The sequence below is a fragment of the Saccostrea cucullata genome, unplaced genomic scaffold (assembly GCF_032062105.1).
Source record: "Saccostrea cucullata isolate Sc308-1 unplaced genomic scaffold, CSIRO_AGI_Scuc_v1 ctg1382, whole genome shotgun sequence".
Classification (NCBI taxonomy): domain Eukaryota; kingdom Metazoa; phylum Mollusca; class Bivalvia; order Ostreida; family Ostreidae; genus Saccostrea; species Saccostrea cuccullata.
Window position 1 is genome coordinate 55,097 of NW_026931734.1, and position 69,904 is coordinate 125,000.

Consider the following 69,904-nt stretch of genomic DNA (forward strand, 5'->3'; position numbering starts at 1 on the left):
TATTCCCAACTCAATAATTCTTGAAGGACTCTAATCAAGCAAAAATTAAAGACCTGTGAATATTAAATGAACGATGCTTTAAATGTACTCCTTCATTAAACTCAGCTTAGTTTCAGTTACAGTTTGACATTTAAGACATCGTTATTATGATAAGCTGAATAAAAAATTCAATAATTTGTTACAATTATAAGACCATAAATATGAATAAAAAATGCTTTTTCAAAAGAAAAACAACAACAACAACCCCCCCCCCCCCAAAAAAAACAACAACATCAAAATCTAGTTAATGTTAAATAATCATGAACGGATGATCTGATATAACTGATATCTGGGGACCCTTTCTCTACGATGAATTATATTTAATCAACAACGATTTTAATAGTTTTCCAACATGAGTGAATGAATACGACTCCTTTTGAGTAGTTTGAAAAGTTTCAACACATTTAAATTATAATAATAACTGCATCATCTATGTTTTTAAGACCCTCTGACAGCAAATTCGGCTTGGTTTGTGACAATATGTTCTTTTAAGAGAATATGCGGATTTTAGTACAATATAGGGATATACAGGTCCGAGGAATCTTCCTTATTTGGCTATTGTTATTATTTTGCGCATAGTCACTTACAGAGAACTATTGTCCAATCTGATGACTGAATGACAAAACATGCTGGTTTACTACATGTATACATTTTATCACAGACACGTGGTTTAGGTCAATTTACACATTATCTCTAGTACTACATTTCAAACTCTAAATGATCAGCCAAGGCTGTTTACACATAAAAATACGCATGGAACCTCAGCGTTTACTGATTTAGGTCAAGAAATGCAAATGAAACTTGTATTCACTGATACTCTGGAATACGTGTAGACCTAGCGAATTACCCACCAACTATACTCAACAAAAAAAGAAACGCATATTGCTTTACTCTTCAAAGAAATTTTTCAAATGTACATTGAACAACTATCTTTTATAACATTGGATACCTGTGACCTATCTAAAGGACAACATGGGGTTTTAAAACCCAAGTGTTGAATTATCTCCCTTGATTAAACATGTTTATGAAAGTAGTGTTTTTCATGATTTCTTCTGAATCGGACGTCTATTTTCGCTGATATTTTGGATTTAGAGAAACTATTAACACTCCTATTAAACCCATATTTAAGATTTGATAACAGTGTTGATGCTGCAATGCAACGCCGAAACAAAGATGAACACAAGCAGCTAACGATGATACTAAACGGAGCTACGCAACAGGAAGTGCAACTGCATTTGGAATACACCAATAGGTCTTGCAGCCGTTAAACTATCGTCGGAAAACCAAGAATTAGTCGTCCGCAGGTAACCACACCCAAGCAGGACCGTGTGACCCCACCCCCCCCCCCCCCTTCAGCACTTCACGCGATTCAGAACTTGCTGTAAAAACTGCTGCTACAATTGCTGGATGAAAAAATCAGCATAAAAGTGCATAAATTGTTCGCAAGAGACTGAGGAGCTGGTATTCGTGCACGACATTCGTACATTGGAAATCCACCAGCGCTTAGACGTCGCAAAGGACATATGGATTACTTTAGACGGTATGCCCCAAAAATTTGGAGGCGTCGACCATGACATAAACTTCACTTTTCTCTCGCAACACATGAAATGTTTAAATTTTATCAAAACCCTCTAAAATCACTTTTGAAAAAATAAGGATTAAACTGAAAACATACTAGATTATCATGTTTAATCTGAATATGCGTTTCTTTTTTTGTTGAGTATATAAATCAATGGCCAATTGTAACTATGTTAGATGGGAAATTGTAAATCCGTCTTACCTGTGACTCAAATGCATAAAAATTGTTAACGGAAAGCAGGTGAAAAAGTCTTTTTTCCAAGCGTAAAACTTCTTAGTATTTTTGTGGTACTCACTCATAGTGCAACTCATTCAGCTAATTGGTCAGTTGGAAAGTTTCTCGATTAGCGTATAAAGTTATTCTAACGTCAGAAAAATGTTTCCGTCGATCTGTTCAAAATTGAAAAGGCCAACTAGATTGAGATTTTACTATTTTTTTTAACAATATGTGAGCACAGTTAGGTACATTTTTCTCCTTTCACATATAGGTAGATTTCAAAACAATACAGTGACCAACCAAAGGAGAAAGATGTTCCTACTTGCGTTCGTATATTTTAAGGGCTTCAAAGAGTGGGTCGGAGCCTAATGGCAATGGAAATTGGATGATCGTACCCCTACCTACAGTAGAGATCTATATATTCCAAATTTCGTTTCTATTTTTGGTAAAAATAGTATTCCATTAGGGTAAACATATAAGTGAATACGTGCATGCAATTTTTTTTGCTCAATTCACTGGGTTCCGTATTTCACATCATCTTTATTGTTATAATAAAGTAAATAATCAGTTTAATCGATACTGCATGAAGATCTTGACATATATGAAGAGATCAAAATTTTGTTTCCAACTTTATATAAGTTACACCTATTCCATTTGAGTGAGGATCTGTTTCCATTGTCACTCCAACTCTATACGTCTCTGTATTTGTGCTGTTGTCTAAAGTCTCTATGTCCGTTCTTTTACAGGAGCATTTTGAATGCATTGTCTGAAAACAAATTATATATTAATACTGGATGAAAATAATTTCAGAGTAGGAAAATAATCAGGCAGAATTTTTGGGGAGAAATTTGAGAGAGAAAAACCTGCATTGAATCCAGTTTTCTTTGTAATAAGGCACAGTCTTCCATTAAGTTCCTTGATTGATAAGACTCTAATTTTCGCTGAATCAAAAGGATGAAAATTAGCAGTTTTAGAAAATAAGTTGCATAGATATAAACAAAGTCATTCAACAAGTTGAAAACTTTTGAACCCTTAAAACTTAAAATAAAATTTGAGAGAGAGAGAGAGAGAGAGAGAGAGAGAGAGAGAGAGAGAGAGAGAAAACCTGTATAGTTTCCAGTTTTCTTCTCAGTCCAACACACTCCTGTCTCAAGGTATCTGATTTTGAAGCAAGTTTTTCTCGCTATAATATTAAAATTTCTCAATTAAACATATAGTGATTACAAACAGTACTCAAGATCAAAAATCCATAAAACAATACAAAATAGGAGCAGAGCAAACACGGACCTCCAAAACATCAGAGGTAGGAACAGGTGCCATGGAGGAGTGAGCATCCCCTGCCGACCGGTTACACCCGCAGTGTGCTCATTGTCATGATCGGGAAATAACGGAAAAATCCGTCGTCAATTCAGTGTATAAAGAATGGACTTACAGTTGGTATGAAAAACGTTAGTCCGCATATGACTCGATGATAAATTGTATTCGCTGACAAGGTCATTGTATCGACCATAGAACTTAAGAAATAATTACTTTAAACGAGACTGCTGATATTCTTGTTTCATCCACTTGTTTGCCAATAATTCATCTTCTTTCAGAAATTGTTAATACATAGAGCATGCTCTTGCGTATGGAATCAATTGAGATATATAAACTCCATATGCAGGTAATGAAGGTATATTGCTGCATAAGTAAGGGAAGTTGACAATGGAAAAGTGAAGTCATCACGTTTATCATAGAGCTTGGTTCTTAAATTACCATTAACGTCTTTTTCAAGTAAAATATCCAAATAAGAATATATGTATCAGACTCTGTAGTATATTTTACCTCAAGCTCACCAGGATATATATCGTATTGACATGAAAATTGAAATTATCATTGTTAATTGACAAAACGTCATCGATGTATCTAAATGTCGAGTTGAAGGCCTCAGCAGGTGTCTTGCTTGATTGAACATTTACTGGAACCCGCTATGTATCTTTGTTTGTAAGGATGTTTTCAAATGTTTAATCTTATCAAAAAACGATTATAATCATTAATTTAAATAACAAAATTCCATATATTTTTCAACTTGAACTTCTTTTATCATTTTAAACAAAATAAAGTACCTTGTGCTTCATAAAAGCTGTCAGGTTGTAGATGATTGGATTGAGGGCGGAGTTAACAGGGAGGACTATGACAACAATCCAATCATAGACTTCTCCAGACACACTGATACCTCCAAAGGTCAGGAGTCCTGTAAGCAAAACCCTAAAATGATCCAATCATAGACTTCTCTAGACACACTGAAACCCACAAAGGTCAGGAGTCCTGTAAGCAAAACCCAAAAATGATCCAATCATAGACTTCTCTAGACACACTGATACCTCCAAAAGTCAGAAGTCCTATAAGCAAAACCCTAAAATGATCCAATCATAGACTTCTCTACACACACTGATACCTCCAAAGGTCAAGAGTCCTGTAAGGAAAAACTCTAAAATGATTCAGTTATAGACTTCTCTAGACACACTGATACCTCCAAAGGTCAGGAGTCCTGTAATCAAAACCATAAAATGATCCAATCATAGACTTCTCTAGACACACTGAAACCCACAAAGGTCAAGAGTCCTGTAAGCAAATCCCTAAAATGATCAGTCACAGATATGCCATTTCCCAATGTTTAGATTTTTTTACCCTAAAATGATTTAGCCACACATATGTCATCTCCAAATGTTTACTGTCTTAATCCTAAATAGATCCAGACACAGATGTCAACCAAGTTCACATTCTCAATTCTAAAATGATAAATTCACAAGCGTGACGTCCCCAAATAATTCAAATTTCAATCCTAAAACGATGCACATATATGTCATCCCAAAATGTTTATTAAACGATAACTTATTGCAAAAATCAAATCCAGGTTTAAACCTGACCGTTCAAAGAGTTTTAGCCCTTTTTATTGATGAGATAACAATTGTAAACAAACATTATTGAATTACTTTTGCTGATGTTGAGTAAGAATAAGCCTCAAATCAATAGTTTCAACAACGGCATCAAAACCTTTATAAATTTATAATGATGTAATCATTGGAATTGTACTCAAGTCGTAGTGTTTATATTGCAATAAACCTGAAACACTTCATTATGTATAAAAGGTTACAAACCTATCGTTCCGACAGGGATCCAGCAACATATGTCGGTGAGTACTATCGCAGCCAAGCTCTTTGTCAGACTTAACTCCCTTTGCCTCGATCTAGAACAGGTTACACTTCTTCCGACTGTAATCACCTCATAAAAGATTGCAATTTGTCCGATAAAAATACCCAGGAAGAGAAGGAAGTTCAATCCAATGAAAACCGCCATGGAATACTGCCATCCCGAGTTTTTGACAACGGATAGAGGCAACGATATACAGATTCCTGATCGTGCATAGTATCCTTCGAAAAATTTAGACTGCATAGGGATAATTGGTAATATGCTTAAAAATAAGGAAATAAGCCACGAACCTATACACAGGATGATGGCTCTATTTCTTGTAAGGCCTTTTCCCGAGAATGGAAATTTTATGGCGATGAACCTATCCAATGTTATTAAAAAGACGAGAAATGTTGATGTTTCACTAGACATTGTAGCAAGAATTCCCGCGATGGTACAAACATAACTGTGTCTCCAAGAATAGTCTTCTAGTCCATAACGCCCATTATACACAAGGTTTGCTATTGCTAAAATAAAAAGGTACACACCCATTAAAAAGTCAGCCCAGTTTAAGTTCGTAGTCAAAATAAAATGAGCCTGGGCAGACTGTCTTTTAAGGTAGACCATCTTATACCAAAACACCACAAAATTCCCAAAAGCTGCAAACAATGCAATGTACCATATGCCAACATTCAGAATGGGCACAGCTATTAAATTATTGCAAGATGAAATCATATTTTCAGGAGCTATGCACATAATGTCGTATACATTTCTTGGCTTGGCACAACAAAGGGAGAAAAAATCTACCTGCATCAATCTGAGGCTTGACAAACCGTCAAACATCCCTTCTGATACCTGAAAATCATTGTCCTGGAGATACAGGTATCTCAGCTCTTCAAGATCTCGGAAATATCTTCCTTTTAAATATGTTATCTTATTGCTTGATAAATCTAACAACACAAGACTCTGTAGAGCGTAAAACGACTCCAGTTCTATGGTACTAATAAGGTTTTTCTGTAAGTAAAGGTACTGAAGTTTTTCCAAATTTTGGAAGAAGGTTTGTTTTATTGTACGTAGGACATTGTTTGATAGATCTAGAAAACGCAGTTTGACGAGATCTGCAAACGTTTCCTCATGCATCCACGATATGTTGTTGGACTTCAGGTCAAGGTACAGAAGATTGAAAAGATAAGTGAAGTCATCCTGCTGTAGATATGTTATTTTGTTGAAGGACATGTCAATTGTTTTTAAAGACATTACACGTGTCACAAAAACCGGTCTTACTATCCTCACCAGTTGGTTGTTGCTTATCAGTAATGTGTGTGTTCGATCATTCACCGAGTAAGACTTAAGTTCGTTGTAGCTTAGATCTACATGGTTACTTTTAACATCAAGGACGGAGAGTGGCTTGAATATGTTACAGTTCCTAAGGATCAGTATGCTATGGGAGTTTTTTGTTGCATAAGATGGTGGTTGATATTTAACTGTTGCACTGGAGAGCATGTTCCGTTCAAAGTTTACGTACGGTAGGTAGAGAAAAACCGTGGCATTAAACAATTGGAGGTTTCCCATCACATATAAGTACAAAGAATTCGTGAAGAATGAAATTGAATTTGCTTTCAAATTAGTGAATTGTATGAAATTTACCGTTTGGTAGGCTATGTTTAAGGAATCAATGGTAGAATCGGAGACTGTAAGTTTTTCTATTTTGACATTATCTGTGATGTTGAGAGAGCGTATTTGGGATAAAGAAATGTCAAAATGATAAATCCCTCGTCCTATTTTTGAAATATCGATTGTATCACAAGTCACTTTTGATAAGTGGACAAAGTACATGTACTCTTTTGTAGATCTTTTACACAGGCGGGTAACTCCAGTACATGTACAAGATGCTGGACAGAAAGGAATACATATAGTGCTCTTTTCGGGACAAAAAGGGCAAATTAAAAAGACATCTGCGGTCGCTGGTTCTAAAGAATGATCCTTTATCTGACTGTTTACTGCTCCTGATACACCTAAAAAAAACAACAAAAAAGAAAACCATTTCAAAATTATCATATTCTTTAAATAAGATGAACATTTTGTAATGACCGTAGCATCGGTAGTCTGTAGAGTGTTCGATAAGTGTTCTGTATGTCGTGAGTTCAAATCTCGGCCGTGACTGACTTAAGTCGATATCAAAAGATAACATTTATTCCTTCACCATGCGCTCGGTACGTTGAAGTGAAAGTCGCGGGTCTTTCGGATGAGACTGACCCCCCATGTCACGGTAGGCGTTGTGGCACTGTAAAGATCCCTCAATGGTCAAAGTCCGTATATAAGTGCTGAGTAAAAATCAAAAGTCCAACTTTGAAGCCCTTAACCGGTATAGATAGTTTTCAGTAGACCCATATTAACAAGAGTCATTTCCCGTTGGCCGCCATTTTGGGGGTCAAGCAGGTAATTTTCCCTTTTTGTTCTACCAAATATAAGAGGGTATATCAGAAATATTTGGAGAAAAATCGTTATGGAATAAACATTATGAAATAAAGGAGGCTCTAACAAATGTATATTTGTCAGAAAAACAATGCTTCCCAGCCCACAATAGCCAGTATAAGAAGTTAAAGTTGGTTGAATAGTGAAGGAATATGAGCATGTTGACCCACAATATGGCGGCCGAAGGGAAATAACTTGTTAATTTGGGTCTAATGAAAACTATCTATATGGTGAAGTCTCTATCTCAGCGAATGTTCAATTAAATAAAGGCTGCGAAAATTGATAGACACCCGATTTTAATGTTTTTTAATCAGTTTAACTGCTATTAAGCCACCCCCTTTCTTTTCTTTCAATTAATGCAAGATTTATAAATAAATAAATAAAAAAAACAAACAAAAAACAATTACTTATGTATTTCTCAATCTAGTATATTTTTGCTTGTAAAACTAAAACGTAAACAAGTTTTAAAACAAATAACGCCACATGTATGCCGACATGGCCAATCTCACCTTTTTGTATGCCGACATGTAAAATTTCTATATAAAACCAATTTTTTAAAAATCTCACCTTTTTCCGAAAAAGAAAAACTGCATCTTTTTTGTTTTTATCCATGCATCTAAAGAAAAAAATCATCAAATCAGATATTTGTCGATAACATTTTATGAAACTATATAAAACAATCGTGAAATTAAAATTTTTTCATTTTTTTTAAAAATTCTGTCTGCTACAAAATTCGTGTAAAACCTTTTATCTTTAGGATATCCAGGGCCTCCAAAGAGGTCCTGATAACGTCATACATAAAACTGTTGAGATATCCCGATCCCGATCTAATTTATATTCTAGCTAACCCAACTCAAATAGCAGCAACAAAGTTTTCCTCATAAAATAAGTGCATCTATTCTTTAAATTAATAGATAACATACAATCAATCAATCAATCAATCAATCAATTAAGAGGTGCCTCGTTATCATTTTGTCTACAAGAGACGTGCTCATTATTCATGATCATGATGCAATGGAGAGGCCTCTATATATAAATTAACACTTTTTGGATCCAAAAAGACCTCGGTTGTAATTTATGTCCATTTTTTTATTTTAGTTTTAACATTTCTGAGAATGTAAACGAAGATATGAAAAAATCGACAAATGCATTATTCATTAAAGACTCTTGCAACAATCTACAGGATACAAGCATTTTTTAGACTTCATTTAATGGAATTGCATTAAAAAGCACAAAAGCTATCATATAATTAGTATACTTGGCGCATAAATTTAGAAAAAAAGAAGTCTTACATGATTCTTCATCTGACAAATCTCTGCAGTCCTTCAGAGAATTACACACAAGACTTGGTGAGATACACTCTCCACTGGAGCAGCGGAACATATCGAGGGGACAACTATCTGAGAAAAAAAAAAGGACAGGTTAAATTCTGCGATAAACTTTTTGCCTTGGTAATACATGTATATGTATAATGAAATGTAATCAATTTCTTTGATAACAATCATTAACGTTTCAAGTACGAACCGAAATACCGTAATACTGTTTGCCTCTATAGTAAACTTTAACGATTAAATGACTCTTCGACCCTGAAACCACAATCTGCAGCAAAATGAGCTCACCATTGCATATTCCTTCTGTGATACTGATGTTGTCTATATGTATTACATTGTCTCCTTTAAATCTGAACCAAGCTCTGAACATAATCTAAATTAAAGTCAAAATTACAGTCAACAGTATCTTGTAATATTTTATTCATTAGGCCAGCATTTTTTTATTTTTAGGTTTACGAACATCAGAATGAAAAAGTCCCGTAGGAGGAGGAAATAAAAAAAAAAAAAAATTATATTTTGGATACATTATCGACTTTTCTACATTAATTTTTGCTTCTTTTTTTATGCTCTCCTAACAGGCTTCTTGCCACTGGACACATAAGGGTTACAAAGGGGAAAATACAACCTTTAATTGTTTATTTCATCATCTACCAGTTGGGGGCAGTGATATAAATCTTTTGATGTTGGACAAAATACAGATTTTTTTTAAAAAAATCAATTTTTTAAAATCTCTTTTAATATATCTTCATTTTTGTTTTTAATGTGTGTTAGGTAGAAATTATTCTAAAATATTAATATATTCGAGACCTATAAAAGTAATAATTCCTTTCATAAAACAGACAGGGAGTATTCCCAAGGAGTATTGAGGAGTAGGGTGGAATTTTTTTTAATTAAGTGTAAAATAATTTTTCTGGCTGCCATAAACGATACTACATGCCTGTATATATTTGTATATTATTGTTTTTAAATAGTTGAAATATTTTATTTCTTTAGGCTATTGTTTATTTCTTCATCAAATGGACTTAACTTCTCCCATAGTTTTATTCATTACATCTGATGCAAAAGCCACCCTTTTCTGAAGAATGATGCTAAGACTGTAAGCTATGACAGAAACCTAAACAATGTCTCTGACAATAGCTACCATGGGCAGTTTTAAACCTCTGGGAGGAAAATAATTTACAATTACAGACAGTTACTTTTGAATACGGATACATAATTATCTCACCACCATGTCACTTTGCAACAAAGTCGTCAGCATTTTATTGTTCTCTGAATGAAACGTTTTACTCTTTCGATAAATATTTACATTAAACCAAGCTTTAGTGCTGCTATGGACTTGACACAAATCTCCCTTCATTACCCGCCATGTTCATTTAAAACCGGAAGTACGAGTTGTAAATTTGAAATCTCGGACTCAAATTTGACATCGGAAAGAAAAAAATCTGTTTTTCTCAATTTTATTTTTTTTCTGAAAATTCAAAAACTTGAGCGGCGGGTTTGTAAACCTAAAAATAAAAAAATGCTGGCCTTACTAAAAATAAATTTTAAAATGGTGGACAGAAATATTTTTCAAGATAAAGGAACTCGAATCCGATGGGTGTGTAAGAAGACAAATGAGTTAATACCCAGGCAATGATAAGTATAGTTTTTTCAGATACTTAGTATTTAAATACCTCTGCATTTTACATATAACATGAATTAAACAGCCTTTCTTTATAAAAGAAAAAAGTTTGTTACACTTACCCTGAAATTTGGAATGAGTGGAAGATTCACAGATTGTGTACCACTTGTCCATTCCTCTGAGCGGTCTGTCGACCAACGATCACCGTGTTCCATCAAGAATTTGTCATTCCTACTCTGAGTGAGTTTTTCTAGATAGGATACAATGAGGAAAGAATGGCCCTTTATGGCGTAGGAATAACGAAGGCATCGGTAAAGGAAGAAGGCTGGCAGCTCCTCGCTCAGTATGTAGGAAGTATAGAAGGTCCTATATTTATCACTTTCAGGGCGCCCAACGTTCCGGTTACTAGATGTCATAACAAACCCATGTAGTCCAGAAAGACCTAAGAAAAACCATAACAAGAGGCCCATGGATAATGCTTCACAGGCACTTTGATTAAAGAAATAAGAATTCAGTAAAGTATTGAAAAGTGTTATATGAGTAGTCCAAACCTACCCCCTCGGGCTGACGACTTTACTAGCATGCTTCATATTAATACGACTATTCATTGCTTTATCTGTTCTTGAGAAGATATTCTAAATATTTCATATATGTTCTCAGGCAAAACTTAGAAAGCCTAACAGACTCCGCCATGAACAGCACAAAAAGGAAAAGGGAAATCCAGACGTCATGATTTAAGTTAAACATAGTTACCTAATTTACACTACTTTGGATACTTCTGTATTATAATATTCTTACAATGACTTTGGGTATTATTATTCTTACATACTCAAAGTCAACGTGAATAAGATACAATATAGCTTTTAAGCGAATTTGCTATAAGCAAGTTTTACTGTATATTATGTATAACTTTGATCCTTTGTTATGCAAAATTTGCCAGATATGTGTTCAGGTGACATGAAGGAGTAAATATCCCTTGTGGACCGACCACACCTGCTGTGCACCCATGCTACGATCGGAACATACAGAAAAATACGTAGACAATTCAGTGTGAAAATTCAATTTATACTCATTCTTAACGATCTTCCCTGACAAATTAATCCCATTTACCTAAGGATCTTTTTGGCAGGTGTGTTTGAAATAAAATTCCAGTAGCTTTAGACAATAAGAAGAAATTGTGAAAAGTTCTTGAGGCCAAGGACAGACTATCTACAAATTTTGTTCAGAAATGCTCACTCGAACCTTTGTCTCAGGTGAGCTATTAAAGTCTGAATTCCCTGAGTGAAAGAAAAACACTCATGAATTTTACATAGAATAAAAGAACAAAAGGCCCACGGGCCTTATAGGTCACCTGAGTATCGTGTAACAACTTTCAAACAAATAACTTTGGTTCGTGTTTTAAATAAGAGGCCATAAAATTTACAATTCATAATTTTGAAAGAGGCACCATTGCTTATCATAATTATAAACTTAGCATGCTTACTCTATTAATTAATTCCCAGAGGTTGATCAGAGTAACAAAGAGAAAATGCACTTCCACTTTATAACCAGTTTGGCACCTCACCCCAAAGGAACCACGGATCCAGGGGCCATATATTTCAAAATTTTGCAAATTTTATCATAAAATGGTTGATTGTTACCAAAGAGCAGATTTCAAAGCATTAATTTATTTTCAGACTATGTAACCCCCCCACCCCGCCCCACCACCCCGACCCAGGGATGGGGGGCATTAAAAAAATAACTATTTTGCTAGATGCACCTTTCTTCATCATAAATATATATACTTGGATCATTGGCATAAAACCCAGGAGCAAAGGAAAAGATTTTCAAAGAATTAATGTATTTTCACTAAATCTACTGTAGATCACTAAATTTTCGCGATACCTTATTTTAGTGAGATAGTCATTGACTCTTTATAAGCGAGATATAATTTTCACGAATTGTTGTTTTTCCTGTATGTAATCGTAAGGAATACTTTTAAACGCGAGAATGAAATTTTCGCGAGCTCATTGTCTCGCGTAATTACGCGAAAATAAAGTTTTCGTAAATAAAAATTTCGTGAATGATTTACAGTATATAGCCTCTCCCTAGCACTAGAACCCCTGATCCTGGGGCCATAAAATTCACAATTTTGGAAGAGGCACTCTTGCTCATCATAACTATGTGCTGAATTAGTTAATTTAATACCCAGAAGCGGAGAAGAAGATTTTCAAAGAATAAATGCATTTTCACCATATAATCAATAGAGTCCCACCAGAACCCCTGACCCTGGGGTCATAAAATTACAATATTGGAAGAGGCATTCTTGCTCATCATAACTATGTACTTAGTTAGTTCATTTAATACCAAGAAGCAGAGAAGAAGATTTTCAAAGAATGAATGCATTTTCACTATATATTCAATAGAGCCCCGCCCTAACACCAGAACCCCTGGCACTGGGGCCATACAATTCACAATTTTGGAAGAGGCACTCTTGCTCATCATAACTATGTACTTAGTTAGTTAATTTAATACCCAGGAGCAGAGAAGAAGATTTTCAAAGAAATAATGCATTTTCACTATATAATCTATATAGCCCCGCCCTGCACTAGAACCCCTGACCCTTGGGCCATAAAATTCACAATTTTGGAAGAGGCACTCTTGCTCATCATAACTATGTACTTAGTTAGTTCATTTAATACCCAGAAGCGGAGAAGAAGATTTTCAAAGAATAAATGCATTTTCACTATATAATCAATAGAGCCCCGCCCAAACACCAGAACCCCTGACCTGGGGCCATAAAATTCACAGTTTTGGAAGACGCACTCTTGCTCATCATAACTATGTACTAAGTTAGTTTATTTGATACCCAGGAGCAGAGAAGAAGATTTTTAAAGAAATAATGCATTTTCACTATATAATCTACATAGCCCCGCCCTAGCACTAGAACCCCGATCCTGGGGCCATGAATTTCATAATTTTGGTAGAGGACTCAATGCTCAATACATTCATGCCAACAGTTTGCCTGCTTGATGTCCAGGAGTAAAGGAGAAGATTTTTAAAGATTGCAATAATTTTAGTGGTTTTGGCCCCACCCCCAGGCCCCAGGGGGGCAGGGACCATGACAGTTATAATTTATGTTTCCCTTTACCCATAGATGCTGTATACCAAATTTGGTTGAAATTGGTTCAGTGGTTTCAGAGAAGAAGCTGAAAATGTTCAAATGTTAACACACGACGGACGACGAACGACGGACGACGACGGACGAAAACAGATAGCAATAGGTCACCTGAGTTACTCAGGTGACCTAAAAAGTGAGCAAGCTCACATACCCCACGCACCTTCAAAAGTCGAAGTGCTGAAATTCCCGGACAAAATAAAGGAATCGGAATCTCCTGGTAATATGCACTTCTACACATTGTGTCCTAAATATTTGCAAAGTTTGACGAAATTGTGTGCAGCGGTTTATGAAGAGTTGTGCTGACAAACTGTTCATCTATATATTCAAGATATAGCCAAAAATCTAAGAAGAAAAGTGCGGAAATCCCCCCCCCAAATAAAGGAATCGGAATTTCCTAGTAATATGTATATCTACACAATGTGTCCTAAATATTTGCCAAATTTGACGAAATTGTGTGTAGCGATTTATGAGGAGTTGCACTGACAAACTGTTCATCTCTATATTCAAGATATCGCCAAAAATCTAAGTGGAAAAGTGCAGAAATTCCCAGAAAAAATAAAGGAATCGGAATCTCCTGGTAATATGCACATCTATACATTGTGTCCTAAATATTTGCCAAGTTTGACGAAATTGTGTGCAGCGGTTTATGAGTAGTTGCGCTGACAAACAGGACTGACTGACTGACTGACACTCTGACTGACGGACTGACTGACTTGTTGCGTGGGGTATAAAAAAAACATAGGGGCTAAGTGTGATTCGCCATTTGAATACAGATTATACCTTTGACATTGCCATGTTGCCATTTTTCGTGCAAACCATGTCGTGAAAATGGATCGGCATGCTTGAATCCCAGGCTTACATTACACGTGTCTTGGATGTCTGTAGAGGTGGGGAGGTGTGGGCAAAGGTTCCAATACTTGTTACTGCCTACCGGGGAGGAAAAATTTCTGCTTGCTGTCCAGCCACACATGTTTTGCTCAAAATCACAGTCAACTGCAAATACACAATTTCTTAAGTTAGTATGACGAGGTCACTCAGGTAGATTTCTCTTGATTCATGGCACCTGATCCCACCTCTGATTTTTTGGAGATCGGTGTTTGCTCTGCTCCTATTTTATATTATTTTATGGACTTTTGATCTTTAATACTGTTCGTTATCTCTATATGTTTCATTAGAAGTACGCTCTTTACCTATGTATATACCACAGAATCTCTCCTCAGCATTTACAAAAAAGATTAATAAATATTAGTAAAACTAAGTTTTTAACTATTATCTCCATACATCTCATGTATAAAATAACATTTTATATACACTTTGTAAAGCAGCCGTTTTTCTTCCAGCACTTCAAATCCACGAGTATTTATAGTTGCATACTGACATCAACATAACAGTACTACATCGCTTTATTGCCCCTTCTCTCCTTTATATTACCATACGCCATTGATTTGATAAATAGTTGGACTAATAAGGTAAACCTTTGCGGATGAAGTAAGCATCCTCTAGAGCTTCGAGTCCTTAAATGGCCGTTTTTCACTCTGTGAACCCGCTAAGGAAGCCACCAATCAAGATTCTTTCCATCCGACAATGATGCAATGACATAGTATTACATATCAATAAAACTATATTAAACTTAATCATAACTTTACATTTTTTATGCGCCCGAGTCGATAGATCCGAGGCGTAGGTATATTGTTTTTGTCCTGTTTGTTTGTCTGCTTATCTGTCTGTCTAGCTCAACTTTGATCTTCGCCATAACTTTCAAACCACGAGAGATAGATACTTCATATTTTGTATGCATATCTCCCTCATCAAGTTCTTTCAAATGACATCAAAGTCAATGACCTTGTGACCTTGACTGTGACCTATATGCTAAAAATAGCTTTTTCGAACTTTCGCCATTACTTTTGAACAGTAAAAGATAAGAGACTTCATATTTGGTATGCATACTCAACTAGTTAAGCTCTTTCAAATAACACTAAGGTAAATGACCTTGTGACCTTGACTGTGACCTATATGCTAAAAATATTTTTTTTAACTTTGTTGCCGCCGGGCGCATAGTGTTTCACAAACACATCTTGTTATATAGATACAGTGTATAAACATAAACTTCTTTGTACGTTTGTATCGAAATTAATGTAGTTTTCCCCATAAAAACAACCAAAGAAAATTTATTGTTTAATTATTTACCGTTATGAGGACAACGGTCTAAAAATTATCGGCGGAAAATTATCAAAATACAAACCTACGATGCTTGGCATTTACTAACAAGGGTAATATTAGGACCATAGAATTTGCTGACGCTCTCTTTTAAAAAGATTGTTGAATGTCCAGTAAAATAAGAAGTGGAAGTTGACAGTGAAAAAGCTTGTTATCCCGTTTATAGTTTAGTTGTTAGTTGTCCATTGACGTCCACAGAAAATTAAACATTAATATGAAACGAACAGATGTGCTGGAATTCCTATACACTTAGGGAGATATAGCCTCTAAAAAAACTGGAAATGGAAACTGATTATATCGCAGATTCATTTACTTCAACTTCAGATTGAGTACTTGAATGCTTTAAAAACGTAATCTAGCTGTGTCTGAATAGGCCTACCTACAAGAGGCCCAGGGGCCACATCACTCACTCACCTGAGTACTGTGGCTAGGAAAAAAGCAAAAATCAGTTTAGTACCCGGTATTAAAAAGCTTAAATGCATGAGTGGTCCCTTTGACCTCCCATTGTGGCCCAAGCTACCCCTGGGGGTCATGATTTGAACAAACTTGAATCCACACTACCAGAAGTTGCTTCCACATGAGTTTCATTTTCCATGGCCCAGTGGTTCTTTAGAAGAAGATTTTTGAAGATTTTCCATATATATTCCTATGTTTAACTTTAACTCCGTATCATGGCCCCACCCCATCCTACCCCTGGGGTCATGATTTGAACAAACTTGAATCTACACTACAAGAAGATGCTTCCACATGAGTTTCATCTTTCCTAGCCCAATGGTTCTTGATAAGAAGAATTTTAAAGATTTTCCTTATGTATATATTCCTATGTTAAACTTTGATCCCCCATTATGGCCCAATCCTACCCCCGGGGGTCATGATTTGAACAAACTTGAATCTACACTACCAGAGGATGCTTCCATATAGCTATGACCAATCATGGCTTTGCTGTTCTTGAGAAGATTTTTAAAGATATTCCCATGTATTCCTATGTTAAACTTTGACACCCATTACGGCCCCACCCTTCCCCTGGGAGTCATGATTTGAAAAAAAAAAAACTTGAATCTACACTACCTGAGGATGCTTCCACATGAGTTTCATCTTTCCTGACCCCCAGGGGTAGGGTGGGGCTAGAATTGGGTATCAAAGTTTAACATAGGAATACAAAGGGAAAAATCTTTAAAAAATCTTCTCAAGAACAGCAAAGCTTTGAATGTTCATATTTATATGGAAGCATCCCCAAGCAGTGTAGATTCAAATTGTTCAAATTATGACCAACCAGGAGAATAGAAGAGCCATAAAATTGGATCATAGTTATACAAAGGAATATAAAGGCTATATCAATAAAAATTTTCATCTCATAAACAGCAAAGCCATTTTTCAATACTTACCTGATTTTTGCTTCTTGGTTTTACATAGCCAGTTGCTCAGTTGAGCGATGTGGCAACTGGGCCTCTTGTTTTACATGTGTATTACACTTTATTTGAACTATGTAATATGTACTGATACCATTTGTAAAGAATGTTATGAATTTCTTGATTAATAGGAAGCTTAGATAATTAATCATGAATTGGGGTTGATTTTTTAACGTCAAAATAGCGTCATGCAACGCTAAACGTTTAAAACTTCTACGTTATGTCATGGCATTATGATATTTATTACATATCTATCTCTTCCATACTGCAAATAATTAATACAAAAGCCTATTAGGATTATTGCTACAGTTGTGAAAAAAAATTAAATATCCAATTTATAACGCCTTTTCATCATCTTTATTAGCATCATGTAATATACATGAATAAAAGGCGTTCAATATAAGTAAAAGTATCATCACATGCAGAATGTTGACTTTTTTACGATGATTTTTTTTTTTAATAATTTTTTTTCACTCTCTTTTATCTTATTTTAAAAGACGCTATTGACCTCGTCATACTAACGCTAGAGACAGGTTTGCATCACTCTTGAAATCGCAAGTGTACGTTAAAATTGAATGCGTAACAAATAAGACCAGACACAATTACTGTTCTGTTTTCTTAAAAAGGTTGAACTTTTTTATGTTTCTTTCAAAATAAAATGAAGCCTTTCATTTAAAACAATTTAACGCCTCTTCCAAAAGTCATTATTACATGTCCTTAAAATATATTGTGCAAAAAAGTTATTATGCTTTTTGAAACTTTATTAATTTTGCATTTAACAGGACCGTGCTTTTAATGGCAGAAAAAAATCCTCAAAATGAAAAAAAAAAAAATACTAAAGACTACTAACTCCTTCTTTTAGTATTACCGGTTATCAATATAACAACCCCAATACTATGCGTGACGTATATGCATATAAACATGATCTGATAAAGAATAAGGTAATAAGAGATGTACCTAGAGAGGTAGAAGCTGAGAATTGAAAAGTATGGGATGTTTCCACCGCCATCAGTAAAACTCCGAGGATACAGCAGCTACCCAACACCATAGTTAAAGCTATCAGCTAAAAAAAAAAAAGGTGTAATTCCAGGTCACTGAGAAAAAAAAAATGAAATTTTCGATAAATTTTCATGCACATATGCATAAAATGATTGTAAAAATGTGAATTTAAAAAAAATGCAAAGAATCGTATTACTTTATTAATTAAAAACATCTTCTGAACACAAAATAAAAGTTGTTATAGACTTAGATTGGTTCAACTTTGGGCAATATATACATGATTATTAAAAAATATAATTTATTAATAAGATGTAATGTGTTCTATACATGTATATAAATTATTTTTTTAAGTTGAAATAATTGCTACATCTAATTGTGAAATACATATTGTAATCAAAAATATATAAAGGTACCACCGTGTACCATAATGCAAAAAAGCCAGAGATATACATACACAGTTGAAAAATAATATATATATATATATATATATATTGAAAGTAAAACATACATACATAACGTATATATTGTCCACACACATACAAGGCGTAATATTCCCCTAAATTGCAAAAGAAAGGCGTAATAACGCCATGTTTTGTTTGCGTTATAACGTAATATTTATTAAGTGGCGTAATAAATTTTTTTAATTTCTTAATAGGCGTAATAACACACTTTTGGATCAATTCAAAGGCGTAATAACGCCTTTTTTTAAATTTAGTACGTAATAATGCACCTATTATTATTATAAAGAGAAATACCACATTATATGCATCAGTATTTTATATGGCGTTATAACGCCTTTTAAAAAGGCGTAATAACGCCTTTTCACAATGGAAAGGCGTAATAACTTATTTTCATTATTTAAATGAGAAAAATTGATAATGTCTTTTTTAACATTATTTCCTTTTCTGTAACAAAGGCGTTATAACATTTTAAAAGTGTGTGTTTTTCTCTCTATAACATCTGAGCAATTGGTCTTTCTAGGAATGCCAAAGTACTGCAAATAATTAAAACAAAATGAAGATTTACGATTTATTGCTCAGTTGTGTTTAATTATGGTTCGCATCTAATGATATGTAATTTATCGGTAGCCTTTTCATCATCTTTATTAGCATCATGTTTCAATATACATGAATATAGAATGTTTTTTCAATATAAGTAAAAGTATCATCACATGCAGAATGTTGACTTTTTAGTATAATTTTTTTTAAATAATTTTTTTCACTCTCTTTTATCTTATTTTAAAAGACGCTATTGACCTCGTCATACTAATGCTAGAGACAGGTTTGCATCACTTGAAATCGCAAGTGTACGTTAAAATTGAATGCGTTACAAATAAGACTATAAAGACACAATTTCTGAAAAATTCTGTAAAATAATTTATTAAAAAGATTGAACTTTTTTATGTTTCTTTCAAAATAAAATGAAGTCTTTCATTTAAAACAATTTAGAGCTCACATCTACATGTACGATACACGTCATACATCATACATGTCCCGTAAAATATAATGTGCAAAAAGTCTGAATCAGACAGAATTGAAAATTTATTTAGTAATTTTGTATGACATCCTCACAGGACGTTATGGAAGCTTTAATTTGTGCCAATGGCAGAAAAAAATCCATGGAACTCAAAATGAAAAAAAAAAAAATACTAAAGACTACTAACTCCTTCTTTTAGTTTTACCAGTTATCAATCTAACAACCCCAATACTATGCGTGACGTCTATAAATGCATATAAACATGATCTGATAATTAAAGAATTAGGTAATGAAACATACCTAGAGAGGAAGAAGCTGAGAATTGAAAAGTACGGGATGTTTCCACCGCTATCACTAAAACTCCGAGGATACAGCAGGTATCCGACACCATAGTTAAAGCTATCAGCTGAAAACAAATGTGTAATTCCACGAACAGGTCACTGAGAAAAAATTGAAATTTTCGATAAATTTTCATATACATATGCCTAAAATGATTGTGAAAATGTGAATTAAAAAAAAAAAATAAAGAATCATATTACTTTATTAAAAACATCTTCTGAACACAAAATAAAAATTGTTAATATGATATTATATACAATATAAAACAACTCCAAAGACTTTCAAATTTCAAAAGGAAGAAATATGAATTAGAATAAAATCTAATGTGCATTGAGTATAGGTATGCTTACAGTTTATTCCATCATTACATAGATTCTGTACCCGCACCACGGCTAGTCTGGGAGAGATCTAAACATTTGATTACCTTCGTTGGACATAGAGAAGAGGCACATAGGAACCTTCATTATCCAATTTCCAAGTGCATCGTTATCTGCTCCGATAATAGTGAAGATATAGCCTCCAGTAATTAGAAATACTTTCTATACTAACAGACATTTTCCCACCGTAGTTTCTTCGTATCTCGTCTTAAGTCATCGATACCAAAAGAATTATGAGAGGAAAAAAAGTAAGGAAATTTTAATGCAATTTCTACGCTAGAATGCCTTCAGCTAAATTATTACATGCATGAAAACATCCAGTCGGTGAAGTTTCAAATGATTTCAAAAGTTTAAATGAATATATAATAGTTTCTTTATCGGAAAGGGGGGGGGGAACAGCTGTCCTCTATTAACGCGGTAAGACAAACTGCCTCCGATGTTGATTATAGTTGCTGAGAATCAGTTAACTTTTATAATCATCAGACATGACACATATATACATGTTGACCACCCATACACTGGCTGCATGGTGACCACTTTACGGCCACCGTAGGTGGCCTCATTCAAGTCAATCATATTTTTCTTCTTGTTTTCACGGCGAAATTAACAGCTAGTCTGACTGGACAGATCCTCAGTACCTTTGGCGTTAGAAGCAAATTGAAAGTTGGGGGGGGGGGGGGGGGTCTAAGTGAAAGAGAGAAAAAAAAATAAGTACAAAAAAATTAACAAGCCAAAAAATGTGTCTATTATCCAAATACAAAAATATCCTACTTCGTGCAGAGGATGGGGCTGTAGGATCAAACTTTTTTCAGTACTAACTTGTTTTCCAAACACTATTACTTAAACTTTTTGACCGAAACTGCCGCGTGCCTGTTGAAAGTTGGGGGGGGGGGCTAAAGCTACGCCCCAATGTTCAATGCCTATATTATGTCTATCTTTGCAAAAAAAAAAGTGGGGGAGCTAAGCCTAAGCCCCCTTTAGCCCCCTCCCCCCAGCCCCGGTTCCGACGCCTATGCGTATTGCAAAGCCAAAACAAGTAATGCATATATTTAATTATGCATAACTTAGGCATGTTCCAAACTTACGAAAGCCCAATATGCTTATTTTCGTAGGTAAAAAAAATAAATTTTTCGCGTTATAACGCGAAACTTTCACGAATAAACGTGTAACTTTCGCGTAAAAATTTCGCGTTATAACGCGAAAGTTACGCGTTTATTCGCGGAAGTTTCGCGTTATAATGCGAAAAAAAACTCACGAATAAACGTGTAACTTTCGTGATATAACGCGAAACTTTCGCGAATAAACGCGAAACTTTCGCGTAAAAGTTTCGCGTTATAACGCGAAAGTTACGCGTTTATTCGCGAAAGTTTTGCGTTATAACGCGAAAAGAATATTTTTTTACCTACGAAAATGAGCTCATTGGGCTTTCGTACCTCTCAGTTTAGAGCCCTCTATGGCGTTTTTTTTTTTTTTAGTTCATGTGATAGTATAGATTTATATTCATTTTATTAGTACTGTTTAAATAAAATAATTGAATGATTGAGAGCTAAATTTTCAATTATTACATAAACAGGATTCCATCCCGTAACATTCACATTGACCAAAATTAAAATATATACCTCTATTTATTTTTTGCTTCATTCGAAGATGGGTCTTTTCTGTAAATTACACAATACAAATCAATCGCGTTTCAAATACGATATAGTTACTGACTGAACATTTAATATTAACAGATGCTTATATATATTATACACTGTAATCATGGTAATACAATGTAATTTTAGTACTGATAGATTGTAAATAGATGATAATTGATAAGAAATTCTCAAAACAGTGAAATTTGACATTTAACACAATTTTGAAATTAATTTTTTCTATAACTTTACACAAACATTCCTTTGAAAAAAATATTTAGGGGTTTGTTTTGCTTTTTTTGAATATACATTGCATTTATGTTCATGTTTAAAATATTTATACCAGGTACATATTTAATGAAGAAATGCATCTCTGCATTTCACGTAGGAATCTGTTGTAGCGCGAGCTGTTTTGACTTATCAGTGTCATTGCGCAATCGCAAAAGGAAGTTAAAGTGAATTTATTTGTTTACTTTTTATTTTTAATTTGATAGATGTGAAGTTTAGAATACTAGTAAAAAATGGGTCTTTTTGGGAAAGAGAAAAAAGAAAACCCAAAGGAAATGGTAAATATTTATTTTGAATACTTTTTACAGACTGACATTTCTCAATGATTATGTTAACTGTAATTTCCTCTGTCGTGAAGATTGCCTTTGCTTGTTTTACTTGCCTTGGGATTGACTTGTCATGCTAGAATGATAAACATCGATATATTTTTAAATAATCATTCTCTTTGACAGGTGAATCAATGGACCCACAATTTGAGAAAGGAAGGGTACAACATAGACAGACAGATTAGAGGTAGGTGATCCATTCTTTTGTTTCTGAAGCCAATTTAAGGGTTCGAAGGGTTTTAAAATGTCATCGGGTTCACAGGTGCGTGAAATTCAGTCAATTTATCGGGTCTCAATAGCTCAGTTGGTTAGAGTGCTGGCACAGTATGCCAGAGGCCCTGGGTTTGAGTCCCGGTTGAGACTCTGGTTTTCATCACCTGTGGCGCTCAACCAAAAAACTCACTGTTCCCTTGGAATATGCTTCACTCATTTCCTTAACTTAAGATGAATTTCTACAAAGAGGGGGAATATGTCATAGGGTTCACAGGTGCTTGAAACAGAAAATCAGTCAATATATTGCAGTTGGTTAGAGCACTGGCACGTAACGCCAAACGCCCTGGGTTTGAGACTTCGAGTCCTGGTTGAGACTTGACTTTTCACCACCTGTGACAAATGTTTCGAATCCAGTACACTTTCCAAACATATAACAACATCCCATATGAGTTCACATTAGAGTTATCTTTTGTTTAGCCAATGAAATACCTGTAGCTGAAATCTTGTTCTGTAGTTCAGATGCATTTTTTCACAGTCAAAACTAAATGCCCAAGGGGTTACATATTAGATAATTGTTCTATAACTCAAATTAGATATATAGTCTAGCTAATACTGGTAAATATTTATATGAATCGATATACAGTTATGAATATGGCAGTTTTGAGCCTGATAAAATATAATTACCTGCTCTAAGAAACAAAGGACATTACACTTACATTCCTATAGCAGGTGATAACAAATCATCACATGTTATTAACACCCTTTGAACTCATTCCTGTTTGCTTTGTAGGTATTCAAAGAGAAGAAGAAAAAGTCAAAAGGTCTTTGAAGGAATCAGCTAAAAAAGGAGAGAAAGAATCATGTAAAATCCTTGCTAAAGAAATCGTCAGGTCACGGAAAGCTGTCAACAGGCTTTACACATCCAAGGCCCACATGAACTCAGTTCAAATGCAGATGAAAAATCAGCTAGGTGGGGCAGATATAAAATTTTGTCTTTTAATTTTAAATTACTTGATTCTTCCAAATTATCTCAATTTATGTTGCATTAAAATGTTTAAGCTTCTTTGTTTAAAAAAATATTTGTGAGAAATAGTACCAATTATAGTTTCGACAGTTTGAGAAAATTGTAAGAATTAAGGATGGAGTTTATTGTATAAAAAAGGGTTTTCTTTATAAAACATGTTCACTTGTTAGGAATAAAATAATGACTTAGGTTAGTTTTGTAACTCTTGGAATTCTAGTTAGATATTGTTAAAAATGGATTTGAATAAATCTGGGACATACAGAGCTATTGACTGGACCAAAAAAGGTAGTAGATGTAACTTTTCTATCAGTAATTATTTTTGGTATATTGTAGCCACCTTAAGGATAGCAGGTGCCCTGGAGAAGAGCACAGAGGTGATGAAGTCCATGCAGGCTTTGATTAAAATCCCAGAAATCCAGGCCACCATGAGAGAAATGTCTAAAGAAATGATGAAGGTAAAGACACCTAGAAGTACATGTACCTGTTTCTAACTTTGATACATTGTCAGTAAAGTATGTTAAAAACAATATTTGCTAAGCTGACATTAAATGTTGTTAGAGTTGATTTTAAAGGGGGAAAAAGAAAATTGATGATATGTTACAGTAGTTGGAAAATCATGTTAGATACATGTGTCTGTGGCCAGATTGGGCAAATCTGAAATATTCAATCAAATGATAATGTAAAATATTGTTGCTGGGGAAAACAATATTTAGGACCAAATCATTTCCATTTTTCTGTTCATTATTTATGTTTAAGGCAGTTACAAGTATTCTGATTATTTTATGTTTTAGGCGGGTATTCTGTAGATGACTATTTTATGTTTATGTTTTAGGCGGGTATTCTGGAGATGTCTGTTTTATATTTTTGTTTTAGGCAGATATTCTGGAGATGACTATTTTATGTTAATGTTTTAGGCGGGTATTCTGGAGATGACTATTTTATGTTTAAGGCGGGTATTCTGTAGATGACTATTTTCTGTTTATGTTTTAGACAGGTATTCTGGAGATGACTATTTTATGTTTATGTTTTAGATGGGTATTCTGGAGATGACTATTTTATTTTTATGTTTTAGGCAGGTGTTCTGGAGATGACTATTTTATTTTTATGTTTTAGGCAGGTGTTCTGGAGATGACTATTTTATGTTTATGTTTTAGACGGGTATTCTGGAGATGACTATTTTATGTTTATGTTTTAGGCGTGTTTTCTGGAGATAACTATTTTATTTTTATGTTTTAGGCAGGTGTTCTGGAGATGACTATTTTATGTTTATGTTTTAGGCGTGTATTCTGGAGATAACTATTTTATGTTTATGTTTTAGGCAGGTGTTCTGGAGATGACTATTTTATGTTTATGTTTTAGGCGGATATTCTGGAGATGACTATTTTATGTTTATGTTTTAGACGGGTATTCTGGAGATGACTATTTTATGTTTTAGGCGGGTATTCTGGAGGAAATGTTAGAGGATACAATGGAGACCCTGGATGATGATGATGAATTGGAAGAAGAAGCCGACTCAGAGGTCGAAAAAGTCCTCTACGAACTCACAGCAGGTAATGAACTCACAGCAGGTGAAAAACTCACAGTAGGTAATAAGCTAAAAATAGATAATGAACTAAGAGCAGGCAATGAACTCTTAGAATGTAATTAAAACACAGCAGTAAGTAAATAACTCACTGTAGGTAATAAACTCACAGCAGAAGGTTATGACCTCATGTGATTTGTTCCATTTATGAAAATGTGTTCAAAGTAATTCTCCTCAATATGGACAATTATTCCCTCTGTTTTGGTTTTCAACGTTAGTATTTTTTAAAAATAAAAACGAAAAACAAACTTATTGCTATACTTTCAGTTTAAAATGAATTACAGTAACTAAAATAAATTGATATGATATCACCTTCTCCTCCTTTTCATACAAATAAGACAAATATAAAATAAATTCAAATACAAATGATATTTGTAACTGTGTGTTGTTGCTTTATCACAGGAGAGCTTGGGAAAGCCCCGGCAGCTGTTGCCGATACACTTCCTGTGCATGAGCCAGAGGGCGCCACTGCTCTGTCCGAGGATGAAGACGAAGATCTCACAAGTCGACTGGAGGCACTACGCAGCTGATGTCAGAATCAAAGATTATTTAATTCTTTTTATATTGATAATATAATTGAAAATGCATGTAAATGTGATTTTGAATAGACTTTTACTCTGTGTTAGAATGAAAATGGTTGGAAGTTTATTCAAACTGCCAAACACATGTAAATCATTGTACAAAATGATACACATTTGTGAAGCTGCATTTGATATTTAAGGATTTGTGATAAAGAAGATATGAATTAGAGACAATTTGTAGGGAATGCCAAATCATTTGGAAATATTTGTTGTATTTATATTTCTGTATTTTAGGTGACTAAGTTTGAAATTTTGTCTTTCAGGGAAATACAAAAACTTAGAAAAATTTAGAATCTTAAAGACACAACTGCAAGTGTCAACAAAAGTCACTTTATAGAGTTGACTTGCTTAGTTTTATGATACTGTCTGCAATTGAGCAAACTGGTGGCATTTTTATGTACAGTGAATCTTTTAATTCAGTGAATTAGTGGAGGGATGGGGGTCAAAGTTCATTGGCAATCAAAATTTTACTGGTTTCTTGGGGTCTCATTTAAAGGCAGAGATTTTTAGCACCGCCTTCAAAAATACCTGGTCTGGGTATCCCTGTCAATCAAGTGCGTGTAGGTCCATCATTGGATGCTGGAACTTGATTGACACTTACTTACTGATCCCTGTGTATACCCTGTCCACCTTGATTGGGACTCATGGTGACCTTCTGTTAAACTTATGATCCTTTGATGTCTACTGAACATGTTACACAGAAACTGTATTACTATGAATTTTTTTTAGATTGTTAATTTATGAATTAAATATGCTTTAAGTCTTTGAAAGGATTACAATATTAATGTACATTAGAAAAAATAACCTTTATTTATAAAAAAAAACATTTTTTTTCAAATGAAATTTTGATATTAATTTTAATATGCTAAATGATAAACCCAAAGTGGAATGTTATTGGTGAAGTTCAGAGCAGCACTGTGTGAAGTGATAAAATTTAAAATAATTTTTTTAATCATGGGTCACTTATATTTTCCTTTTTTATTCAGATAAGAATTTACAAGCAATTTTTTAGCATGTTTCATAAAAGATGGGATCCTAGGTATGAATGAATATAAGGTGTAATTTAGTTGTTACAAGAGTTGTTTTTTTTAATTAACACATATGCTAACATCTAAAACAATCTTTTGTTTTAATATTTTAATTTATAGTACGTTATCATATTAATGTTTTTTAAATGGGTAGGGGTGTTTTCAAACAGTCAAAATAAATCAATATGTAATTGAAAACCTTTTTACTACTATATAATTATGCCCCCCTTCGAAGAAGGGAGGGCATATTGCTTTGCTGCTGTCTGTCGGTCGGTCAGTCTGTCGGTCCATTTAGTTTCCGTTCATTTTCTTCATAACCGTTGCACATACTGAAATGAAATTTGGTATATAGGTATATCAGATAAAAATCTAGGTCAAGTTCTGTTTTGGGTATGATCGCACCTTGATTGTCAGAGTTATGCCCCTTGGACTTAGAAATATTCCAATTATTTGCAGTTTCCGTTCATTTTCTTTGGAGAGGTTGCACATACTGAAATGAAATTTGGTATACAGGTATATCAGATGAAAATCTAGGTCAAGTTCTGTTTTGGGTATGATCGCACCATAATTGACAGAGTTATGCCCCTTGGACTTAGAAAAATTCCAAATATTTGCAGTTTCCGTTCATTTTCTTTGGAGAGGTTGCACATATTGAAATGGAATTTAGTATACAGATTAGTCAGATTAATATCTACGTCAAGTTCTGTTTTGGATACGATCGCACCGTAATTGACAGAGCTATGCCCCTTGGACTTAGAAAAATTCCATATTTTTGCAGTTTCCGTTCATTTTCTTTGGTGAGGTTGCACATATTGAAATGGAATTTAGTATACAGATTAGTCAGATTAATATCTAGGTCAAGTTCTGTTTTGGGTACCATCGCACCATAATTGACAGAGCTATGCCCCTTGGACTTAGAAAAATTCCATATTATTGCAGTTTCCGTTCATTTTCTTTGGTGAGGTTGCACATATTGAAATGGAATTTAGTATACAGATTAGTCAGATTAATATCTAGGTCAAGTTCTGTTTTGGGTACGATCGCACCATAATTGACAGAGTTATGCCCCTTGGACTTAGAAAAATTCCAATTATTTGCAGTTTCCGTTCATTTTCTTTGGAGAGGTTGCACATATTGAAATAGAATTTAGTATACATATTAGTCAGATGAATATCTACTTCAAGTTATGTTTTGGGTATGATCACACCATTTTTGACAGAGTTCTGCCCTTTTGGACTTAGAAAAATTCCAATTTGTGGGGGAGGGGGCATAAGTGTTTTACAAACATCTCTTGTTTTAAAATTGTATCAAAATTCCCAACTCAGGTAAAGTTTGTGTATTTCACTGTGTAATAAATCACTTCCTGTGTATAGGGTTTAGTAGACAGATGAGCACAGGTAGACTGCTAGCCCCCAAGGCATTCACACCTGTACAAAATAAGCCCCTCCCTCACCTGGAATTTACCACCCGGTAAAAAATCTCTGCCTTTAAGGTCTGATGCATATAAAACATAGTTCAAACAACTGATACACTGACAAAAAGATGGAAATTCTTAAATTGTCTCATGAGCAATGGCCTTCTCAAAATTTAAAATACAGTGGAGTCTCATTTTTCCGGACACTTTGGTTCCCAGTCAATTTTCCCGGATATGTGAAGCATCCAGATACCTGAATTACCTGTCAAACAAGACAAAATTACATATAGAAATTCTGTTCCAATGAAAAGTTGTCTGCATACTGAAGCATCCGGATATCTGAAGGTCCACTGTATACCACATTATTAAAATTTGCATTACTTAATTGTGTATTTCCTTAACTTGACATATAGAATACACAATTTGCATTTAGTAATGTACTTGAAATGTCAAATGACAGGACATATCAATATTTTTTATTGTGTGCTATTTTCCTATAATGTCATTATCCAAATAGCCAGGTAGACCACTCAGGATAAATATACACAGCTGGTCACATTCCTGATTAAACCATGAACATTATAAGTACATGTGTACATATTAATCACAGAGCTAGCTTTGGAAATCCTCTTTCAATTCAAATTTAAACTGCTAAATAAGAATCCAGCAATGAACAATTATGAAAAAAGTACCAAACAAATGTTTGTGTTTATTACTTGTTATTCTGAATATTTCATTTGGATAGGTACATTTTTTTAGTGTAAATGTCATATTGTAAATATTTTTTGTATATATACTTGATTTTTGAATCAATTAAATCATGTATCAGAATGTTCTTTAATATTTATGCAATACCATCACATTACTAAAATATACATGTGTTTATAGAATATGTGTATTTTTTTATCCTGAGAACAATGTAAACAATTTGAATTTTTTAAATATTTATTTAGTCCATGTATACTATCCATCTGCTGATCAGTTACAACAGTACCACAGTGACTATATACACATGGTTATGTACACATATATGTTCACCTACTGTTTGAATATTTAATTCAGTACTCTTGATATTAAACTTACAATCAAACTTTATCAGTTGATGCACTTATTCCATTCAAAAAAACAGGCACGGTACATGTAACTATATTTATTCACATTTGGAACTGTTATGTTTTATTTATGAATCTTTAATACTCCCCCAGAGCAAAGATCCAGGGGAATAAAGTTTTTGTTCTGTCCCTCTGTTTGTCTGTTTGTCCATAAAGACCTCAACTTTGCATATAACCTTTGATTGTATTATTACTTTCTTATTTTTGTGCCAAGGCTTTGGTTTGGGTCCCAACTTATTTTACTGGGTACTTCCTGACCGTGATCTTCTAGTTTGATCTTTCTGCAAAATTTCACCAAACTTTAACCTTTGTCATAACCAACTTTGGTCATTAGGAAATATGCATAGCATTTCAAACATTTTTTTATTTCATTTACATTTGTTACAATTTATCAGAACATAATTTTGTTTTCATTTCCGGAATTTACCTGTGCAATGTTTTCTAAGTGAAAAATGGAATTTTAGTGTAAATGTCATATTATTAAATATTTTTTGTATATATACTTGATTTTTGAAAAATTAAATCATGTATCAAAAATAAAACAATACCAACACATTTAAAATATACATGTGTTTATAGGAAATGTGTATTTTTTTTATCCTAAGAACAATGTAAACAATTTGAATTTTTTAAATATTTATTTAGTCCATGTATACTATCCATCTGCTGATCAGTTACAACAGTACCACAGTGACTATATACACATGGTTATGTACACGTATATGTTCACTTAGTACATGTGTTAATACAATTTAATTCAGAACTCTTGATATTAAACTACAAACAAAACTTGAATGCACTTACAATCAAAAACTCACATGTACATGTAACTATATTTATTCACATTTGGAACTGTTATGTTTTATACGGTATATGAATCTTTAATACTCCCCCAAAGCAAAGATTCAGGGGACTAAAAGTACTGTCCCTCTGTTTGTCTTTTTCCAAAAAGACCTCAACTTTGCATATAACCTTTGATTGTATTATTACTTTCTTAAATGCCAAAGTTGATAATTACCAAAAATTCCGTGATCTTCTAATGAAATTTCACCAAACTTTAACTTTGTCATAACCTCTGAACCATTGGTAACTGGACTTTCATACTTCATGTTGTATATTATATGATTAAACCTTTCCAATGCTACAGATTTTTTTACCACTAAACTTTGACATTGAAGTTTGACTCACTTTAAAAAAAAAAAAAAACCTTGGCCATAACTTTTGAATGGTGGGTGCTAAGGCTTTCATATTTGATGTGTATCAGTTGTGTCAAGACGATTGTACCAACACTTTTTATCTGGACCCTTATGTTTTACTTACATTTGAGACAACTTTGACTTACCTTTGACTTTAGCTTCCTCATGGGGACATCAGTGTTTCTCAAATATTGTTTCATCTTAGAATTTCTGGTGAAATTTTTTGTGCCATTAGCTAATAAGAACTGACAGTGCTAGTAGTTTACAGTTATAGATTTTGTAATTAGTAATTAAAATGATCCCCAACATGCTTAGGCTGCTTCACTTTTAATTTAGAGGACATAATTTACAACTAGCATATACCCTCTTTATTGCAAAAGGTGGGATACAAGTAGGTGTAAAGAAAAATCTATGTAATTTGTCTTAATCATAATCTTTTATTTACATGTATATACTCTTTGGGAATGCATATTCAAATGTTTTGGTCTTGTGAAAATTAGAATTCAAATTTATATTTGGGCCATGAAATAAAGACTTTAGCTTTTGTTGTGTATTGTACATAGCTTTATACTATACTAGGTTTCTGTAAATCACAAAATAATCATGGAACCTTATTTTCATGTCAGAGATACACTGTAGTTATATGGCATTAAGTATAATTTTTTCTTCTTCAGAATTCAGTTATTGGCAGGAATTTTTTTTAAGCAAACAGGTTTATCTTGTTATTTTTTTCTGATACATGTACTTGATATTAAAAAAATATTGTAAAGAACCTGCATATGCCAGCTTTCAATAGTACATTTACAAGTATACTTAATGTATCAGATTTCACATTCGAGTTTTTGTTTTGATTGTTTATTTCATTTTCTCATGTTAGATAAAGTACTAATTAAAAAACCATGAGAACCATCTCTTTGTTTGTTCAGTCATTGTGATTTTGATGTGATTTTTATTTGGCCAAAATACTGGCTGCTGTTTATTCTCAGATTCTAGACTACAACTACTGGTACTATGTGCATATACATGTATGTATACATGTAGTATCTATCACTGCTGCAACAGACTTTTTTATATAACCTAACTAGTTGAACCACATTGACTGCATGATGTCACAGTAAAAGCTTAGCAATAAAATATAACACAGTGCAATAATCACTAGGGATGCCACATGAATTCAAGCTGTTGATACAGCTATTTGTGACTATCACTTCTAATGTTAATCACATGGTGAAGGCACAGTCAGTATGTTTTATTGCTGCACAGGGACAGAAATGTTCATTGTGAACAACCATAGGCTAGGCAAAACTGCAGTGTGACCAGCCTCTGATCTGATTTTTTTTAACTAAAGCATTTTCAATATATGTCTATGAAATGCTTTTAAAAGATGGAATTTTAAAATGTTATTCATCATGAAACATTTTAAAGGAAAATCAATTTTGCATTTCATTTTCAATTTGAAAAAAAATAGGGAAAATTGTTTCATTGGAAAATCTTTATTCTGAATTTGGTTTTTGTACAGTAGATATTTTTTTGTGGCCCAAATATTGATTTACATTCTCTATATTTACTTTAAACAAAGAACACTGTATATCGACCTAACAATGACCGTTAAAATTAAAGAAGAAGCAGATCTATAAACTTTTATTTCTATAAATAATTTCAATACACAGTTCAATTTAACATAAACTTCAAATCTTTACTGTTACATTCATCAAAAATGATCAAGTAGACTGATATCTTCTCAAGTCATTTTCTCAAACATTGGAAGAAAACATTCCTATATAGATCAGGTACTGGGTAGACAAAACAATATCACAATGAACTTGTACATGTGTAACCATAGGACACACTTCAGATCCTCTCAATTAAGAGATGTCTTATTAAAAGGAATATGTAAGTGGTGAAATGATCATTGAAATGTTTCTTTTATGAGGAATATCAGACTTTCACACAGAATATCTAGGGACTTTATCAAACTTTTATTTCTTTGGAACATCCAAGTGTTCTTGCACACAGAAAAATCATATATTTCTTCCTATTTTTATCCAACAGTTTAAAAATGTTCAAGGTGATAATATCAAAGGAAAGATGTAATCAAAAAGGACTGCTGAAGTTATATCAAAATAACTCTGTGAGGCATCTGAAAGGAGAATCTCCAGATGAATTCATCAGATGGAATGGACTCTTTTTTTCTCATTGCTGTGGAATCGTTTTTCTTGAGGGACTAATATTTGTAGATTCTAAGAGCCACCCTTGATTGTTAAATGAGTCAACCCTTGAATCCTCTGTGTTTACAAATTATTTACCAAATTATGTCCCCACAAAGCAATAAAATTTTGGTTGCCATTGCCCCTTACTGATCTCCACGATTAAAATGATTCCTCAGAAAAAAAAACCCACCTACTTATCCTTGTCACATTCAACATTATATATGATATAATTATTTTAATTAAAAAGAATACTTTTAAGGACAAACTCGAGACAATTATTGCACTTATGTATTCTAGCTCACTAATATATACAATTATTATACATTGTAACAAATCTGTTAATATATATATAAGAAAAACAACCTTTAGAGTCTTTCAATCTATAACACTTGTCACTGTGAATTTAGCACTCTATTTAAATGTACAATGCATTCATCTAAATCATGAATTGGACCTGTATTACAGATTTATTTTAAAGCTGAACACTACTCATTAAATGGCATAGTCCGCCATATTTCCCGTTCTTCAACGCTCTCCCTACAACCCATATATAAGGAGCACTGGAGCAGATAGCTTATCAGTTCAATTTATTTTGCTGTAGAGATCCGATGAGTGTAGACGTACATCTTACACAGCCGCGCTACTCGGTTGCGATGAAATAATCAAATTTAACCTATTTTTCCAGAACAGGACAAAAGTATCATGAAAAATACAGGTCAATAAATTACTTACAAACAGAAAATGCACATAAAAACAAGACATTAAAGGGAAAAATCTAAGACCACGAAAGGAGTACATTGTACTACATGTCGGCCACGAGTTTCGAGTGTGTAATCGAGTGTAACGAAATCAAACGGTTTGTATACCCGCCTGACAGTGCCTATTTATGAGAAGTGTTCAGCTTTAATAACAACATGTGGAAATTTCCACCTTTACAATAAATCACTCACAGATCTTCACAAACTAGAACAACACACAAACCACCTCTAGTCTTACACTGAAGATCTTTAAAAACTAAATAAAAAACAGCACTAGATAGAGTCTTACAAACCATGTCTATATATCACTCTATCATGTGTGGTCAGACACCTCTGGAATTGTCACTGAAAACTCCTCCATTTGTAGGTGAAGATATTCCTTCAGGGTGGAGGGGAGGGGCAGTGTTTCAATCTGTCCGAGCCTCTGCACCCCCATGGCTTTCCTGACCACACAGCGACAGTAATGTTGTAGGGGTCGGGGGTCACGCGTCAGCTCCTTGTACCACATGATCTTATAATACTGAATGTCGTTCTTGATCAGCTTCACCATATTTCTATTTATAGCACTGTAGTCTGTGGGGATTAACTGGGAATGTGGGGGGAATATACATAAAGATTCAATGGTAGGTAGGTAAGCCACACTTTTGGCAATGGCAAAAAGAATGGTCATGTCACGATTTTTACTTCGCAGTTCATACTGTAGTAAACTGTCATTATTTCTATTGCGCACATTAAAGTTAGCACCATATGAAATCAGTAAAGCTGCTGCCTCTGGTCTCCTCTCTTGCATATTGTTTTCATGAAAACAAACATAATGAAGGGGAGTGAACCCTGAAATAAAAGATAATCAAGTTTTTCATTATTGCAAATTGTCAATTTCAAAGTATGACACATGCGTTTTAATCTGACAAAAGGAATAAATCTGTTTTAATTAAAGTTGAACTTTTGTATCTCAAAACACAGATATCTTGAATACAATGGATATGTTGAAATGACTGATTTCCTATGTACTTTTTTTAAAGAATTTTTACCTAGAATATCTAGAACCCTCTGATATCTTAAACTTTTTTCTGGGTCACATCAAGTTTGAGAGAACAAAGTTTTGACTGTAGTTTAATGTATATTTTAACAACTGCTGTAATGCTTTATGATAGCTGTTTTTGTTACCAAGTGACTCAGGTATATTGACATCTGTGTTGTAGCCCTTAGTGACTAGTTCTCGTAAGATCTCTATGGAGAATTTCTCCCCCGCTCGGACAGCAATATGTAACGGACTGAATCCCTGTAAATTCTTGTGATTGACATCTGAACCCTTACGAAGAAGAGCCTGGATACAAGACAACATTCCATTCTTCACACATTCATGAAGGGGTGTATCTCCTGCAATTCAACAAAAATGTATAAATAGACTTACTCCTATTGTCCGAAACCATAGGTAATCTCTCTGTTTCGCTATGTTAAATGTAGTGTAGTGGAGAAAACCCCTGGAATCTGATGATGGAGTTACTACATGTACTAAAATAAGGCCAAATTACTTTCTTACAATAAACAAGCTTGATTTTGTGAAGATGTGTGCCACCAAAGGCTGAGATTTTGATAGTGAAAAAAATATTTCTGCTTGTGTGAGTTATTAACAGGTAAAACTAAGATCTTGTATTAAACCTGCTTTTAAATAAATGTACCTGTATCTTTAGCAGGCAGTGACAAAATGTCCTTCCAGATTGCATTATTTAGATGAGCATGCACACACTCTTCAAAGGTTTTCTGGGCAGCTATGTATAAACTTGTTCTTCCATATTCATCTACTGCATTGTAGTCAGCTCCATGCCATATCAGCATAGTCACACACTCAATGTTGTTTGCACTAGCTGCTAGATGTAGAGGGGTTGTGCCTCCTGGGTGTGGAAATGCTAAAATAGATGTCAATATTTTTATACATACACAAGTTGAAATGTTATAAGTAAAAATGTTAAAATTATAAATTAATAAAATATGCTTTTAAGAAAAAACCCAATTTAAAATTTAATCCCACACCAACTTGTTTAAAAAGATTGTTTGATTAAATGAAAACATTTAATTTGTATAAAAGTAATGTATAAAAAGTTAAAAAGCTTGAATGTTCACATTAATGACAAAGGAGTGTACATACCAGTGTATGATCCATGTTTTGAGTATTTAGTTCCATTATTGCACATAGCATCATTCTCTAGGAGTAAGGCAACACAGTCCACATGACCTTCATCTGCTGCCATGTGTAAAGCACTCACATCAAACCGGTCACTAGCATTTACACTGGCTGTAAAAACAAATTGTTAAATTCAGTTCTTTTCATAAATAAAATGCAATGTCTGAACTGTCTTTAAATACAAAGGAGTGAAAGGACTAGTGTTGTACAAGGACACATTTCATTATTGGTATTTGTCACATCAAATTTACTCAAGGTGTCCTTTTGATTCATAATTGCAACTATGAATTTTTCAGGTAAATTAGAAAAAAAAATGGGGGGATTAATTAGCGCCAGAACTATAACTCACAAAATTAAAATATTAACATGTTAACAGACTAGAGATCTGCAGTGTCAGTCATAGAAAAAATGCAAATTTGTTGCACACAACATTTAAGACGACTCTGGCCATTGCTGCTTCTGGATTTATTTCTCCCAATTCCTTAGACATAAATCATCTACTCTTGCTGTTAATATTTGCACAAAATTTTCTTGCCATCCTAAATGGCATTATGAGTGTGGGTAAAATGTTGAATGGTATCAATTTCAGGACAAGGAGGACTATCAATTTATATGATTTTGAAAAAGAATATAAAAGAGTTTCTTAAGAAGGCACAGTATTAAGTATTAGCTTCATATGACAGCTAAAACATATATACGGTAAATTACTGTAGATTGTGCTTGTCCATCCCATTTCTTTTTTTCAGAACAGTCAGCTTACAGATTGTGATTTTGAGACAAAGGGAGATAACTATTAATTAACAATAATTTTGAAGACAATCATCGTTTATTCTTAACAATTCAGCCGTTACGTACAATGCTAAAAATATTTTTTCGCTCTTAAAATCTCACGGCAAAGATCTACCTCCATTCTCTATCAGCCACCTGACAACATCTGTGTGACCCTGAGAAGCAGCCGTCATCAGTGGTGTTAGGTAATTTTTAGAATCGTAAAACAAACTCTTGTTGTACTCAGTGGCATCGGGGGAGGCTCCTGTCTTTAGCAGCGTTTTAACTAGATCTATATCTCCCGATCTTGACGCCTCCACCAATCTCTTATCTTGTTCAATTTCCATTAACATGAGTTCTCGGTTTCTCTTCCTGAAAATCGGCTCCATCTTGAAAATTAAAGTAACTCGTACTTGTATTTGTCGATAAATAATTGATGTTTATAAATATATGGCTATGTCTATTTTCTCAAACGTTCAAAACATATCTTTAGCATCATGAAGCTTAAATGAAATACTATATGCTACATAATAAATCTTCAAATTAAACAATTTATCGAATGAGTTAACATGTGACTTGATGGCGGGATCACACGAAAAAGTTGGGGAAAATTTTCCAGACTTGGTTTGCATTCATTCCTTAATCATCTCAAGAGAGAGAAACTAGAGTTTTTGTATTCTGATTGACCCATAATGTACTGATGAATATGATGGAGGGAATGCTATTGAGAAGTGGACAGGCATTGTCATCCTAATTAATTGATAAGATATAACAATCTCTTGATTATAGCTTGATTGAGCTCTATAGCTTTATTGAGCTATTCAAATGTCTCAATGTAGCTTTTTATATGCATTTTCTCCAAAAATTATAAAATGCATTTTTATTTTTGATTATTTATTCATTTGATAAAAACATTTGACTCAAGTCACGCATGCAGTATACAGGTCCAGCACAATACCCTGCTTAAGGTATATAGCTTTATCAAGGTATTACAAATACCATTAACAATTTAGCTTGTATTTTCAGTAAGGCATGGCATTCTCGACGTTACCTAATTAGCTTCTGAAATTTAAACAGCTTTCCTTCACTGTTGAAATTAGATAGAACGTTCTATCGTTAAAATGATTAGTGCTGTGCGATATTACCGGTGTAACGTTGAAAAAGCCGTTTAAAATTCTCATTTTTCAACGGCATATTGAACCGGGGTCATTTTTCAACGTGGAATATTGAGACCAAAAGTCATATTGAATTTATACCCGGGGTCATTTTTCAACAGCTTGATATTTTTTTTCTTACACCTGATGACGTCAACAAGTTGAAAATTGACCCTGTTGAATATTGACCCCACCTCAAAGTTTGAACATTTTTTTTAGCTGTGAAGTTGTTTTACGGGATTTATCAGCATCACTTTATTTATATTTCGGTTTCAATTTTTTCCCTTTTCAAGAATAATAGAAATAAACATACAGTATCACCCCGTGTATACATGTACATTTTGAACAGTGCACGATTTCAGTTATCTTCAAGCATAACAACTTTATTTTTGACAATACTTTCCAAAATCCATGGCATCCATAAATAACAACATAACAACGAATAGGGCATAAAACAAAAATTTTAAAAATCTGCAGTCTAGAAAGTAGCCCTATATTTATTGATCAGGTGGGTGGAACATCCCATCCAGTCAAATTCAGTATAAAAGTAACAAAATTTATAGCCTAAAAATTAGAATGAAACACATCGACGAAAATGATGCCAATGATAGGTTATATTTGTGAAAAGAGCAATATAGCGACCATAGCATGTAAGTAATGCTGACTTTAAATAATTTGTTGAAATCCCTGTAACAATTAACTTATTTGTAGGGCTGTCACGGTTCCAAAATTTTTCGGGTCGGGTCGGTTCTGATTTTTTTAGGTTCGGTTTCGGGTATTTCGGTTCGGGTAATTAATGGAATAAAAGCTAATGATTTGTATTATTTTCAACAACAAAAAGAATATTTTCATTTAATCTTCGAAATAGCAACATTTTAACTAGTTTAAAGTAGCTTCCTGACTAGACAACAATTGTACCATATTATTTAAATCACCTTATAATTGCAATGTATTAAGAAATCTCTCGTTTTTGACGCCATTTTTATAGTAAAACCTACACTACTATACAAATCGGAACCGAACCGAATTCCGGAAAAACAAAACCGTACCCGAACCGAATGAATTGTTCCGCGGTTCCGGGTCATTTCGGGTACCCGTGACAGCCCTACTTATTTGTCAATAGACTGTCTCGGCTTGAAAATTGATCGCTTTCGGAACATAAACTTGAGCATGAGATTATTCTTATTTTAAAACATTCTTATTCTATGGAATGTGATTCTATTTGATTACTTATTTCTATTCCATTATTTGTAATTTGTATTCGATAAATTGCTATTCCAATTACAGGAAATGTGACAATATGATTCATATATCATAAAATTTACATATTTTTTTTTCTCGAAAACACGCGTTTCCTATTCGATGTCATTAATATTTAAAACAATCGGTTGCTACATGTAGTCGCTAATTTTGTCATTCCTACTCGATTTATTTTATTTTTTTTATTCGATAGTTATTTGGTTTATATGCAATAAAGTTGTTGTTCGAAAACATACTAGCATCCATTTCTATTCGAAAAAATACGATTCCTTTCGATAAACTTTTCATCTTATTTACATAATTTTATCTCTATAATCTCCTATGCGATGTTTTTTTAAAATTCTTTTTGCTTTTTCAATAATTGTCATGATTGCATTCTGGGAAATATGACAAATTAAACTAGAATTGGTTGTAAACTCAATTAAATAGGAATGTAAAGTTACACATTATTATCGAATATAAATCATTTTATCACATAGATTGACAAAACAAAAGAACGAGGGCGCTTTTGATGGGCATTCGGCAGGAACCTGGGCGTAATTGAAAAGTGAAAATTTTATTGACATGTCACATGAAATTTTTAACATTTTTTCAATTTATCGGGTTCCTGTGCAATAGGAACGGAAAATATTTTCCCGAAATTGAGCTTTGATTTGCTAAAAAATAACTTGAAAATTGGCCATATCAAACATTTGGCACAAAATTGTACATTTTGAAACACATTTTTCTAAAAATTTTCTATGTCTGGGTCTTCTCTCCATGGTTTTAGTTGTGTGTATTTTAATTCAAAGAAACGATTACACTTTTTTTTAAAAAAATGGAGAGAAGACGCAGAGACCACGAAAAATGAACTTTTCCCCAAAAAATCCAAATGTGTCAATGTGGTGCGTCTTTGTCCTTTTAAAGACGTTTGTATATGTGTAGCGGTGATAGCTCAGAAAGTTAAGCTACCTGTTCAGTGTACTCGAAGCTAAAGGTTTTTGGTTCGAGCCTGGCATAAGCGTTATTTTTTTTTATTCGGGCAAGCAACCATTTATTTTGTCAGTTTCGTTTTATGTACTGATGTATTAAAATTTTGAATTAGATAAATTTTGGTTCAGTTTGGTTCTCAAGCGAAATCAATTCTAATCTTCTATTTTATAATGTACATGTACACGTATCATGCATCTACATGTATGCATTAAATATATTTTAGGTTTTATTTTTTTGTGAAATATTATGTTATAGTACCCCCTAGAAAAAAATGACATAAATGTAACAATTCCACAATGTCTTTCAAACTAAATGAAACAAAAAAACCATCTTCTTTGAAAATTTTGGGAATAAGGCACAAGTTTTCTCTCTTCAAGTAGAACTTAGAGACTAGGGATAAGCATAAATTAAGCTGTTGCTTTTTAATATTTAATAAATGTGTTTCGTTTTATACATTGATGGAGTAATTATAGAGGATTTAGTTATTCAGAATGCTAATTTGATTATTTGATTATGTCTCGTATCAATTTTTGACAAAGGTATCCAATATGTTTTAATATAAAGCACATGTAGATCCTAATTAAAGACTTCAAGGCATTGTTACGTCTCATCAATTACGGAACATTAAAATATATTAATACAAGTTGTAGTAATTTTTTTTTCAGAAATATCAAGTCATATACTCTGTATTATCTTTAATTGAGAAATCAATACTATTTCTGTTTTTACAAAAAAATTATCTCCATTTTAACACTTGTTCTGTGAAAAAAAGTAAGCGGGGGGGGGGGGGGGGGGGGGGGGGGATGCTGTCACTCACTTTAATGAAATTTTCTAAAAGGACTCCTGCAATATAGCATATGATCACAAGAAAAAAAAACATAAAGTCAATATGCATTTCAGATTCTATGAATAGTAATTCAAGTCTTTATGCTGTTATATACTTAATCATGTGATCAAGTCAGAGAGCTTAGAATAAAAGGTGATATCACCTATTTGAATAAGTGCTATCACCTATTCGTAATGGTGATATAACCTATTTGAGTTTCTTACAACAGTCAATAATGAATGCTCCCTGTAATACATTGTATATAGATTACCACTGGAACCAAGAAAATTCGGACTACCCAGTTTTCATGCGTTTTCTACGATTTTCTTGTTGATAACATGATATATAAGTGAATTAAATAAATTAATTTGTAAGCAAAAAGAAACTACAGCTGTTTGATGGGAAAAGGTGATATCGCCCATTCGAATAGGCGATATCACCTTTACATTGGTGATATCACAAATTCAAATCAAATAGGTGTTATCATCTATTGGAACAGGTGATATCACTTATTCAAATAGGGGATATTACTTTTTGCAGTAAATACCAAAACGGGGCCTCATACCTATGAATTAAGTCACAGTAGTGAAAACCCAGTCATAAATATGTATTTTTATGCTGTTGAATTTTAAACCGGTTTCATGATCAAAATTCAACTCAGTTTTCAACGGATTAGTGTCTAAATTCAACACCTTTAGTCTCAGTATTCAACGTTGAAAAATGACCCCCGGGTCAATTTTCAACCCGGGTCAAAATTCAACGTTACACCGGTTAACCGGTGTATCCCGATTTCGTTCTTCACAATACGTATCGCGGTATTTTTTGTGAATACCGGTTCGGGTTCGATATGCTATAAATTGTTACAAAAAGAGTTATTTGCCCTTTTCAAGGTAAAATATGGCGGCAAGCGACATGAAGTGTGATCAGAAATCCGAGACCTGACTCTTTCAAAAACGAAACGACAACTGTTATATGAAACCCCTTCATGTTAAAGCTGAATCTGAGTATTACAACTTAATTGAATTCAACAAGTTGTGCTACAAAAAAACTTATCTTGCCGCTTGCGTCGACATAACGCGATCAGGCAATTGGAATATCAACTCAAGAATACATGTAATTTGAGTCAGTGTTTTCATTTAACCTTGACGAAAAGCAAAAATTTATTAAATAGTTATATCGTGATATATTGCAATACAAAATATAATATTGCAATATATCGCAATACGATTTTTCCGGCGCGATACCCAGCACTAAAAATGATATTGTCCTACGGACCCGGTTTAACGATAGAATTCATTCCGTGTATTCGTAATGTAGCAAAAGAAACATGGGCGATAACCCATACTCACTATAACTCAGTGCATTTACTACGAGCAATCTAGAGAAATCCGAATGTAAACATGGCAGATAAATTTGAAGCGAGAGAAAAACGTTGAGAAAATTAATTGATTTTCGTCTTTATATGGATTATTTTCTGGGGTAAAAGGCATAAGCAATCTCAAAAAGGTTATTTTGATTAATTTGGTAGTTGTTTCCAGTGCAGATCCTTTTATATTCTTCAAAATCGTTTCGGAGCAGATCAGCTCAGATTTGCTACATTGCAACTTGCAAGTATATGGGACGTATTCTAACTGTGGTGAAGGCTTGTACCGAGACACAGTTAGATCATTCTAACTATGTTGAAATATACATAGGAATGAAATTCGGCCGAATGTCAACTGGTTTAGTAAATAGCCAATTATAAGTTCTCTCACGGCACAGAGGTGGGGTATAAGTCATCTCATCATTGTCAACAACAATTTAAAGTTCCTGATGTTATTAATTTCTTAACCAATTAGAATCTACTAGTATTCGCCATTACGTAGCGCCGAGAATGCCACGCCCCACTGAAAGTCCAAACTAATGTGATGATGGTCCTAAAGATAAAAAAACTTTTCTAAGTTTCATTGTGAAGAAGTTCATGAATTCTTTTGTTCAATGCACTTGTACATACCGGTATATTATTAAATTATGCACTGTTGTCATTAAATGTTTCTTAAAATGATAGAACAAGGGTAGACAAATAGAATTTTGCAGTACTTGCCCTCGGACAGGTTACTATCGTAAAACTACTTGTCCTACCAAAAAATTTGCTTGTCCCACCTTTTTCTTAAATTACATAGAATTGAAGTATTGATATTAAATTATTTCTTGAGTGAGACACCTAAACAATACACTAAGAGTAATGAAGTATTTATTTTAGTGTTGGCAAATCTTTAAAAATCTTCATCTTCAAGATCGAGTACCAGGAAAGCTGAAATTTTGTGGTAAAAGTATCATCTTTTATCTTATTCTATACTTACTGGTAGTAGTAATGCACAAATACACTGTATAGGGACATTATATTTACAATACACACATGCGATATCACCATATACATGTATTTACGATTTTAAAATAAAGAAAATAGGGAATTCGACACACGAAGAAGACAAATAAATACGTCATCGTCAATCACCGTTTTACACTTTCCTTTTCAGACCCCGAAATATGTCGCAATCAAGTAGAATAATTATTTAATACATGCTCCATAATTAATAGTAACATATGTGATATGTAGAGTGTCCAGTAAATCGCTGGTTTCCGAATATTTTTTAGCTTAGGTGATTTAACAGATTTTGAATCAGCTGTTCTTTTGTTAAAACTCCAAGCTTATTATGTCTGCGGTGGCATCTCGTTAAATTATCAAATGACAGAGGTAATTATAACTTAGGCCAAGCAATCAAAGCTATCAATTATATAAACTGTGAAAACTAATCAAAACAATTTGATCCACTACAACCGTGCACTAGATCAAGTCTAACGGTACCCCAAATTAAGGAAATGTGTAAGTTATTATACATTTAAATTATAAAACATTAATTTTCTATGCCTTTACTATGTAGACTTTATTTTATCCGAGTAACCGAATAGCAGTTTTACTAACCGATACTCGCATCGTTCGACGGTTTACCGGGTACTCGTTGCCAACACTAATTTATTTAATAATTAATGGAAAAAGGTGAAGATATCGGACACTGTTCAATCTCATAAAACCTACAAACAACACAAGCGCGAGTCTGTGAACAGAACATTACTGCATGTCAATTAAGAGATCAACACCATGGCTGTGTGATTTCCAGGGAACAGTAATCAAGAACAAATTTAATACCACTAGCATCTGTATTCACAGTATGAATTTAATATTTTGACAATAAATGTCTAAATTCCCATACGATGTTTTTGACAACATCGGTAACTCCATGTTTGACAACATCGGTAACTCCATGTTTTACAACATCTGCATATTTTAATTGAATTTTAATACGTTAATTGGTAAAATCTAGAGGAGTTCCGACTATTCAAGGTACGCATATGCAGCGATGCAGTGGTCAACAGCAGTGAAAACAAGTGCTTTGCTGTGATTCATGATACTTTTAAAGCGATAACACAAAAGATTTTTTTGTTTATTGGAAAAGAACTTGTCCGCGGGCAGGCACCTGTTCTCAAATTACTTGCCCACCAACCAAAACTGATTGTCCCGAGCGTCGGGCAGTGCTATTTGTCTAGCCCTGATAGAACCCATCTCTATATTATAGAGGAAATAAAGAATGTCCACTTCTCTAAAGAGACATTAAGTTTTTTGGATTGCATTTCTTCATTAGTTGATTATATATTAAAAATTCCATGAACCAAATCAAGAATGTTTTGATATATTAAAATGAAAATGCACAGATGTTTTTGATGATTTTAGCGTCATCAATTTTTGCGTGGCTTGATTCAGTATGAAGGTTGGCAGAGAACACGCCATTACTTGAAGTCTGCAGCAGAGTGTACATCACGTGCCATTGTCTCACTGGAACTGAGTCCCCAACCAATCAAATCACCACGTCAGGCACAAAAGTTACAGAATGTGAGTAGTGTTGCAAGCTTTGCTTTTAAATATCAATTTATTGCTCTAATTAAATTAATTAAACTACTCGGAAATGATTGAATTTGTCATACATACCGGGTACATTATGGGAAAGGTAGAACATTGTTGAATGTGGTTTTAATATATTCAGCAATGGAATGCAAAGAATTACACATTTCCTTTTAAATTAATATTTTTGAATCTCAATCTTTTTTCAAAATGTTTTTAAAAATATATTAATATAATGAACATTTGGAAATTGAAATTGGCTCTGAAAAAGTACATTTTTACTTGACTTTTTTCCCCATAGATTGGGGGAGAGACAATCAAAAGACTGAAGAAGTTTGCAGAAGAAGATCGCTGGTCCAGAAGTCCCCCTTTGTCGGGAAAGTTTGTGAGTTCTGCCGGCGCCATACTGGTGGCTCTAATGACAGCTGAGGACCAGGTCAAGGACAACAGGTGCTTGTTTCTTAACTAGGTTTTCTATAGAAAATAATCCAGTAAATGAAATGAAAAATGGGAAAATTTGGCTACTAAAAGAGTACATCAGTTGAACAATTTTATCTTGTCCTGAATCGCTGTCAATTCAACCAAACTTGGCACAGAGTATCCTCGAGTAAAGGTGATTTAAAGTTACTGTATACAGGGTTATTTTCGCACCACTTTATTTTCTCCCTTTCACACTTGCAGACAATTCTGTCCCATTTTAAATTCACCCAGTCACAGTTTTGTTTAAGAAATTATACTGTATTCTTTAAATTTTCCCCTTTTTAAATTCGCGCAACTGAGGTAAGGGCAAAAGGGGCAAAAATAAAACGGGTTTTAAAAAATTTCCCCGTATACAGTATTCAAATAAAGGGCCATGCCTTCTTCTAAGGGGAATTACTGGATAAAACAAAATTTTGCCCCTATTTTGTTGTCACCCTTTTTGCCCTCCTCACCTCTGGGCCAGAAAAGATGAAATTATTGTGAAAGCTTACTGACAGAGTAGATTCAAGTTCAAAATAATGTCCCACAAGGTAAGGGGGCACTATACATGTAGGTGAAAAGATATACATTGCCATATATAGGAGAAATCTTTAGACATCTACTCAAGAACAGAAAATTCAACATAAGTCAGTTTGTATGGAAGCATCCTTAGATTGTGTTCAAATCATGATGCCTTTAATGGGTAAGGGTTGGCTACAATGGGCAGTCAGAGTTTTACAAAGGATAGAAAATCTTGTTCAATTTATTTACTCAAATCACTCATTTGTATATATATTGAATCTTTCTGAATTATTATATATTGATGATATAAATCAAATTAGCTACCTGAGCCGAAGGCTCAAGTGAGCTTTTCTGATCACATTTTGTCTGGCATCCGTCGTCTGTAAACTTTTATATTTTCGACTTTTCTTAAGAACCGCTGGGATAATTTCAACCAAGCTTGCCACAAAGCATCCTTGGGTGAAGGGGATTCATTGTTCAAATGAAGGGCCACGCCCTCATTCAAGGGGAGATAATTGGGAATTAATGAAAATTTGGTGGTATGTTTTAAAAATCTTCTCAAGAACCATTGTGCCAGGAAAGTTGAAACTTATGGGAAAACATCCTCAGGTAGTGTAGATTAAAGTTTGTTCAAATCATGACCCCCCGTACATAGAAACATATAGGAAAATTCATTTAAAAATCTTCTCAACAAGAATAACAAAGCCATAATTGATCATATTTATATGGAAGCATCCTCAGGTAGTGTAGATTCAAGTTTGTTCAAATCATGATGCCTTTAATGGGTAAGGGTTGGCTACAATGGGCAGTCAGAGTTTTACAAAGGATAGAAAAGCCTTGTTCAATCATATTTACTCAAATCACTCATTTGTATATATATTGAATCTTTCTGAATTATTCCTGCCTATTGATGATATAAATCCCTATTTAGCTCACCTGAGCCGAAGGCTCAAGTGAGCTTTTCTGATCACATTTTGTCTGGCGTCCGTCTGTCTGTAAACTTTTCATATTTTCGACTTCTTCTTAAGAACCGCTGGGATAATTTCAACCAAGCTTGCCACAAAGCATCCTTGGGTGAAGGGGATTCAAGTTTGTTCAAATAAAGACCCACGCCCTCATTCAAGGGTAGATAATTGAGAATTAGTGAAAATTTGGTGGTATGTTTTAAAAATCTTCTCAAGAACCATTGTGCCAGGAAAGTTGAAACTTATGGGAAAACATCCTCAGGTAGTGTAGATTAAAGTTTGTTCAAATCATGACCCCCCCGTACATAGAAACATATAGGAAAATTCTTTTAAAAATCTTCTCAACAAGAATAACAAAGCCATAATTGATCATATTTATATGGAAGCATCCTCAGGTAGTGTAGATTCAAGTTTGTTCAAAAATCCCCCCCCCCCCCCCCCCCCCCCCCCCCGGAGGTAGGGCGGGGCCACAATGGCCGACCAAAGTTTTACATAGAAATATATAGGAAAATTCTTTAAAAATCTTCTCAAGAATAACAAAGCCATAATTGATCATATTTATATGGAAGCATCCTCAGGTAGTGTAGATTCAATTTTGTTCAAATCATGACCCCTGGGGGTAGGTTGGGGCCACAATGGCCAATCAAAGTTTTACATAGACATATATGGGAAAATTCATTAAAAATCATTTTCTCAAGAATAGCAAAGCCATGATTGGTCATGGGACTAAAACCAATTTTTACTTTTTCCTAGCCACAGTGCTCAGGTGAGTAATGTGGCCCATGGGCCTCTTGTGTTTATAACTACATTGCATAACTTTAAAAAGTTTTGAAGATTTTTTTCTCAAATTGTATAGCAATGAAAAAGATAGCCATCACATCTCAGAAGAACAGCTGAAAACTCAGGCAGCCATGCTTTGTGAGGAAGACTTCACACATGATGGTGAGTCTTTTTCCTAGTCTTAACTGTTGAATTAAGACAGACAGAAAGGAATTCAAAACCTTGTCATGCGTTTAATAAGATAGAAATAATGTCTTTAAAGTTTGGCAGCAGAAGATCTGAGAACTCTAATGTAGTTATTTATTGGAGGATGTTCTCAACTCAACATAAAAATGTCATATAAAATAAAATTTAATTCAGAACATCAGATTTTAAATTTCTCTTTTAAAATTTTTAATTGTATATTAAAAAAATATTTTCATTGTTGTAAAGATAAAATTTAATTTGTCAGGTTTTTGTCAAGCGTGGTGGAGAGTTGAGGTCCTCATCAAACGTGGCTATGTCAAGCGTAGATTCTACAAAAAATTACCTGTGTATCACCTCTTACCTGAAGGCCGTGAAGTAGCCCTCACATTGCTAGGTTTGTACAACTGTTTGATATTCTGGTTTTCCTAGTATGTGTATCACAGTAAGTTGATGATTCTTCGGGTGAAAAATATCTGCTGTATAATGTTTATTTTCCTTCATATGAGAGCAAATTTGTGAAAATTCTGTCACAATTTTAAAGTACCAAGTACCTATCTTGTGAAATAAGGTCTTACATATGTAAATACTAATGATCTACAATATTAACAAGATTAACTACATGCTAGAGTGCATCATGCATTAGCACTTTATATATTTGCTTTTTGTGTGAGAGAAACTATGCATTGTACATCTCATAATTTACCTCAGACTCAAACCAGATATATGGAAATTTACACCTTGATTATTTTCCGCAAAGTCATTAAAAAAAAAAAATAATGAAGTTGAATTTTATTATCTCACATCACCACAGGTAAGTCTTGTACAGCTTCAGCTGGAACCAATGGAAACGTCTCTAACCCCAGTCTCACCTTGCCAAAGGCTTATCCCAAATTGAACACTGGACATAGTAGGGTTTTACCAGAGAAATCCTTAGATTTGTCATCAGGCACTTCTGAATGTTTCCAGAAGAAACCCTCAGCTTGTGACTCTTTTTCTGTCACATCCACACCCTGGGAGGGAAAGACGAACTCACGGTTACCATGGCAGTGTGACCAGACGGGAACAGACTGTCGTCTTGGAAATGATACAGGGCAGGATGGGTACCTACTACGTTTTTACTTAAAAATTAGTATACTAATTTTTTAGAACTGAAGATACATTGTACTTTCAATAGGTTATACCTTTAGCCTGTTGATTATAAATTAGAAATTTGATTAAATACTGTACTTACAGAGTTGTGATGTTAGTGGACACATCAGAGTTAGGAGGTGAACAGGGAAACCTTATCCAGGTCAGTAAAAAGCTACCGTAATTTTCGGATTATAGGTCGATACTTTTTTCCGCAGAGCCGCTGAGGTCGACCAGTATATGAATTCGACCTTTCTAAGGCTCAAGTTTACGAAAAATGCCCAAAAATCAATAAAATTTACGTCAATTTCAAAGCAAATCTGTGCTACTTTCATAACTTTTTTCATTATTTTACGCAGAAAAATTAATGCCCAGGTAAACAATAAAATATTTATTCTATAGCTTTCTTACAAAATAAATTCCATTACATATCCGTTGATGACAAAGGAAAAAACTGTGCTTCATCAACTAAATAATTCCTCAACGTTTTATCCATGCGGTAGCCATCTTGTGAAGTTAGGAAGTCGCTACCGTGTACTAAAAGTAAAACCGCAACCGTATCAAAATTTAAAATACGGAAAAATTTTTCAAGATCACAAATGTAGTGTTTTACCATTTATTAGTAGATTGATAAATTGAAATAGTATTAATTTTATTTATTGTGACAGTCTTATATTTATTTTAAGTGTAAAATGAGTGAAATAAATTGTTGCCAGTCAATTCCTAAATTTAATTACCAAATAAACCGATAGTCATTACTATATATTTTTTATTTTATTTAATTATAATACCGGTCAAACGAATTAGCGCTATACAAAGATTGGCTTCTAACAGAATTTTATTTGTCTCACAGATAAAAGGATTTACACTGTGTGTACACGCAAAGGCTTTAACACCTGTGTTGGTTTAATACCCGCAGGGCATGATTAGCAAATCCATGTGCCGTTATAGGGTATTAGTGTTACACATCATTGAACAAACAAAGCCATGAAATTCATAATGACTGTCAAATTGTGAATGTACCGGTACTCTCAATTAAATATATAATTAAACTTATAGCGTGGTAATATTATTTCAATTCTTTACTGTTGCTTTATATATACATTCAATGGTCGTTTGCGGGTTTTAGCAAATCCCTGAAGAACAAAACTGAAAATGGCGGACATCGAAGCAATTGTCGTCCACCGGTAAATAATGTCTGAATAAAATATATTAAGAATGTGTCCAAGTTGTTCTGAAATCAGAATTATTATTCTTTGTTCTCGGGTATTTCCCGAATTATAGCTGTAAAATAAGAACGTATTTACGTGTTATTTTTGCCTCTGGTTTAACAACAGTATGAAACTACGGAGGCATTGAACAGGCAAGTTGAAGAAAAATAAGTAGTAACACAATTCAACGAAGTTTTAACTACATTTTTTTAAAAACTTTATTTAAATGCTGTACTCATTAAAATACCTGTTTGTTTTCTTGATACGTTCATGTCACGGAATAACCCCGGTAATTCTAGAGGTTTACCTGTTCTGATACGTTGTATCTGCGTAAGAATCTTTAGAAAACGGGAAACAAAGCCTCGTCCTATATAGTAAGTTCGTCCTATCTTAGGATTTTTCAAAAATTAAGGCTGAAAATGAGCCTTTCGACCTATATACCCCATCGACCTATGACCCGAAAATTACGGTACTCACAATAGCTTATTTAACAATAAAAACTCACCAGGAATGTTCTCATATTGTGATTCACTGTAATTTATTATTGACCAAAAAACTATGTTGAAGCAAAATGCTGTTCCAAACAAAATATTTAAAATCACTGTCATGGAGGGTAAAATATGCTAATTTTTCTTTTAAATGTTATCAGGTACTTGAAATACAATTTAATTTAGGCCATTAGTTGAGGTTTCAGATCCAAAAAAGATGCTTCTACATTGCACTACCTGTGGCCAGTTTGGGAGTTTTAAATATATCCATTAATTTTTAAAAATTTTTTACAACAATATTCTTTCAGTATGATATTGTTATGGTCTCTTGTTTTAATCAAATATTTTATAATATATGTGTTTATTGTAATGCTCTTTATTGATATATTTAGCTGGGAGAGATGTTGGACAATGCTGGAATGATCTACAGAACCAGGAGACTTAAGTCGGGTGACTACTGCTGGCGATGGCGTCATCAGGGGGAGGAGAGGGCCCTACCTTGTCTGGTGGAGAGGAAGAGAGCAGGTACAATAGAGTTTATTGACTTTAGGGCTGAGGATTGATTTAGTAAGGGAAACAACTTGTGAACTTGAAGATTTTTAAGACCTCATAGACCATTTGATGACAGTATTATAAAAAAAACTTCCCTAAATGATATATTAAATCTCGGAAATATGCATTATACTGTAGGTTGGTTAATTAATACATGTATCTTTAATTTTATTATGTGCACCATTTATTATTTTTATGTGAAAATAAACTCATAATGAATAAGGTTTCATACCATAGTGTACAGTTAGGAATGGGTACAAGAGAAATAGCAAATTTATGGTTCCCCAAGGGAAATAGTTTTCTGCTGAGGGGGACCATAAACTTGCTATTTCTCTTGTACCCATTCCATAACTTTTATTATACCGAAATACTCATAGGCGATTAAATTTTTTTTTTTACCAGATATTCCGACATTTAAAAAAAAACTGTAGAGGAATAATTACAAATACATGCGGTTTAACAGATTGTATGATAAATAATGCACCGTGTCCTAAAACAATTAAATTATTTTTATAATGAAAAGCATTTTCACTGACATTTCGAAGAATTATCATTGTCTTTATTTTCCTAGAATTCAAGTATGATTTTGACATCGCATATGTCAAAATGTTTTGATGTCATAGTTACATTGCTAATAACATGACGTCACAGTCTCGAGATTCCTTGAACAATTTGATTGGTTAAAATTACTAATGAATATTCATAAGAGAGTAGTCCCAGGGAGTAGCTCTGATTTTCCAGGGAGTAGTCTTCAGATGAGGGAAATAAGCTCTACTCAGGGAAATGAGTTTTATGGTATTAATTTTATATAGAGTAATTACAGTAAAGGTATAATAAAACAAAATATCATCACAAGCCTTCCAACTTAGTTTGAGAGTAAAGTTGTTTATTTTTGCAATAAGGGATAAAAATTTTATTCTTCTTGATTGCATGAGGAATCATTTTTAGCTCACCTGAGCCGAAGGCTCAAGTGAGCTTTTCTGATCACATTTTGTCCGGCGTCCGTCTGTCCATCTGTCTGTCTGTCCGTCTGTCTGTCCGTAAACTTTTCACATTTTCGACTTCTTCTCAAGAACCGCTGGGCCAATTTCAACCAAACTTGCCACAAAGCATCCTTGGGTAAAGGGGATTCAAGTTTGTTCAAATGAAGGGCCATGCCCTTTTCCAAGGGGAGATAATTATGAATTAGAGAAAAATTAATGGCATTTTAAAAAAATCTTCTTCTCAAGAACCACTGGGCCAGGAAAGATGAAACTCATGTGGAATCATCCTCAGGTAATGTAGATTCAATTTTGTTCAAATCATGACCCCCGGGGCTAGGGTGGGGCCAAAATGGCCGACCCAAGTTTTACATAGGAATATATAGGAAAAATCTTTAAAAATCTTCTTCTCAAGAACCACTGGGCCAGGAAAGATGAAACTCATGTGGAATCATCCTCAGGTAGTGTAGATTCAAATTTGTTCAAATCATGACCCCCGGGGCTAGGGTGGGGCCAAAATGGCCGACCCAAGTTTTACATAGGAATATATAGGAAAAATCTTTAAAAATCTTCTTCTCAAGAACCACTGGGCCAGGAAAGATGAAACTCATGTGGAATCATCCTCAGGTAGTGTAGATTCAAGTTTGTTCAAATCATGACCCCCGAGGCTAGGGTGGGGCCAAAATGGCCGACCCAAGTTTTACATAGGGATATATAGGAAAAATCTTTAAAAACCTTCTTCTCAAGAACCACTGGGCTAGGAAAGATGAAACTCATGTGGAATCATCCTCAGGTAGTGTAGATTCAAGTTTGTTCAAATTATGACCCCCGGGGCTAGGGTGGGGCCAAAATGGCCGACCCAAGTTTTACATAGGAATATATAGGAAAAATCTTTAAAAATCTTCTTCTCCAGAACCACTGGGCCAGGAAAGATGAAACTCATGTGGAATCATCCTCAGGTAGTGTAGATTCAAGTCTGTTCAAATCATGACCCCGGGGCTAGGGTGGGGCCAAAATGGCCAACCCAAGTTTTACATAGGGATTTATAGGGAAACCTTTTAAAATCATCTTTTCAAGTACTTCAAAGCTATGATTAGTGATATTAATATGGAATCATCTTCAGGTAGTGTAGATTCTAGTTTGTTCAAATCATGAACCCCTGGGGGGTTAAAATTTAAGCCCCCCCCCCCCCCCCCCAGTAAACTTTCAGTTCTGATCTGATATGTGCTTTTTCCTGGCTAATGTGCTCAGGTGAGCGCTGTGGCCCCTGGGCCTCTTGTATTAAATGAACAGTGTATTATTCTTATCCTGGCAGATGACCTGGCAAGAACACTCAAAGAAGGGAGATTCTGGAGTCAGGTACAAAAAATGGTGGAATGGAAAAATGAGTTCATGACCTATGACCTTCCATGTGACCTGTTCTATGTCATAGAGGGAGAACCAGAACAGTATGTTATGAAGTGTAAGGACAGATGTAATGGTGTGGGCATGTGCAAGAACCCAAGCCTGACCCAGGTCAAGGTAAGACAAACAACTGAAACAAGAGTTCTAACCTAACTCAAGTCATTCATAATAAATATAGAGGTTCTATACAGGTTCAGGTAAGAACAACTGGCCTGTCTGACCTAGGCCAGAGAAAAGCATACTAGCAAGACTAAAATTAATATAGTAAGACTAACATGATCAAGGTGAAGGTAAGAATGAAAATTTACCCAGGTCATGACACTATTATCTTTTTACCTGGGGTTTTATGCTGGTCCAGGTAAGAAAAGTACTAGCGTGACCGAGATCAAGGTAAGACAAACTACACTCTGTAGTTTTAAAGGTCAATTCAGGTCAAACTATGACAAACTCAATTTCATTATTTTAATCCTATAATTGCATGACAAACAATCACATAAGCATTGAAGTTAATTCTTTGGTCACATTCAATTGCTTAAATATAGTCTTAACATTTCACTATTTCTTAATTCTTCCATCTTTTTCTTGATATAATCATACTTTACCTTGTGTTTGTTTTTTCCTCTGAATTCTTTTATTTCAATCAATGTTTATACCTGCAGAATGCCATTGTTGACCTGAAAAGTCATCCAGACCTTCAAGTTCTGCACACAGACAGTATACTGGAAACCGTAGCCATTTTAGAATCAATTACCGTAGATTTAGATCAAAAGTAAGTAAAAAGAGAGTCATGATCAGGACAAATGTTTTAGTCTTTCAGAAAATATTTAAAGGTACTTGGACACAGATTTGAAGTTATTATTTTCTCTATAATATTACGACTTATATATTGTAATAGCATTTCACACAAAAATTAATTAAAAATCTTATTTCGTTTAAAAGATATTGAAATTTCAAATTTGTCGGCGGGTTTGATTGACATATCCTTGCAGTCTCACAAATTTAGTTTTATTCTTAATCCTTAGGAAAAGTGGCAATCTCGTTTTGTATAAATGAAAAATTTTAATACTATAATCCAGAAAATTCAGAGTAGACACGTTCGAAAGCAAAACAGACACACAATATATTGTCAGTCCGTGCAGTTGTGGTAAGCAGACTGTGACGACTGAACGCACCCGGTGAATTCTAAATATAAACAGTAACAGAACTCGAGCCCTGTTTACAAAAACTGTGTACATAACACGAGTGTGCTCGATTTGCTAAACTCTGTACGCATCTCTTAGTTCGGAATGACGATACTTGTGAAGGTGTTTTGCTTTCTAACATTTCTACTCTGAATAAAATTATTTATACCCCCCGCAAACGAAGTTTAGGGGGGGGGTATATTGGAATCACCATGTCCGTCTGTCCGTCTGTAGACGAGATTTTGTCCGGACCATTACTCAGAAACTATTGGAAGGATTTGTCTGAAAATTTGTACAAATATAATTCACCATATGAGGTTGTGCACCTGATATTTTCATCTTGATTCGATTATTATTTTGAATTTTACAGGTGTTTTTTCATTTTTATTTTGTGATTTTGTCCGGACCGTTTCTCAGGAACTATTGCAAGGATTAATCTGAAAATTTGTACACTTATTATTCACCATATGAAGGTGTGCAATTGGAATTTTCAACTCTTTTTAATCATTTTTTTGCATTTTACAGGTTTTATTTTTTATTTTAATTGACTTGTTCATTTTGGGCTCATAAGGTTTGAGACATAGAATCTAGAATATCTGTACAAAAATACTACAGCTTAAAACTACTCATACAAACTTAGAAAAAAAAAATCATCAAGTGTTAAAAACAGTTTTTACATTGCACAGAAGATAATGTAATTTCATTTGTCTGTTGGGAATAATGACTGGACATGCATCCAGTTAAAGATAAATTAATGAGTTTGGTGTGGGAAGTTGAACATTAAGGCATCTCATTATCAACCATGTGTAATCTTCTGGGAATCAGGCACAAGAATTAAAGATCTCTCTTCTCTTATTCTCTTAATTGTAATTTATTGTCTGTCAAAGCACTTCATTACTGGATGACCTGCTCTTTATTTTCAAATGAATTTGATATAAAGTTATCAAGATTAATTTGATTTTGTATAATATGATTTTTTTTCAACAATCAGTTTGCAGAGTGACATAACACATATAAATTGCGATATATTTTTTTAATGCAGAAATAAAAAAATTAAATAAAAAAAAATAATGTTACAATGGAATTACAATGTATTAGTATTGATGTTTCATTTGGTTGCACCTTTGTTTCATTCATTAAGAAACATGATGAGCAATTATATTTCACTGCAAATTTTTGTAAGTAAATTGTGAACACCTCTAGATCCATAAAGTATTTTTGAATTGGCACATTCTCTGAAAAACCCAGCGGGGGGTATTCGTCCCTATTGGACAGTTCTAGTTTTTCTTGATAAAAGTTTTAATATTTCTCATTAAAACACATCAAAATTGCCATTTTTCCTAAGGATTAAGAATAAAGTTAAAATTTGTGAAAGTGCAAGGATGTGTCAATCAAACCCGCCAAAAAATTTAAAGTTTTTATAACTTTTAAACGAAATAAGATTTTTAATTAATTTTTGTGTGAAATGCTATTGAAATATATAATTCGTGATATTATACAGAAAAAATGAGAAAATATTAACTTCAAATCTGTGTCCAAGTATCTTTAAGGTTTATGATCAAAATATGAAAAAAAAAATTCCTGAATATTTTCTATTATATTGTTAGTTTGAAAAGCTTTTGATAAAGAATGATTTACCAGATTTTATAGGAATTGTCTCTCTTTTTATCAGAGTGAAGAAGGGAAAATTTGATGTGATGTTTGAGTTGGAATGGGAGAAGTGTAAGCAGGACTCGAGTGTTATAAATATTGATGACAGTGATGAAGAAGTTCACCCGTCAACCTCTAAAGACAAGCCTTCCACAGACGGGAAAGAATCCAGGGTCTATGAAAATCATGTAAAAAACAAAAATAGTGAAGATTCAAATGACAGCATAATTTGTATGCCTCATTGTAAAATTGATAAAACTTCATGGACTTTGTCAGAAAATGATGAACATGATGATTTAGATAGCAAGATTTGTGTTACTGACAATGATGGCGATATGGAAGACCCGGATTGGCTCCCAGACATTCCCTGTAGTACGCAGACAAGACAGAGAAACATGAAGACAACAAGATGTTCTGATGAAGAACGGAGGGAAAGTAATGTAACTCAAACCAAACACATTAATCTAAAAAGAAACATTAAGAGTGATCAGGATGAGGGAATGTTTGGTAAAAAGATACTGATAACCAAGAAGGAAAGAACTACAGAGCTGGGAGTGAAGGATGGCCTATATAATGGAAGGGACAAGTCTTATGACTATGTTGAAATTGATCCTGATGAGGATTGGACACCATCTAAAATAGTTCCACTCAGAAATCATTCTGTAAGATCAGCTAGCCAGAAGACCACACAGGTTGTAGCAAGTGACAATTCAGAAAGTGTAGAGACAAGAGGTGACTGGTGGGAAGACAGTGAAAAGGAACCTCTGGTTATGTACCATAATTCTTATGGCTTCCAACCTCGTACTCCATCTAAAGACAATGAAAAACCTATGTGTATCAATAAGATAGACAGACAATTGGAAACTGATAGAGAAATGGGTTATGAAAGAAGATCTATTCCAAAAATGGACATAGACAAACAATGTGTTACAGGGAATGATAGGGGAATCATGGGACACTATAAGATCTCAGATTCTGATATAGACAGAGTGACCCAGATACAGGATGTGTTCCCATCACAGTCAAAGATGATGGACTATGGTGATGAGAAAGTGACCCAAATACAGGACATGTTCCCCTCACTCTCTAGAGAGGCAGTATATGATGTCATGTCTAGACATTCTGGTGATGTAACAAGCTGTGTAGAAGAACTTCTACAAACACAAGAGATCGGCTAGTTATTTTCTTCATTCATTTGATGTCTCAGTATTTATAGTGTTCTACTGATTTTGTTTTATCTTGGATGTTAAAACTTGTACACTGTAATAGAGTGTCCCACCTTACATCTGATTGAGCTCCCTTGGTTATTTTGAGATTTTAATAGGTTAAACAAGTTGCTAACTTGACATATTGTTATGTTTTTTCATCAGTCTTCATGTGAAGTTTGTTGTTATACTTTTGTTATCAGTTAGTTTTATTCTTTTAAACATTTCTATCAACTCATTTTTAGAACCACAGAACCAATTTCCATAAATTTTGTTACAAAACATCAGTAGCTGAAGGGAAATGAAAATAGTGAACTTTCCTATCTCTGCCCTTCTTGGGCCTCAGGATTAGGCCAAACCATACAAATTCCTGCAAATCTCAATATTGTCTTCTCCTGGCTATCAATTACCCAGTAGTCAAATTGTCGGCATGATCCTGATAAGCTATGAATCCTCTGCCAAATTTGTAAAATGCATGGCCCTTGGGTCAGGTTTTGGTTTGAGAAAAGATCTCTATTGATTATTAGTGGAAATGAATTATAGCATAAAAAATCTTTTTTTTATGAATGTAAATGCATTTAAGTTTGTACATGTATTTAGATTGGTTAATTCTTGTTGCATGTTTAGATGTACCGTATATACTCGCCTATAAGTCGGTTTTTTGGGAGTTAAATTTTGGTCTTAAACTCTATGTTTGACTTATAGGCGAGTTATAAAGAGATTGGTATTTTTCTGGACGCTGAAATGTAGTACTGTATATGCATTTCCGACTATTATCGAAGTAAATGTCTGGATATACCGGTACATGATAATTTATGTATTCTTGGATTTTACATAAAAACAATTATTTAAATATTTTGATAATTTTATTTGTATCTTAGGTGAGCATTACCCTTTTGTTTAATGGTTTAAGATCAAGTATTGATGTCATTTAAAAACATATTAATTCAAACCAGTTAAAATATCAATGGATTTACTTGAAATTGTCACCCAATTGTGACGAAAAATTGATCCGACTTATAAGCGGGTCAATGCCAAATCTTAACAAAATAACGTCAAAAAATACAACCGACTTATAGGCGGACCGACTTATAGGCGAGTATATACGGTAACTGTAAGTCATGAATGTGTCATGTACATATAGGTCCAGAAAAATTAGGAATATAGTTTGTGTATCTCTTTTGTACATAGTGTTTTGAAACTTTTCATCGTATACTTGAACAAGCCATGAACCTATTCAAGCCCTTTGTACAGTAAAACGCACTTATAACCAATTACCATGGATTGAACAATGTTGCTTTGTTGTAAGCTTAATTCCTTATATCCGTTAAATCACTTCACTGTAAACATCAATTTATTTTAGGTGTATTGGATATAATCGTGTTTTACTGTATATAATTGAACAGCAAGGAGGCTAACGAAAGACTGAAAGTTCCCATTTGTATTGTCGTTGGTTTTATCAAAGTTTTTTTTAGTTCTTGTTTATTTGAATTAAGGTATTATAACCTAGGCAGTAAAGAACATGGGTGTACAAGACTAATCATTTACATTTAAGTTTTTATGTAAAAATATTTTATTATCTTTGATGTGGTTTTAAGCTAGTAAGAAAATTTTATTATGAATAGAAGTGGGAACAATGATTTGTTAAGGGAGATAAGTCAGGAAATGTGCTTTAACAATGCAGAGTTAAACATCTTTCTATTATGGCATAGAATCTTTTTTTTGATGTTAAGTTTTTGTTTCAAGTTTTAATGATATTTTGATGACCATCAGCACTTATAAATTTGACATTTATTGCTTGTAATAAAATTGTCAAATTATTAAATGCTAAATTGTGTTGGCACACATTAGTTTGATTCATTATAAACCATTTATTGGTGCCAGAGGTAGTTTTTGTCCACAGTGGTTACTTGATTTTTGAAAAGTATATGATAAAACAAATATTCATTTGCTAATTTTTTTACTTAGAACAACATGATTACATGTATATTGTCAAATGAAAATAATAATGACATTTCATGTATTATGCATATAATAGTGTTCAAACTAACTAGTTTGAGATATAATGGGGTCTATCTAGAGTGAATATGAATGTCCTAGTATGGTAACAATTCATCAGTCCCCAATCCTCCTGGAAATAAAAGGTTCCAAAGTGGGTTACCAGGAATATTTCACACAAACACACACTCTGTCTCTCTCTCTCCTCACAACAGTTTACAATATGACAATGTCATAATTTGTCATAAAACTTAATGTGTCTAGAAAAACATTTTCTAATATTATTTTTTCTTGTTAATAAGATGTTGATTGTAGCAGATGACAAGGTGTTTCGGGTGTTAAAAACTAGAATATATAGCTATATTTTGCTAATATACTGTGCTTTGGATTTCATATATTTTAAGACTTCTAAACACTAAGTTGTGGTATTTCATTGGGTATTTTCTTTTCTCATATGGAGACTAGAAAGTAGAAAATGCATGAATTGGTTGGAACACTAGTCACAAGTATACGAGGGTCGTTAGAAAAGTTCGCGGACACATTGAATTACGGAAAATCTGTTGTGTACTGTGAAGTATGACTTCTGTCTGAATAAATTCCTACATTTTGTTTATTGGTATGTAAAAAATCATGTCCATATTATAAAATCTTGAAAATTTACAACGATTTTTACTATGAGGTCATAGGATTCACGGAGCAATCACTTGACGTAATGCGACGTGACAACCAGATTTCAACCCGTTAAGCTTTGTCGCAGTTCTATAAATCTTTCATTTCTTCAGATTTTTTCTTATATTTTTTTAACTTTAAAATTAAATATCTATATCAAGACATGTTACTTTTCTTCTATAATGTCTTTTGTACTGATTCGGATATTATTGAGATCTTAAAAAAAGTCTATGCAGTTAATCGATCAGGTATGGAAACTATGCAAAACCATATAGGCGCAACACAACGTCCATGCGATACGGAGGTATTGAAGTATCGGTGGAATTAATCATTCAAAATGTTAATCCTTCCATTCTTTTGAAGCTACAACCATTTGAAAATTTGTCCATTGTAGGTGTAGGAAATTTCCGGCAGCATCTTGAACATTTTAATCTCTTTTTACACATTTTCCAGTCTGCATACACAATTTCTACGTAGTGCAGTGCTCCATGACGCTCAATGACGTTCCGATTTTTGGCTGTCTTTTTAAGCGTTGATCATTTATAAACGGCTATAAAACAGTCATATACACTCCAATTTAATTCAAAATTTCTCCCAGTAACCTTTCATAAATACTTTAGCGACAAGTAATATATCATAAATCTCTTTGCGCTACAATTGTGCAACTTTTAATTTTAATAAAGAGTCTTTGTGATGTAAAATGTAGCATGCTCCGTGAAGCAAGTTTTATCAGAATAAAAAAGCTGTATATTTTTCAATGATCACCGGAGAGCACCAAATTCTTGTATATTTATTTGAAAAAAGGTAAAGATTTTATTTGGAAAGTTTGACCGGTTTCGTTGAAATAGCGCGCTCACAATAGAACTTGTCCGCGAACTTTTCTAACACCCCTCGTATGTCTATGTTTCTCTCACGACCATTTCCCCTTGATAATAAAAATTTTGGTTTCTTCTACCCAAGAACTGCCACAGGCAATGACATTTTCTGAAGAAAGATCATTATTCAGTAAAACACACCACCTTCTGTTTACTACATTTTCAGCCAGATTAGTTCTTAAATTGTTCTTTCTTTTCTCTCAAAGGTTTTTAAGATGTCCTCGAACCTATGTCCTTTGTGATCCTCGGATGCCACACAAAATACACACACTGGATTGTCACACTCTTTACAGTACAACTCGCATCTCTTGGGCTCATGTGATGAGCAAGCTGGATAGTGTGGAATGGATTTACTGAATTTGACAAAATCATGGGTCCTCCTTATACCACTAATGTGTTTGGGGACACATGCTCCGCATAGATTAATCAAACAGACCTCACAGTGTACTTGTACTCCTGCAGTTGTACATGCATCACATCGCATGTCTTCTTGATCGTTATTGCACTCGGCCATTATACTGATGGGTACTTATGCTGGAAAAAGAGAGAAACCATTTTGAATTGTTTGATAATTTAAAGCTGGTTGCAATAAAGGCAGTGCAAGACTACGAAGACGGCTTTCTAGCTGCAAATTATAAAACTCTAAATTTATATCATTCCAGATGTCTTTTTAGCTTTATTGCCGTTTATCTTCATACGCGGATGTACTGGGAGTGGGATAGGGTGGGTTAGCTCCCCGTCCCTCCCTAGAATTTGCAGATTTATAAATGTATATATACCAAGGAAAAGTGACATTGGACCCCCCCCCCTCCCCCTTCCTCCTAAGAAAACTTTGATCAGTTGGAATGAGAAGTCATAGATATGAAGCTTTGTAAGCCCGACGAATGACTGTATTTCATATACAGTAGTGACTTCTTTGACTTTGAGGAACTGGTATATGTCTTTTTAAAAAGATCTTGAATGAATTTCTATTTGCGTTTGTAAAGTGTATTGATGTTGCTAGGAAGGGGTAAAAACCTCACATTTATTTGTGTTTCATCGACAAGAAAATCAATACGGAAATCATCTTTTGTTTACCTCTCTCTAATATACGCATTATATATATGTATCTACATTGTATATAATACAGTTTAACACACATTCAATCACATCACTGATACGATAAATTATAAAATCTCAGTGCCACATACTACATATAGTATACGGTATGACTAAGCTTTGAACTGTCCCTAAGTTGCAATAGAAAATTTAAAATTATTCTCTTATTACAGTGTCTTGTTACACTCTGATCTGATTATCCTTTTGTAATAAATTGACAAAATCTAGTGCCATACAGTGTTAGTAATCACATGCTAGTTTTTGCAAGGAGATAATATAACATTAATCGAAGACTATCCATATCTTTAAGTAACGGTGTTAAATTGAATCTTACCGTGGTAATTGTATAAATGGCCGCCTTTATAAGTTATTCTTGACAACAAGGACGCGGTTAAATACCAGGTGGAATACTCAGAGAATGCACCATGAATTTAAATGTTCGATATGTAAACATGATTTCATACCTGATCAATATTTAGAAAAAAACTACCTAGTGGTATAGGTAGTCCTTGAAAAGAGATCGCTTTTATACTACGTCAGTATATGATATTGAACTACATTGTACTTGGTAGTAAGTTGTCTCAGAAAAAAATAGAACATTTGCAATTAGTCAATATTTTATTTTTTAACTACTTGGTAGTGTTACCTTCGCAAAAAGAATGAATTCGGTTTGGTATTGTGGTATAATTGTGTTCTAAGGGAGTTAACGATTTTGCTAACTTCAGTTGTAAATGTCAAAGTTTAAAGATACATGTACATTGTAAAATCCTTGCTTTTTTGATCTGGAAAACTTTTAGATATCCAAAGATATTGTTGATTTATAAAAAGGAAAGTGATTTTATTTTGGAATTAAAAATTAATTAAAAGAGGAATTTGATGAAAAAATTTATTTGATATACAAGTTCCTTAAGGTTTTTCTTTCTTACCCCCTCCCCTTGATTCTATACACTCAAAGTCAGGAACACTTGGTCAGTGTCGGTGCTTTTTTATGAACAGGGACGTGACAAATGAGAATCACAGCTCAAATTAATTTAAGAAAAATGGAATTGATCCTTTTGATTTTATGTTACGTAGAATCAGAGATAATTTATTTTCTAATAATATACATGTAAATAGGAAAATATTTCAACGAATAAAAGTGTTACTTTTACCTAAATGAAAGGGATAAAAATAAGTCGAACACATTCTGATCATAAATTTTAACACAAGCAACATCGTTGTCATGCCAGTACTTTAAATATTTATATGCTAGATATATACGAATTAGAGCAAAATTCTCTTTGACTTTTCATCCAACTTCAAATTTAAGTATTCTTATTTGTACGAGGGTTGTTCGAAAAGTTCGTGGACAACTGTCATATCTTTTTTATTTGACGTCATATGCTATTTACATTCGGTAGAAATATTTAACAATAAATTCAAATGATATGTATTATTTTTTTTCAAAATATTACGATTTATTCAAAACTTATCCAGATTTTAAAAATGCAAAAATCGGATCGCGGAGCAGGTCAAAATTTAGTCGGTTACAGACCATACACTAAATAATGTCTGTAGTCATATTCTCCATAAAATGGAGCTAAAACGAAAAACAACCTAAATATTCAAATTAAGAATTGTTACATGTAATCGATTCGTATACCAAATTATGGTTTTATATTTTGCTTCGTTGAAATGAAATTAACTTGAGAAGATAGGTAGTCCTTTTTGCAAAGGGCAAAACAATGACGTTTTAGAACGTCACGGAAAATTAGATAACGATGAAATTTTGTGTTTTCTCAGAAAAAATCCTGAATAAACTCTAAAAAGATTGAAGAAAATATGTCTCAAGCGAGTTGTGCATATGTGTACAAATAGTACAGGCAGTTTTTGAGTGACAGAGACTCTGTATCAGATGAGAATGATCTGTGAAGAAATGGTTTTACCAAAAAAATCTTAACAAAACTTTTAAAAGTTGAAACGTAAAGGAAAGACATAGGCGCTTCAGAGTTTCTTATCCTGTGAAAGTAGAGTTTAGTAAAAAAAAAAAGGAAATTAAAACCTTAATAAAGGATATTATACAACGAGATCAATTCATAAAAAATAAATGTCAAGTATTGGAAAAAGAATTTAATGAATGGACATTGGAATATACTGTGTGAAATGTGTAGGGATAGTATCTATTAGAAATTCTCCACGCTATGTTTTGACGTTACATTGTCGTTAAGTGTGCTCCGCGGGTACAAAGCATGTTGATTTTAAAATGAAATAAATTGATTTCTGTTCAATCGAATGGAATGAAACTTCACACATCGACAAAACAAATATTTTTACATATTAAAATGGGCTTATTTTAAATTTCCTGTGAGTTATATAACGAAGATTAACATCGTCCTCGAACTTTTCGAAGAACCCTCGTAAAATCTTCAGAATTTGCAAAATCTCAAATAATTAAAATATGTTTATGAATAATTGGAATTTTTCTAAATCGAAGGGGATAACTCTGTCCTCAGTGGCTTGATTGTACGCAAAACAAAACTTGGCCTAGATATTCTTATGATAAATCTGTATTTCATTTCAATATATGCAATCTCTACGAAGAAAATGAAAGGAAACTGCAAATATTTTTGGAATTTATTTTTGAGTCCAAGTGGCATAACTCTATCCGGAATGGTCCATTCGTACCCAACACAGAACTTGACCTAGATATTCTTATGATAAATCTGTATACCAAATTTCATTTCAATATGTGCAACCTTAGCTGCAGATCTGTAGCTCTCCGAAAAAAAAATTATTGATAGACCGGTGTATCAAAATATAATTTTCGGAGAGCTACAGATCTGCAGCTAGTGCAACCTTTGCAAAGAAAATGAACGGAAACTGATGGTTGACCGAACAGACAGCAGCAAAGCAATATACCGGTACCCTCCCTTCTTCGAGGGGGGGGATAAAAATTAGGCATGGAAATTTTAAACCGTATAAATAATTACAATGTTTACTGAAGCATAACCAATCCACAGAAAAGTATAAAATCCTGTCTAGTCCATTTTGGAAGAATGAATTTCTACTTTTTCTTTGTATCTTTACATTTGTACTAATGAAAAACTCAGAAAAAAGTTACTCCGTATGCCGCGTTTGACGATAAAAGAGCGTGCTAAAGCAGAAAATATGGCGTCTGCATGGGGTTACTTTCCTTTAGAGAAATCTGTAAAAAAAAAAAAAAAAAAAAAAAAAAAAATCAAAGTACTGAGAGTTCTGATAGGCGGAAGCATGATTGCAAGTTCTCATGTGCAAAACGTTAATAACACGCATTTGAAGCATAATCTGTCTTAAAGTGGGGGGGGGATATTTTGATGGTTTGTGGTATTGAAGTCAAGAACAAGAATAAACAATATGTCTCCCTTTTGAAGAGGAGACATGTGAATAGGTGAAGTGAATAGCAATATGAACATTTTAAAGTCATATACGCTATATGAACGCCGAATTTTGTGTGAAACAAAATGATTAATGATTTAAAACACATGAAGTGTAATGAAAAATAATACTTTCCACAAAATTGTACTATAGATGTCATTGTAATAACAAAACAATTAAACAATATCTAGGAATTAAGAATTCAGTCTTTTCATGAATATTGATGAAGGAAGTGCGTAAACAGTAGGCCTATATATAGAAACACATGTCCACGGGAAATCACAGACAACGAGGTATGTTGTCTGTGACATTTTGACAACAATTATTAATAAAACGTTAACATGGGTAATAACAGAGAAGATGGTTGATACTGAATACATTAAAAGATAAGTACCATTAAGTAAGACGCTTGCCATCCACGCCAAAAGTGAGTAGTATCTCAAACGGCCTACCTTGTTTTCTTTACGCCACGTGTGTTTATCAATCTAAAAGTAGCAACGGCGTCACGTGATGGATTTATTTAAAAATAGCTATTTTTCTTTCCTTGCAGGATAATAAAAAATTATAATTTGATAACTTTGTAACGCGTTTAATCTTAAGTGTAATTTACAGTATTTTCGAAACTTTTATTGATAAACAATTTATATCAATTTCCAATCGTATTTTAACTGGCGCAAGTTATAGCGTGTATACTTTTAACATTTACTTTTGTCAAGTATAACAAGTTGACATTGAAATTCAGGTTGCAGTTATACACTTAATGCAAACTTGTAAGATATGGTTTTTGGGGGAGGGGGGGGGGCAAGAAATGGATATTTATAAAATGTTACACAAAAATGAGTACTTATGAGTAATAGATAACAATTAATATCACAATTACTTTTGGTTTTTTCTGTATGTGAAGTTGACTCTGTACCAATGAAACAAATTCTTGTTAAACAGCAAATAAAATAAGGATCATGCAACATACATAGAAGTACTTACATATATTTACAATATGCTTGTGGTTCTATAAAATGTTTTGATTCAATATACGTATGGCCCAGGTAGAACAATAAATCACAAGTCTTTAATGCTGATGAACTCTGTGTCATGGTGTCAACAATAAATGGAATATTTTTATGCCCCGTAAACGAAGTTTCAGGGGAATATAGTTTTTGTCGTGTCCGTCCGTCCGTCTGTCTAGCTGTCCAGCTGTCTGTCTGTTTGTCTGCAAAAACTTTAACCTTGCCCATAACTTTTGATTTAGTGGAGCTATGACATTCATATTTCATATGTGTATTCTTTGTGTCAAGACCTTTTTTTTGGATATCACCAAATTTGACTTTTAGACCTTGACCTTGGAGTTTGACCCACTTTTACACAAAAATTTTGAACTTTTACTTTGGTCATATCTCTTGAACTGTAGATACCAGGACATTTATACTTGACATATGTACTCTTTGTGGGAAAGCCTTTGATTGGATACCAACAACCTTGACGTTTTGACCTTGACCTTGGAGATTTCTGTACTTATGAAAAAAACTTTAACCATAGCTATAACTTTTAAACGGTAAGTGCTAGGGTTTCATACTTCAAATATATAATCCTTGTAAAAAGAAGCTTTATTGGATATCAAGAACTTTGACCCTTTGACCTTGACCTTGGAGTTTGACCCACTTTTACACAAAAATTTCAAATTTTTACTTTGGTCCTAATTTTTAAACGGTAGATACTAGGAATTTCATATTTCAAGTATCTATTTTTTTTCGCAAGATCTTTAATTTGAATCCAACAATTTCGACCTTTTGACTTCGACCTTGGAGATTTCCGTACTTACGAAAAAACTTTAACCTTGGCTATAACTTTTGAACGGTAAGATCAAGGGCTTTCATACTTCAAATATGTAATCCTTTTGAGAAGACCTTTCATACAAATCAACAACTTTGACCATTTGACCTTGACCTTGAAGTTGGACCTACTTTTTAGCTTACCTGAGCCGAAGGCTCAAGTGAGCTTTTCTGATCACATTTTGTCCGTCGTCCGTCCGTCCGTCTTCTGTCTGTCTGTCTGTCCGTCCGTCTGTAAACTTTTCACATTTTCAACTTCTTCTCAAGAACTGCTTTTTTAATTTTAACCAAAGTTGGACACAAAACATCCTTGGGTGAAGGGGAAGTTAAATTGTTAAAATTAATGGCTAATTCCCCTCACAAGGGGAGATAATCAAGAAAAGACAAAAATAGGGTGGGGTCATTAAAAAGAAGAAGAAGAATGAGAAGAAGATTTTCAAAGATTTTTGATATATATTTCTATGTAAAACATTGATTCCCCATTGTGGCCCCGCCCTACCCCAGGAGGTCATGATTTGAACAATTTAGAATCTACCCCAGGGTGCTTCCACATAAGTTTCAGCTTTTCTGGCCCGGTGGTTCTTGAGAAGAAGATTTTCAAAGATTTTTGCTATATATTTCTATGTAAAACTTTGATTCCCCATTGTGGCCCGCCCTACCCCCGGGGGTCATGATTTGAACAATTTAGCATCTACACTTTTCCAGGATGCTTCCAAATAAGTTTCAGCTTTTCTGGTCCAGTGGTTCTTGAGAAGAAGATTTTTAAAGATTTTTCCTATATATTTCTATGTAAAACTTTGATTCCCCATTGTGGCCCTGCCCTACTCTCGGGGGTCATGATATTGGAGAATTTAGATATCTACAGTACCCCAGGGTGCTTCCACTTAAGTTTCAGCTTTTCTGGCCCAGTGGTTCTTGAAAAGAAGATTTTCAAAGATTTTTCCTATATATTTCTATGTAAAACTTTGATTCCCCATTGTCGCTCCGCCCTACCCCCAGGGGTCATGATTTGAACAATTTAGATCTACAGTACCCCACAATGATTCCACATGAGTTTCAGCTTTTCTGGCCCAGTGGTTCTTGAGAGGATTTTTAAAGATATTCCCTATATATTTCTATGTAAAACTTGATTCACCATTGTGGCCCCGTCCTACCCCTTGGGGTCATGATTTGAACAATTTAGAAGCTACACTACCCCAGGATGCTTCCACTTCAGTTTCAGCTTTTCTGGCCCTGTGGTTCTTGAGAAGAAGACTTTCAAAGATTTTTCCTATATATTTCTATGTAAAAATTTGATTCCCCATTGTGGCCCCGCCCAACCCTCTGGGGTCATGATTTGAACAATTTAGCATTTTCACTTCCACAGGGTGCTTCCACATAAGTTTCAGCTTTTCTGGTCCAGTGGTTCTTGAGAAGAAGATTTTTAAAGATATTTCCTTTATATTTCTATGTAAAACTTTGATTCCCCAATGTGGCCCGCCCTATCCCCGGGGGTCATGATTTGAACAATTTTGAATCTACACTACCCCAGGAAGCTTCCACATAAGTTTCAGCTTTTCTGGCCCGGTGGTTCTTGAGAAGAAGATTTTCAGATTTTTTCCAAAATATTTCTATGTAAAAATTTGATTCCCCATTGTGGCCCCGCCCTACCCCCGGGGGTCATGATTTGAACAATTTAGAATCTACACTACCCAAGAATGCTTCCACATAAGTTTCAGCTTTTCTGGCCCAATGGTTCTTGAGAAAAAGATTTTTAAATGACCCAACCCTATTTTTGTCTTTTCTTGATTATCTCCCCTTGTGAAGGGACTTGGCCCTTCATTTTAACAATTTTAATTTCCCTTAACCCAAGGACGCTTTGTACAAAGTTTGGTCAAAATTGGCCCAGTGGTTCTTGAGGAGAAGTCGAAAATGTGAAAAGTTTACAGACGGACGGACGACGGACAAAATATGAGTAGAAAAGCTCACTTGAGCCTTCGGCTCAAGTATTTTATTCTGTTTTAGATAAATAATCGAGCGAAGTTTCTAGGAGGTGAGGCGGACTGCGAGAAAAGAATTGCAAGCCTTGTCTCTTTTTATGTATCAGTCGAAAACGATATATTTAAAAACGGTTTATAGAGACAAAGGGGTTACATTATTGATCATGTATAGTGCCTATTAGAATACAAAAATAGGAAAAGGGTGACTCGATCCCAGATTTAAAAAGAAAAAAATGGAAAGGGGGGAGGGTCCATACCCCAAGTGCCTTGATAATTTCTTGGAAATATTATTTATCGAATTTTAAAATCATAACATATGTTGGGGTCTGGACTGTTAATTTTAATTACTGGTATATAAGATATTGTTTTACATAATAATCATACAAACTTTACCTGTTAAAAATCAATGGCCGAAAGGAAAAAAAAATTATATATGTACTAATTTCGGAATTTCAATACTTTGATTAAAATC

At 33.8% G+C, this 69,904-nt stretch overlaps 4 protein-coding genes across 5 annotated transcripts; 2 read left to right on the top strand and 2 right to left on the bottom strand.

Annotated features, from left to right (window-relative positions):
* Positions 1 to 2,319: 2,319 nt before the first annotated feature.
* On the bottom strand, positions 2,320 to 14,581 carry LOC134233395 (relaxin receptor 1-like). 2 transcript variants are annotated; one of them, XM_062715357.1, is made up of 10 exons: positions 14,373 to 14,581; positions 10,555 to 10,874; positions 9,100 to 9,184; positions 8,773 to 8,880; positions 4,975 to 7,020; positions 4,198 to 4,215; positions 3,940 to 4,049; positions 2,940 to 3,017; positions 2,698 to 2,775; positions 2,320 to 2,600 (listed from the first exon to the last, which is right to left on the bottom strand). In XM_062715357.1, exons 1-10 carry the CDS (start codon positions 14,560 to 14,562, stop codon positions 2,445 to 2,447), a joined length of 3,189 nt encoding a protein of 1,062 aa, XP_062571341.1. In that variant the 5' UTR covers positions 14,563 to 14,581; the 3' UTR covers positions 2,320 to 2,444. The 2 variants fall into 2 exon arrangements, with proteins under 2 accessions (XP_062571341.1, XP_062571340.1); XM_062715356.1 differs by lacking the exon at positions 4,198 to 4,215 and having other exon boundaries at positions 3,940 to 4,067.
* Positions 14,582 to 22,468: 7,887 nt separating this feature from the next.
* LOC134233414 (charged multivesicular body protein 3-like) lies at positions 22,469 to 26,586 on the top strand. The gene is made up of 6 exons (XM_062715379.1): positions 22,469 to 22,609; positions 22,784 to 22,844; positions 23,661 to 23,840; positions 24,228 to 24,349; positions 25,330 to 25,444; positions 25,879 to 26,586. The coding sequence occupies exons 1-6, from the start codon at positions 22,565 to 22,567 to the stop codon at positions 26,004 to 26,006; spliced, it is 651 nt and encodes a 216-aa protein (XP_062571363.1). The 5' UTR covers positions 22,469 to 22,564; the 3' UTR covers positions 26,007 to 26,586.
* A 5,847-nt stretch (positions 26,587 to 32,433) lies between these two features.
* On the bottom strand, positions 32,434 to 37,125 carry LOC134233397 (poly [ADP-ribose] polymerase tankyrase-1-like). The gene is made up of 5 exons (XM_062715358.1): positions 36,865 to 37,125; positions 35,925 to 36,071; positions 35,458 to 35,685; positions 34,943 to 35,155; positions 32,434 to 34,606 (listed from the first exon to the last, which is right to left on the bottom strand). The coding sequence occupies exons 1-5, from the start codon at positions 37,115 to 37,117 to the stop codon at positions 34,089 to 34,091; spliced, it is 1,359 nt and encodes a 452-aa protein (XP_062571342.1). The 5' UTR covers positions 37,118 to 37,125; the 3' UTR covers positions 32,434 to 34,088.
* A 182-nt stretch (positions 37,126 to 37,307) lies between these two features.
* LOC134233385 (uncharacterized) lies at positions 37,308 to 58,091 on the top strand. Its single transcript, XM_062715347.1, has 11 exons — positions 37,308 to 37,352; positions 44,713 to 44,871; positions 45,182 to 45,330; positions 47,683 to 47,768; positions 48,058 to 48,186; positions 48,604 to 48,892; positions 49,026 to 49,083; positions 51,012 to 51,144; positions 53,467 to 53,672; positions 54,215 to 54,324; positions 56,409 to 58,091. The coding sequence occupies exons 1-11, from the start codon at positions 37,308 to 37,310 to the stop codon at positions 57,562 to 57,564; spliced, it is 2,520 nt and encodes an 839-aa protein (XP_062571331.1). The 3' UTR covers positions 57,565 to 58,091.
* The last annotated feature ends 11,813 nt before the right edge of the window (positions 58,092 to 69,904 follow it).

Excerpts from the sequence above, each read along its gene's own strand:
- LOC134233395 (XM_062715356.1), bottom strand. The coding sequence starts at position 14,562 with ATGTGTGGCTGGACAGCAAGCAGAAATTTTTCCTCCCCGGTAGGCAGT. Across the intron at positions 8,881-9,099 it reads CACAGAAGGAATATGCAATG|ATAGTTGTCCCCTCGATATG; the intron begins GTGAGCTCATTT and ends TTTTTTTCTCAG. Across the intron at positions 2,601-2,697 it reads GAAAACTGGATTCAATGCAG|ACAATGCATTCAAAATGCTC; the intron begins GTTTTTCTCTCT and ends ATTTGTTTTCAG.
- LOC134233414 (XM_062715379.1), top strand. The coding sequence starts at position 22,565 with ATGGGTCTTTTTGGGAAAGAGAAAAAAGAAAACCCAAAGGAAATG. Across the intron at positions 22,845-23,660 it reads CATAGACAGACAGATTAGAG|GTATTCAAAGAGAAGAAGAA; the intron begins GTAGGTGATCCA and ends TTTGCTTTGTAG. Across the intron at positions 25,445-25,878 it reads CCTCTACGAACTCACAGCAG|GAGAGCTTGGGAAAGCCCCG; the intron begins GTAATGAACTCA and ends GCTTTATCACAG.
- LOC134233397 (XM_062715358.1), bottom strand. The coding sequence starts at position 37,117 with ATGGAGCCGATTTTCAGGAAGAGAAACCGAGAACTCATGTTAATGGAA. Across the intron at positions 36,072-36,864 it reads GTGGCTGATAGAGAATGGAG|CCAGTGTAAATGCTAGTGAC; the intron begins GTAGATCTTTGC and ends TTGTTTTTACAG. Across the intron at positions 35,686-35,924 it reads AAAACATGGATCATACACTG|CATTTCCACACCCAGGAGGC; the intron begins GTATGTACACTC and ends CATCTATTTTAG.
- LOC134233385 (XM_062715347.1), top strand. The coding sequence starts at position 37,308 with ATGGCGGGATCACACGAAAAAGTTGGGGAAAATTTTCCAGACTTG. Across the intron at positions 49,084-51,011 it reads AACAGGGAAACCTTATCCAG|CTGGGAGAGATGTTGGACAA; the intron begins GTCAGTAAAAAG and ends TGATATATTTAG. Across the intron at positions 53,673-54,214 it reads CAAGCCTGACCCAGGTCAAG|AATGCCATTGTTGACCTGAA; the intron begins GTAAGACAAACA and ends TTATACCTGCAG.